This window comes from Camelus dromedarius, unplaced genomic scaffold (assembly GCF_036321535.1).
Source record: "Camelus dromedarius isolate mCamDro1 unplaced genomic scaffold, mCamDro1.pat HAP1_SCAFFOLD_195, whole genome shotgun sequence".
Lineage (NCBI taxonomy): Eukaryota > Metazoa > Chordata > Mammalia > Artiodactyla > Camelidae > Camelus > Camelus dromedarius.
The window spans coordinates 2,626,579-2,698,667 of NW_026989809.1; the positions used below are offsets into that span (position 1 = coordinate 2,626,579).

Genomic DNA, 72,089 nt, shown 5'->3' on the forward strand with positions numbered 1-72,089 from the left:
TGACAGGCAGGGTGAGCGTGACCCTGGGTCAGACACAGCCATGCCCCAGACTCTGCGTTACCCAACTTTCTTATACAAACTGCAACATGTAATGTAAACACGCTACAGGGATGTATCTTACAACACAGGAAATACAGCCAATGTTTACAGTAACTATAAATGGAGCATCTATTGTACACCTGAAACATATCATTTTAAATCAGCTATATCTTTGTAAAAAATTAAAAAATAATTTAAAAATGTTATCACTTTAATATTCAATTCGGTTTTTAAGTAACTACTAAACAGCTTAGAATGTATAAAAGCATTTAAGTGTGCTGTTTGTTTACATATTTATTTACTTTTAGCCTCCTGCTAAAAGAGAAATTAAACAATTTTTTTAAACTCACCTTAACAACCATAACAACAAAAAGGCAAAACTGAGAGTGAAGAGAAATTGGAGATTCAATACTTAAATGAAACCAGGGGGAGGTAAAGTCTTAAAAATGGATTCCCTGGAGTCAGGGCAAGTGTTAAAGGCCGACTAGAAATTCAGCTGTAAGATTCTTGGCAGCTAGAGCAAAAAGAAAAGATCATGGGGGGGTGGTAGAGCGTGTGCTTAGCGTGCACGGGGTCCCGGGTTCAAGCCCCAGGGTCTCCGCTAACAGATAAATACACCTAATAACCTACCCCCCCAAAAGAGTCCCAAAGAAAAGAAAAAGAGAAATGTCTTTCCAAAAAATCCTGATATTAAATTTGGATTAAATACTTAAAAAAAATAAAAGAAATTTAGAAAAGATGAGTGACACTGTGAAGGAAAAGCCCACCTGGGCTAACGAACTAAGTCACAAATCTAAGTGTGATAAGTGTCGGTTTACTGATCTAAGTATTGCTGGGCTAACTCGTAAATCTGAAGTTTAGTGTCAGTTTACTGGGCTAATAAGCTAACTCGTAAATCCAAGGTCAACAATTGTCAGTAACGTGATCTGTTCCAAATTCATAAGCTTCAGTGTACTGATTCCTTGCTTTTTGTTGTTTGAGCCTTATTGGCTAATAGCCCCTTACTTGTAATTAACCCTATAGAACCTCATGTGCAGGTCTTGGAGGTGCTCAGAGCTTCGGAACAGGAGCCCATCTGAGCCCGCCAGCCAGCGTAATAAATCTCAGTGCTTGTTTCTTGGCTGGCCTGTTCTTTCCGTAACAACACAAGCGATAATGCCCTTGAGATAAATCTGTGATGGCTGCTGGCAGGTCCCCATGTCTCACGTGGCAAAATCTGAAACATCCTTCTCACCACTCAGAGTCATCATAAGCCCACTCCACACTTCCCGCTGTTAAATGCAGGAGCACAGGCAGGGCCCGGCCTTTGCTCTCTCTGTGTCATCACAGTGAGACAGGATGGAAGGGGCAGAGCACAGCCATTCAAGGAAGGCCACAGCAATTAACATCAAAATGGTGAAGGATTCAACCTCCAATAGGCCTTGAGGCTCAGGATGAAGAGATTTAACTTCTAGCAGAGCTTGAGCTTCATTATACACCCATTGTAATAGTAACATGGTGAATAACATGCCCCAAGGTACCATGGCAGTCCCAAGGCTAGCCACAAAAGGTCAAAGGGTGGGAAATGGCCAACTCCCTGGGAATCCCAGCCCCTTGCCCTTAGGCTGGTCCTTCTACATATTAGCAAATGAAACCACCAAGCCCAAGAAAACGGGCAACACAGCGCCACCTCGCGGTCACCCCTCTCTCTCCCTCTTCGGAGAAAGCCCACACTCTGTGGAGTGTGTACCTACTTTTAATCTGAGCACCCAAACCCCACACCTCGTGGCCTTTCTCTTGCCTTTCAATGTGTCTCTGTGAATAAATCAACCTTTTCTCAACACTGGCTTGCTCTTGAAAACTTTACTGCATGAAGCCAAGGAACAAAATTTGGTGGGACACATCCCAGGGGCTCAACCAAAGCCTGGGACACAGCCCTTCTCATGCCTCACGTATTTTTCCTTGTATCAACAGGACTGGTTTGTGAAGGGAGCTCTGAGGCCCCAGCTAAGGGACAGAAGCCGCCCCCAGGGCTCGAATTGGCGGGCAGCCTCTTCCCCAGCAGGGGCCTTGGGGTCTGCCCGGTTCTCTGTGTTTCTCTGTTGTGCTGACTCCCCAGCCACAGAGCGTTCTCCCTAGGCCTGTCCCCACAAAACCCTTCTCTCCAAAATACAAGCAAATCATGTCACAATCCTCTTGTTCAACCAGGAAATGCTTAACCCACTTTTTCCCTCCACAGTAAAGTACCTAACTGTCCTCCCTCCCATCCCAACACTTCTTTCTTTGTGAGAACTCTGCACTCCCCACACACCATCCTGAACGCAGGTGCCTTGCTGGCTGGGACCGAGATGTTTCAGTCTCACACAGCCTGCATCCTTTCACTTTCCCCTTGTTACCATAAAAAAGCCTTTCCTGAGTCACCCACAAATCTGATTCTGAACTTCATAAAGTGCTGAGGTTGCAGTCACTGTGTGCATACCTCCCAGCTTTTGACTAAGTTTCCTTCATGAGATCTTCATTAAGGAGCTGCATCAAGAAGTTGAAAGAGGATATTCTTACATCTGAGCGGAGGAGCCTGCAAGAAATTTAAATGGCTTTCAAGAGAGAGTTAACCAGGGACAGAGAGGTCGCAGGTCCTAGTCAACAGTGTCATGAGGCAAAATGTTCTTCAAAGACTCAGAGTGGCTTCTGAACGTGGAGTCGGCAGGGAGGAGGTGACACGCAGTGAGTGGGGTGAGTGACACAGGGTACGCTCCCCCAGCTGGGGAAGAATTGGATTTTGTTCAAGTTTTCCAAACAATTTCTTAATACCTTTTTCTCCTATTGTCACATACCATTTCCTATGAATTAAGAATATCAATGTCAGTCATTTGGGCCGCTTGGGAGAGGCAACATGATGCCATTCACAGGGCTGGCACATGACAGCCACACCAGTCTAGGTTGAAAGACCAGTGGGGGTATTTCCATGGTGATCACGGGCATGCAGCAAACTCCCCAGCTTCAATGACCTCCTCTCAAAGGTGGGGCAATAAAACTACCAAGAAAAGTGCGTGATGATTATGGAAGACATCTGTTTACTAGGTAAGTGCCCGTGACAGCTGCAGCTTAATGGGGAATGAGTATGATTAACAAGGCCCTGTCTACCTGACCACACGCTCCCTGCCTTCCTGCCTTGGTGCAGCAGCAGAGTTTGTTTAGCTGAGATGAACGCCCCCAGAGCAGCCCCGATGGGAAAGCTCGCAGCTCTGCATTGTGAGGCGTGTTCCTTTCCTTCTCAGTGCTGATCACAGTTTGCTGTCATCTGTTTTTATGTTTATCCCTTTTGCAACTTCCTCTCCTCCGGATTTTTTGCTCAAGCAGCGCAGGGCCAGGTGTGTCGTGCGGCCTGCCCGATATTCTGGGCTGGGAAACAGCCGACCACACATCTGGCTCTGGTGCTGAATGGAGAGGGCAGAAGGCCCTGGGGCCCATGCTGAACCGAGGCCCATGCACCCAAAATTATGGTCTGACTTTGGGCAAATTACACAGTCTTCTTTACCCTGAGATTCGTCATCTGTCCATGAAAATAACTGCCCATGGCACACAGAGTTACCAAGATTAAAGGAAATCACCAAATTCACAACATATTCAAGGGGCTACCAGTGCATCCTCAACAGACACATGCTGCCTTTTCGGCTCTGACACACGCCAAGCAGGGCGGCCACACACAGTGAACACTGCTAAGTGCTTCATGTGTGCTACAATACTCTTTAGAACTTACAACAATCCCAGGAAGAAACGAATATTATCATGCCCATTTCACAGATTCACCAACAGGTTAAGAGAGGTTACATTCTAGTCCAAGGCCGTATGGTGAGGAAATGGCGATTTAAACCGGAATCTGGGCCCAGGCTTAGGCTCCATCTCTCTCCCATCCACCTGACCACTTGCCTATGAATTCCACCTGTCCAATACACAAGTTTGCAGCCGGCCAGCTCTTAAATGCAATGTGTGCCAACATTTGTCAATGTTGGTTAATTACCATAAACTGTTCTCAGAAACCACTACAGAAAAGAAAGGTGGAATTAAGGAATTCTGCATTGCGTTCTCCTGTAATGTGCAGAAACCCTTCACTACACCACCAAATCCAAATGAATTCTTCCTCCATGTTTATGTTTGCACACGGCTTATTAAAGTAGAAGGTACCTGCAGTAATTCCAACTCGGTTGCTTTCCAAGGTTGCAGATTATCCATAATCAGTCCGTGAATGTAAATACTACAATGTGAATGAAAATACTGCAACCATGTCAGTAAACAAAGAATGCTGAAACCAAGTCATCAGCGGCTGCTGCCACCTCCCAGCGAGTGCATGCCTGCAGCCCAGCCTCTCAGCCACTCACAGTGGTGCCCTCTGAGTGGACTCAGAGTAAGAAAGGACAGGACACTGGCCCTAGATACCTAGGTACCTGCCAAAGGGATGAATTCAATGACACAAATGTTTGCTTCCTCCCATACATAGAAAAGCACTAAATACTTGATCTTGAGATATCTGGTTTTCTTTAGAAAACAAGCAATATTTTATTGTTCCAACAACCTGGTCTTTCTTGTAAAACTTCTATATATCATAGCTCCTCCCCTACCTCTTGGGAGCAGTCCCTCAGAGTGATCTGAGAGGTTGCCATCCCGGCTCGAGTCCTCCAGCGAAATAAAACATAACTCTTAAAATTTAGGCTAAACGTTTATTTCAATGAAGTCCCAGAATAGACAGAACTCATCAATTCTGTAATGGGACACACTGGATCAGGAAACAAAAGCGTGTTTTAGTCTGGAAAAACTATGGTTTCCTCTTTCTTCCTGTCATTATACAATCCCACCAGAACTCATTAATTTGCTGTCTGCTCATCTGGCAACCAAACTCAGAGAAGAGTCAACTCAGCAGAGTGCTCTACTCGGGAGAACACCCCGCAGCAGCACTGCAGGCTACCTGTCCTCCCGCACACTCTGCTGACCCTTGGTGTCCTCCGTGATGACCAGGACAACAGAGCTGTTCCCAACAGCTGCGACGTCCCACACGTTAAATAAATCATTTTATTTTATACGATATTTTACGTATATACCCATCTCTGGAAACAGCTTTGATAGAAGCCCAAATCTTCAGCATCAATCTGCAAAGGCAAATCCGGTCCGCAAGGGAAAACAAGACTTAAGAGGAAGTTAAGGAGTCCAAAGTACTCTCCACAACCTAAGGTCTCCAAAGTCCCCTGCAGGACCTTCAACCAAACTGCCTGCAGGCCTGCAGCTGCAGGAGGCAACATGTCTGCTTTTAAAGCAACCCCTTCCTGCCCTCGGGCACTACAATGTCCCTCTACGCCCTCCCATCTCAGGGTAAGAGCAGCCGCTGCAGAACCTCACAGGGCAGCACTGACAGGACTGGACAAAGAGGATCAGAGCTAAACTAAGCCTTCTGATGACACGAGCTTGTCACTCTGTCACTTTACAGATGAAGATATATATAGAGAGAGGTGGGGTGATCTTGCTCAAAGTCACACAGATAATAAGTGGCAAAGTCTATAACTCTGCTCCTCCCTCCGTCGTGACGCCCCAGCTGGGATGCCCACAGAGTTCTCTCCTGCCTGCCGGACCAGTCCTTTACTGTCACTCATAAAACACCACAGGGTCTGACCCTAGCCTACCTTTTCAGCATCTTTTCCCTGCAGTCTCGCAGGAACAAGGTGGTTCGGGCCATTGTATGACTTCTGGCTCCCAGAAGCTTCCGTGCTCAGGCTGGTCTTGCCTGTGCATCCAGCACCCTGCTCAGAGGCTCTTCCTCCCCTGCAGGAACACGTTCCCACTCTCCGCATGACACCCCCTCAGGGAAGCCCTCTTCTCGCCCTCAGCTCAGCAGGTGTCCCAGGCCACATCCCGAGCTGCCCCATTAGGACTGCGGGTGCCCAGGTTTGCTACTCAGACCAGCAGCCTCAGAGCCAGGGTTTATGCCCGGGTCACCATGCAAACCTACTGCCCGCCTCACAGCCCCCAGCCAGCAGGTCACCTGAAAGTCACAGCAAGTGCCCCACCCAATCCCGAAGTCTCTTCATTTGCCAGCACCGCTGATGACTGGTCTCCAAACTTTGGTCAGTTTTGTACAAAACAGCAGCTTCCACTGTGAAGCAGGGGGTTTTCTCTTCTGCTCCCCATCCTTACTGGAAACGTCTAGGGAAATGAAAAGGCCTTTTCTCAACCCTTTTCTGATGACACCCTCCCACCCACAATACTCACATGCTCAAGAGTTTTGGGTAAACCTGATTTTGTTTCCCTTACGCTAAGGGGCTCAAAACACTGCTGGATTCTTTCTCTTTTGAGGGTACTTTTACTCAGTTTATCGGCTTTAATCTGTTTTTGTCTCTCTCTTCAATATCCCTAGAAGTTGCCGCTTCTTATTCCCTTCAGCAGCCTCCCTCCCAACATCTAGTCTAGGAAATCAGCTGTGATGAGGGGCCCGGGGGCAGTCACAGAAGATGCAACTAAGGCACAGAGAGGTGACATAATTTGCCCGAGAAGATCAGCTTCAAGCCCCAACACAGTGTGTCACGTCCCTCTGTTTAACTCTTATGCTAAGCAAGCGAACTTTTTGTAGATTATGGTTATAAACAGATGAGGTATGAAAATACATACAAGGACACACATCAACTGTAAGATGTTCATTAGCTCCACTATTTTGTTTCTATTTATTTTATTTCTATTAAAAAAAATTAAGAACCTCTGCAGTCAATATAGCAAAATGTTTCTGGGCTTTAAATACAGAATATAGAGGTTTTAAGTGTGTCATTACTCATCCTTATTTGTATGTTCACAAGACAAACTGATTTGAAAGTCTCTCTCCCCTCACCCTACTCACTACTGGCTCTCACCTGAGCTCCCAAACCACACATCTAACAGCCTTTCACTTTACCCACATCTGAACTCATCAGTTATCCCCCAGAACTCCCTCTACAGCTTTCCCTACTCAGAGCACAGCAGGACCATCATTTACCTCATTAATCCACCCAGAAACCTGTTCCTAACTCCATCCTACCTTCACAGACATCATTCATCCTTTCCTTTTTACCATCTAAACATGCCTTCAATCTGTTCGCTTTTACCCGCTGACCGTCCCACCGCTCAAGTGGAAGCCACCAACACTGCCCACCTGGACTCACGAGTCTCCCAATTGGCCCCAAAGCCACTCTCCCCTACTTGAGACAAATGGGATTGTGTCACTCCCACGCTTTTAGGACTGTTTTCAAACCCACTGTTCTTAGAAGAAACTCCAAGTTCTTCACCTGATGAATGTCTTTGCATTAAATTGTCAGCTCAGGGAGGGGAGGACACGCCCTCTCCCCTAGGACCTGCCCTCTGCCAGAGCATCAGCTTGGGAGGACCTGCTGAGCTACACCAGCCTGTATTCTAACCCTGGTCTTGAGTTCTTAGCAAACTGCTTCAACTATCCATACAAACCCAAGGTAGATTAGAAAGATTTTAGATGTTGAGCTAGACTATTGATTTGGGGATTTTGCACTAGCAACCTGCAAGTACATGTTCTAATGATTCTGTCTTCTTAAAACCACACCCAGATTTAAGTAGTATTTGTGGAATGTCTTCGGAGTAAAAGGGACTGTACTTTTACAGACTTTATGTTTTATACCATGAACAACCCGGACAGGGTCACAAATGGAACCGCCTCACAAGTGACAGAAGACTGGTGACAGGCATATAGCAACAGGTCACAAAGATGGTAAGAGCAAAGTTGTTTCTCCAACCCCCCAAAAAATTTTTGAAAGAACCGAAAACTCTGAATTTTGAAAGTAAAATTCTATCATATAAAGAAATAAAATAATCCTCTTCATCAGTGTTTCAAGATCTGACTCCAGAATTTTTAGCATGCCATATTGAATCATAGCACAGAAAAATCAGATGGACTAGTGGTGAGTAAGTTCCAGGAAAACTGCAGTAATTCCTCCAATTGTAAAAGGACATAAACTCACCTGTTGAAGATGAATGTAAACCGCATTCTGGAGAAATTCGGAAGCTCCCAGGCTCCGCTTCTGGATGGCAAGGACACGGACAGCTTTGAAGCATGCTTCTAACTCAGTCACCAGCATTCTTACACTGCAGGGGGAAACGGAGGCCCTCAGTCAAGAGCAGAGGTGTTCCTGTCGTGTCTCTCAGGCTGTGCCTCGGGGACTCAGTGCCCTGCAGCAGCCCGGCCCCAGGCGAGGACCCGCAGCGTGGCCCACCCAAGCAGGAGGTGCACTGGGCTTGAGAAAGCCCATCCCCGATGGGGGCAAGAGGGGCTGGTGAGTTTGTGTGAACATATAAATGCCCACAGAAATATGCCTGCATTCATTCAAGTGATACAAGCAACAGTAGCAGGCTATTTAACAAAGTTTCAACTGTCAGTGGAAATTTACCATTCCTTTCCGCTTGTCCCCTGCACTCTGAGACAGGCTTAGGCTCTCTCACACAGGCAGCTCTGATGCAATAGTTGTGAAGTCGTTTTACTTTGCTGCAAGTGTCCTTGCTCCCTGTGTGGCTGTGACTGTCATCTCTTAACACAGTCAGATGTCTTCCTGGATCTCTCCCTGCGTTCCTTGCTCCTGCTCCTCAGATCCTAAGATAAAGGGCAAGTGAAGACACATGACCAGAAAAGGCACCGTGGACTTGAACGAAGTCCTCAGGGATCCCCTAGGTGAGTGCTGCCCACCCCTTACCTTCGATTCTCAAGGTTCTGCCCAGGGTGACATCCAGACAGGAGAGCATCCTGGGCCAATTAAAAGCTGTGTGACTTGGGCCCTGGGGCAGGTGCAGGAGCTGGTTCCAGAGCCGTGCCCCTCCCCACCTCTGCTCCCCTCTCTCCCAAGGACCCACTGCCAAGCCCCCAGGTTCCCTGATATTCTGTCCTTCTCTTCTAATCTAATCCAAGCCATTTTCCTCTTCCTTTATTCCCTAATTATCACCAGCTGAAGTGGTTTTTCAGTCACAGTATCTGAAAAAATTTCCGGCAGCTGAAAAAGAGGTTTCCAGAGGTCAATGCCCATATGCTGGTTCCTGAAGAGAGCCCCTGGTTATGGGGTCCCTCAGCAACACCCATGGGGCATCAGACATGTTGCAGAGTCGACCACCCCCAACAAGAGTTTGCTGTGACCCCAATGCCCGCACAGCATCCCTGCTCTCATAAATGTATTTGGCCCACTTATCCGTTACTAAGAAGCAAAAGTAAAAAAATTGCTCATGTTTCTTACTAAAATTATTTATGAGGTGGAAAAAGAAATTGTAATAGAAAAGAATAAATTTGACTGCATGTTAGATCTGTTCCTTTGGCTTTAAACCTTTGCTGTTTTCTAGGCTCAGACTTGGTAGCTCTGTACCTTTTGTAAAAGAAAGTTGCCTTTAGCCTGAAATATCCAGGAGAGCCTGTTCTCCGGGCTCTGATCTTTCACGATGTTAACTCTTCTGCACTTATGTAGAGATGGCAAGTTGCAAAATAGAGAATCAACTTTGTTTTTTTTTGGAGGTTTTAGAGGGGCACCATGATTTGACCCACGTGGACAGCTGCAAGAACAAAGAATTCCAAGGAGAAACAATTCGTACCGCAAGAAGTTTGCAACAACCAACCACATCCCCGCCCCTTTTTAGTATAAAAGCGGACTGATTTCTGACTTGGGGGAGACGGTTCTCCAGCATGTCATTCTGCCATCTTCTGGGTCTGCCAGCTTTTCAAATAAAGTCACTATTCCTTGCTCCAACACCTCAATCTCCCGATTTATTGGCCTGTCATGCAGCAAGCAGTACGAGTTTCGACTTGGTAACAAGATGATTGCATTGGAGGTAGTATGTCTCCACTCTTTCCTCGGTTCCAATAAGTAACATGCACATCATTTATGATCTAGTGCAAATAATTCATCAAAGACTACCACAAAAAGAAACTACACTCACCTAGCTATCAACACTGAAGTCACAACCTATCAATTTTATATGCTGTTTAACAACACAACTAAAAAACCTAACATAGGGAATTGATTCCACAGAAATAAAATTATTTCTACTCCTTCAAAACCTTTTTTTCTTTTCTATTTTATTTTGTTTTGCATATTGAAAAGAAAATAAAAGACAAATCATTTTATTTCACGTATTTTGTTATAGCTACATAATTTAAATACTACAAAGAGATTTAAATTGCAATAAAAAATTGTTCATATATTGTACAAAGATATATACACAATCAATGTGGATAAGGAAAGGAATGGACATTTACTAAAAATCCACTGCACATCCAGTCTTTTACAAGCATATCCTGGAATATAAGCTCTATGATCCAGGGGTCCCCCACCTGCATTCTCACTGCTGAGTCCCTTAGTAATCTTCTACCAAGGCACCAGCATAGAACCACGTGATCAGTATTTTAGGTATAAATGAGGGAATTAGCTCATTCAATTCTAAAACAAAAACCCTAAAGTAAATACTGAACTTATTTACAGATAAATAAAATTGGACACAAACAAGTACAGTTTCTTCCCCAAGTTCACAAAGTTAATAACTGGTAAAGGCAAGATTTGAACTCATCTGTCTGATTCTAAAAACTAAGGTGGAAATCGCTTATGACTGGGGAGGGACCAGCAGCACAGCCTATCACCTTATCTTTGTTCAGATCTAGCCTTAGACAGCCTGAGACAGCACCCCATTCCTATGGAACTTGAGGGCAAATGATAACAATAAGGATTTTATATCCAGTAGTTTCTTAGGTTTTATTTATATAAACTGTCAACAGGACAGCAGAAAAACTCTGGGAAATATGAGTGGGTCCAGGGCTTTTTGCTGATTAGAAACTCAGTCTATCAGGACAGAGTGACCTTCCCATGAGAGGCCACACGGACCTAAACTAAAGGCAGCTGAGCAATGAAAACTAGCAAGACCCTGGAACTCAAGCAAGAAGAATCCCTGCCATCTCCCGCCCTGTTGCCTCTTCATCCACATGGACACGAAGACAGAAGACCTAGGTTCTTGTCCAAGTTACACTATCATGAATTCTCACCCATAAAATGTTACGACTCTATGCTGTCCTAAGTCCTTTCCAACTCAAATATGTTGCCACCAATATCTCAGCAGAATGTCTATGTCTCCACATCCTCTCTTCTATAAGGAGAATAGTTCTATGGCCACAAAGCAGAAATCCAATTAAAAACACCATGCACTAAGCAAGGTGAAAATCTGCATAAGAGACTTTGCTCTCACGCTCAGTGAATGAAAACTCAGAAAAATTGGTCCTTCTCCCTCAGCAAGTGGGAGGTAGGCTGATTGTGTGTGTGGCTGGGTGTGCGTGTGTGTGTGTAAATCAAATACAATGACGTCTGGGATCTGTACAGATTTTTTTAAGTTACTGTCATTTCATGAGGATGAGACACCCTTTAAAGTAATTTGAATCTAGTGTTCTGAGAGAGTCTCAGGATCTTTTGGTAGAGGAGGGGAAAGGAAAGGAGGAAAGAAGTAAATGAAGCAAAGGAGTAATAATACTGCAAGGGAAAGGCAAGACATTAATTTTGTTCCTACTTGCATCACAAACAAATTACGGACTGGATTTGCCCCGATGTCCTGTCGAGCACTGAGTTGCAGATGAAGAGGTGACAGCCCATTTCTCACTGAGCTTGTGACTGTACGTGGCATCTTATAGAAACAAATCATTTATCCTGATCAAACACTCTAGCAGCAGGCCGTAATTCTCCTATTTTGAGAGACAAGAAAATAGGAGTTCAAAGAGGGTAGATAACTTGACAAAAGTCAGAGGACCAGTAAACAAGAGAGGATGAATTCAAACTCAGATCTGAATGCAGAGTCTGATCTTCCCACTCCCAGGACTGGAAAATCCTTAACACACAAACTCCCCAGCTCCCCTGCAGTGTTCCTGGCACCAAGCATTTCCCATGGTGATGGACTCCAGTTCTCACAGACACAGCGCTCTGTGCAGCCAATGACCTTGATCAGATCTTGATCATCTAGCTGCCACGCCCACCAGGCTTCACCATAAAGGTAGGAAACCTGGCTTTCAAGTGCATACAAAGCCACCCCTGGTCTTACGTGGGCTCTTCTGGGGCTTCTCCAGCCTAAATGCAGCCATAAAAGTGCTCAGAGTTTGTACATGAGCCACACTACCTCTCTCCATCTGTCTCCACACCTATACTTCTTAGCTATGACCATTTTGATAATATTGGAAACAAATTTTTAAAAACACAAAAGAAAGGATCCTCGAACAATTACTTAATACTTACAATTTTAAATGATTTGTTACAAAGTGAATATTTACAAACCGAATCTGCCTTCCTAGGTGTCAGTTTAAACAGTTAAAAATTATAATAGCAAAAAATTTTCACTTACAAAATTAACAAAAACATCAACAATAGTCTGGAATAAACTCACAATTAATGCCCATGTTGTACATGGAGAAAACTACAGGACTGTACTGAGGGGTAAATAAGAGGTGTGAATGTAGAGACATCAACATATTGCATGGAGGAAAACAGTTTTGTAAATATGGAAGTTCTCCTAAAAATAATTCAAAACTTAATAAAAATCCCATGAATACTCTTATCTGATTTTTTTTTTAACTTGAACAATATATTTTAGAATTCTTCAGGAATAATAAAGTCATAATAATAGCCAAGAAAGTTTGGGATGGAAGAAAAGAACAAAAAAAAATCGCACTGTCAGATAATAATTAATTTTTACAATATGTAAGATATAGCGCTGGAGTAAGGAAGTAAGATTGACAGAAATAAAGCATGAGCTCAAAAAGAGAGTCTAGTGTACATAAGTATTTTATACATGTGGGATTTCAAATCAAAGAGCAAAGTATGAATTCAATAATTGTCCTAGGACAATCAGAGAATCACCTGGAAAGAACAAATTCTATTCCTGTCATAATGACCACAAAAAAAATTACAGATAGTGATGTAAATATTAAAATACTAATAACAGCAAATACAACTCTTTGCTCACATTAATTCAACTTCTCCTCACTATAACAAGTACTATTATCATCTCCATCTTAGACATTAAATAAACCTACATAAGAGATTTATACCATTATAAGAAAGTATTTCTAAGAATAATAACAAAGATAAAACACAAAAGGAAGACATTTACTATCTTAAGAATATTTTGAGCCACAACAAAAATAAACCTACTGAACAAAATGAAACGAAAGAAATGACAAGGAAAAACTCTGTGATAGATGTTGATGAAGACAAGGGATTAATGTTCATAACATACAAAGAGCTGTCACAAAGCAAAAAGAAGCTTCCTCACTTAAATTTGCGCAAAGGACAAAATGGATCATTCACTTTTCAAAAGTCAGATGGCTAATCAGTGAAAAATGCTCAATACCTCACTGGTCATCAAATGCAAACTAAAACAATGAAAAAGCACTTTTGCTCATCTTATTGGTAAATATTTTTAAAAGATATTGTAGCTAGTGTCCATCTGTGGGAGAAAAAACTGTGAGCGACCTTTTTGGAGGATGACATGTCAATGGATATGTAAACTCTGAAAAACGTGTGTATACACTGATTCAACCCCACTTCTAGGAATCGTTTCATTTAGAAAAAAAATCACTTCAAATAGATGTACTGTTTACACTGGTGGGAAGAAAAGCTGAAGTGAAATCATATCCAGCGATAGAGAATTGGTTACATAAGTAATTCTACATTTCTCATTCCACACTGGAGAAGGAATTTCCAGTCACTTGAAAGTAGCCTGTGATGAAAGTAAATGTCACATCCAGGGACTAAATTTCCAGAAGACTTAACTAAAGGCATGCTCATACAAGATCACAGGAATGTCTGTTAAAGAAAGATGCCAGTCAAACATCCTTTCTGATAGTGGAAAATGGAGAAAAGTTAAGTGTCCACCATCAAGACAATGATGCGGTAAATCATGGTGAGCTGTGGGCACTGAGGGGCCGGCGTTTCCCCGTGGCCCAGGGCCTTGTCCACAGCACTCTCCCACCAAAGGTGTCCTTGCACAAGAGACCACACCTGCACATCAGGAGACCCCTCCACTCTATCTGAAAGGACCGGGTGAGTCTGGAGTGGGAGGACATCTATGATATACCCCTGAGTGAATAAAGTGAGCTGCAGAAAACATATAGTATGGCCTTATTTTTCAAAAAAGAATATATACACACATATACATAGACTTCTGATATGTATGTATGTAGGTATGTATGGGTATACATATATGTCATAGGCATAAAGGTCATGAAATATATACACCACATTGGCAACAGCTTTTACACTCAGGAAATAAGGGGAAGGGAGGTAGGGCTCTTTCGGTACCACCACAGTTCTCTTTTCAGTATTTCAGTTAAGTACACTTGGAATTTAAAAGTTTATTTAAGCCCGAAGTGAAATGGACGATGCCTCCACAAGACATAATGCTATACTGGTCATTAAAAATCATGCCAGGGGAGATAGAATATTGTAGAAAAACATGTAATAAGCCGAATGGAAAATGGAGGTCTCCACACAGTAAACAGGCACAGAGTGCTCACTGGTTTTTATGACAGAGCTGATACACACTGATGAAAAGAACAGAAAGTAGATGTTAAAGTGTTAATTATTATTTCTGAGTAGTGGGACCTGGATAGCGTTTTATGTCCCTTTGTTCAGACTTATTGTATTAAATATACATTATTTTTCATCTGAAAAAAGCATTTTTAGATGTGTAGTACCACACATTGGAGAATAATACACGAGTACTTACAGAAACAAATAACTAGGAGACACTGCAGCAGCGCCACACAATGTAGAACGGGCGATCCTGATTAACACCACGCAGTTACATAAGGACCCACAAAGTGAGAGCACCTGCTGTAACAGGGTGCGGCCCCCTTCTATTTGTCACTTGTGTCTTCAGGGCTGAGGCAGTTCTGAGCATGGCCAGTGTCAGTGTTGGTGTCTGGATGGATGCCACTGGATGTGAGGGCACCTGCAAGCCGAGAGGAATAACAGAAATCATCCTCTGCCTTTTCTGTCTTGTTTCTTTGTTACTTTAAAAGAGAGGCATAAATAAGATAAACTGTGTATCTTCCCTACTGAAATTTCAGTAATGAAACCGTTTTCAAAAAGTTCACAACTTATATTCTGCCTATAACCGTCTTTTCATCAAAACTTCATATTTATTAAATGTTAATTAACTCAGTTAATTAACTCCCTGTTGAAACCTTCTACTATAGAACATGAAATGTACTATGTGAAAGGACCACTCCTGCAGTGACTAGCTTGGCTGTCTTGACGGCAGTGCAGTCAGCCCCCAACATCCCGTGGTTCTGAGCTCCTGATGCTGCTAAGAGAGCACGCTGCCGCCTCAGATGGAGAGAAAGTGTGAAAGCATTTCCTGAAATGTACAGCACTGACAAACATAACTGACAAATCCCAGGCTCCTTTGAAGCTGTCATTTTCGGTTTCTGGCCAACCCCCGTCAATGAGCAGAACCACCTCATTCCCGAGCAATGGCACTCACTTGGTAAGGAGTTCTGGAGAAATTTCCAGGTATAGAATGTAACCAACTATACTTTGAACTCTGACAAAAGAAACTGCAATACCCTGATTTTGGAAGACACTCAAAATATTCTCCTAAGCCTTTGTAGCTGGAAAGGTTGGGCTTCTCCTGAGCCACTTATTTATTTCACAGCCAGTGAGCATCTCCCACAAACCCTGTTAACCTGTGTCTGCTGGGAGCATCAGGCACACTCTTGCTGTCGATCTTATAAGTCACAGGGCAGAGGCGTGTGTCTCACGGCTGCAACCCTCACACAGGCTCGCCTCCTAGCCTCACAGTTTGAACTTGGCCCCATTTTCTAACCTGTTTATTTGGTATCTGTTCTTCTGTAAGCTGTCTGAAATGCTTTTTGGAACAAGTCAGAAGAATGAGTGGGTAGATAAATGGACAGATGGGCAGGTGAGAGATGGGCAGACCGAAAGAGAGACTCCAAGAAAAGGGGAACAAATAAAATTCCCTGTGCAAAACCCTCTTCTAGTCAGGGAAGAAAACCGCCACGGAGAAGAGTGAAGAGGCAGGTAGCTTAGGACTGTTTCCTGGATTCCATGAAAAGTCACACCAAGAGATGAGAGGGTAGAACTATAAATAATAAAAGAAAAAAAGCACACATGCTTGAAAAATATATCTACAATATGTACTTTCTAAAGAATAGATTCAAATCAGCAGGGCCCAATACCACAATCCTTGGGTATTTACAGAAATGAGAATCCCATCTCCAAACCACAAGGCATCCCTTTGGAGCACTGAGAGTCTACATGGGGCAGTCATATGCCATCACCGCAAAATTTATGCTATCCTGCACTTACGAGGAACGAGCAGTTGTGCACGCGTGACAGTTACACCCCACAGCACCTCTACGGGGGAGGGAAGCCTAGCAAGCCCCATCTCTGCAGGACAGAAAACCAGTCCTGGAGAGCCTAAGCCAACCTACCAGTTCTCCATCTCACAGGACTGGTCACTCCAGAGCAGGACTCGAACTCGGACACACGTCTGTAAGCACGATATTATCATGCTTTGTGTGATTTTTGTGTGTATAATACATCTGTTTCTGGCATGAAAGGATATTTAATAAATGATTGATTGTCTTGTCTATCTCATTAGCTCACAATCAACCTTTATACTGTTGAATTGCACTCTTTTCCTCTGGAGAATGGAACGGAAAGAACGGGGATCAGAATGAGGTGGAGCTCCATTCTTTATCTGGTATCTCATCTCATCCAAGTCCCCAACCAGGGAGAAGGAGCCAATGTTCTCTTCATCTTTTAAAGAGAGGGCTCCACTGATGATGACTTACTCAACCCAAAATCCAAGGCTGGGGGAAGGGCACATGTAGCAACCAGAGCAGTATCAGATGTAGGAAAGTGAAAAGAGCTCACGGGAGGGCTCAGGGGGTCACCCTGATTTAATTTCAATCGATAAAAAATACCACACTGTAAAAATACTAGCATGAAATGGATTTGTTCTTTCTTGACATCTAGCAAGTTTCCACAGCCCACATGTAACATTATTGTGAACCAGTGAAAGGAAGAGTCTACAGATAGAGAAAATCAATGCCACAGGCAGGCTGAAAACCAGGCTGGAGTTTAGGAAGAGAAAGGGCATAGTTAAGAATTGGGGAAAGGCTGGAGGAAAAAATCACAAGGACTCTCAAGCATCATCCTACAATCATATAATCATTCATTCAAGAGAGAGTTACTGAGGTCCTATTTTGTGCAAGATTGTACACAAGGCAAAGCAAGAGCGCAGCGACCATGTTGGTAGCAAGGGGTGGGGCTAAAATACACTTCTGATCCCGGTACCTTGCACACTTGTCCTCAGTATAAAGGCAAAGAAATAAAGTAAAATAATATTCTGTAAACTCAAAGCATTGCTGAAAAAAAATTAAAGAAGACCTAAATACCTGGACAGACACGCCACATACATTCCTGGATCAGAAGACAGTGCTCTTGGAATGGCATTGCTCCCCAGAGTGATCCGTATATTCTACGTGGTCTTGATCACAATCCCAGCGGGCTCCTCTGCAAAAACTGATTAGCTGCTGTTATAATTCATATGGGAATTCGAGGGTCTCAGTAACCAAAACGATCTTGAAAAATAAGTACAACATGAGAGGACTTGTAATTCTCAATTTGAAACTTTACAACTGTATCTCTAGGTGAGATTAGAGGCCATTTTTAAGTTATTACTGTGTTTATCCTTATTTTCTAAATTCTCTAGAATGAATATAATTGTTATAATAAGGAAAATAAAAAGTAAGGTATCTTTTAAAACATGCACACCGATTCATTCATTGGAAAAAAATTATTTTAACTATAAAGAGGTAAACAAATATCTAGTGAAAAAGGACTACTTAAAAACAAGAGTGCATTTACATTTTTAAGAAATTGAAAACTGAAAAGCACAAACACATCAAGTTTCTAGGGAGACAAATACAACATATTAACACTTATTTTCAAAAATTCTAATTGAACAATGAAAACTCAAGAAAGGGAAAATCGCGATTGACATCCAAATGCAAACACATGGAGAGCAAAGGCCTAGAAATCACAGTTCCTTTAACTCTGATACTACCTCAGTAGGGGAGGAAATTCCTCACTGAGGAGACAGTGGAATCCCATGCATAAGAAAGGATACACAGTACAAACTGCGCTAGAATCGGGGGTGATTTTCTTAGAAGAATTCTAAAGTTACAACATTGCTGAAAAACTATAAATACACTGACAGACAGATTAAAACACACAGTCATATATATTATATAGAAACATATGAAGTCTGCTCCCATGTTACATAGAAATACAAACATATTTGTTCATTTATGGGCACTGATTACTTTTTCCCAGGTAGAATATTTCAACTAAAACAAATAATCAATAATACACCCCTCTTGTCAAATCTAGTTGATAAGTTACTCTGCTATGTAATCATAATATGCCTAAGATAGATCTAAAATAAGTGAAAAAGATCTTTGTAGGGTTTCTTGAACTCTTCTCAACATTCCAAACTTAATTTTAAAATAGATCTGAGCAGTATTTCTATATTATCTTTTCCCTCGTGAAATGACCATTACAGTCTTTTGTCAAAATTCTGTCCTTACAATGATTCACGAACACCGTATCCTCACAAAACTGCTGGACAGCAAGTCACTATCCAGACACTGTGACCAAACAAATGAAACGCAAGGAAGACAGTGACCCTATCCTGGAGGGCTTACCGTCTGTGTCAACACCGGGGTTTTTATTTGATTGGTTTGATTGGGTAGCAAAATAAAATCAATCAATTATTTTCTTCTCTGAGCATTCTGTAAGTCATGACTCTTTTCAGTGTCATGAGCAGGAAAAGACTTAAACATGACTTGATTAGTTCAAATAGCAACAATCATCACCGGAGAGTGAGTAATAAAGAAGTTAACTGATAGCAATGCTTCTGCCTACATGAGACCTATAATAAACCTACACTGATATCCGAAAGGAAAATGAGGAGATGAGGTTCCCAATGAGAAAACAAACAAACAAGAAACCAAAAAAGGAAAGACTTTTTCATTAACGATTCCAGGCAGTAGTGGAGCATGGTGGTGAAGAGCACAGATGCTTGGGGACAATCATGAGGCTCTGAACTCCCACAGCACTGGGTAGCTTTGACACTCATAAGTCAGTGAAATTTTCTGCATCTCAGCCTCCTATCCATAGACTGGGGACAACAACAGCACCCGTCTCCTAGGACGGTCCTAAAAATTAAGATATTTTATATGTAAATTTTAAATAAAATACCTCAGATTTTAAATATTGCCCCAAAAGCACAAGGAAAAAAGAAAACAGAGATAAATTTGAGTTCATCAAATTTAAAACTTTGCTTCAAAGGACACCATCCAGAAAGTGAAAAAAACAACACACAGGAGAAAATATTTTCAAATAATTTATCTGATTAGGAATTTGTATCTCCAAATAAAAAAGAGCTCCTACAATTCAACAAAAAAGACAACTAAATTAAAAAATGAATAAAGGATCCCAAACGGTATTTTTCAAGGAAAATATACAAATGGCCAATAAGCACAATGAAACGATGTTCAAAATCATTAGCTGTAAGGGAAATCATGTCAAAACTACTAGGAGAAACCGCTTCACACTCACTACATTAGGTTATATTTAAAAAAAGAATAACAAAAACTAATGAGGACACACAGGAATCAGAGATAGCAGCCCTTGCTGGTGAGATGTAACGCTGCGTGGCTACTTTGGAAAACACCCTGGCAGGACCTCAGAGAGTTGAACAGTTGGTTTCTGAATGACCCAGCAATTCTGCTCTGTGGGCACACACGTAAGAGAACTGAAAACAAATGTCCACATAAAAACTCCTACAGGAATGTTCACGGTGCCATTATTCATCACAGCCAAAAAGAAGAAACAACACAAATGTCTATCACGTGATGAATGGGTAAACAGAGGGGCCCAGCCATACAGTGGAATATTATTCAGCAATACCAAAGCATGGAGTACTGACACAGGCAACAACATGGACAAACATTGAAAACGTTACTCAGTGTGAAAGAAGTCAGTCACGATAGACGGTTCCATTTACATGAATTGACTTGATTTACATGAAATGTCCAGCACAGGAAAATCCACATAGAGAGAAGAGTGGCTCCCTGGGGCTGGGGGAGGATGGGGAAGATGGGAATGAGTGCTTATGCATATGGGGTTTCCTGTTAGGAGGATGAAAATATTCTAAGATTGACTGGGATGCACAATTCTTGGCATAGAGTAAAAACCGGTGTAAATATTAATGGGTGAATTGTATTAAAACTGTTAAGAACAAAAGCACCTCAGGCCAGTACCTTCCCATAGTAGATGCAAATTGCTAACTTTTATTACAGGAAGAAGAAACTGCCCTCAGCATGAAAGCAGGAGATCAGCAAATGTGAGTTAACCGAAATTGGACAAGAGCAGTTCACTTGAAACAGTTGCTGAGTGTATACGAAATATTCAGAATGAAGAAAATCAGTTTGACATCAAGATGAAGCATTCTGCTTCAAATGCAGATCAAGGATTCGGCAAGCCCACCTGCTAGAAATAACCAGAGAAGAAACCTGGTTCTTAAAACAAGCACCACATCCAACAAGGAAATGGTGGTGAGGAAAGCAGTCAGCCAAAAAACTGGAACAGTTTGCTACAAATAATTTCTCCACTGAAATTTCAAAAATAAAATGAAAGTGATGGAATGCTGCGCTGCCCTCACGTGAATGGGCTTCCTACGTTGCTCGACAGTTCTGTAACCCCGAATGAGAGACTCAGGAGAATCAGCATGGCTCCTGGGAGTCCCCAGGTGACTGCCCACCAGCACGCTGACCACCATCACATCTGCCAGGGTTGAATTGCAGAGAAGAGACCAACTTCTGAAAGGCACAGGAAATGTTGACAAGGGAAAAAATGGCTGCAGTCAGTCCTGGGACAGAGGCCCTGACAGCAGAGGCCAGAAGGCTGCAGGTGAACTGGAGTGGCCCTGGGGAAGGAAGGGACCACAAGGGAGCAGATCTCAATTCTCTTCTCTCTCTCCCTTGGGTAGGAGAGATAAAGCCTGCATCATTCTCACCTGGAACTGTGGATTATGGCTGGCAGAAGTCGTACCGACACGGGATGATTATTCAAGACTCTGTGGGAAAAGTCCAGAAAAAGAGAAGGAGTAGGGAGCCAACTGCACGAGCCTCTCAAATGCTCCTATATTTACTGTGTATAACGAAAGGAAAAAGTCATTAACAGTTGTGTGATCGTAAGTAGGAACTTGAGGAAAGACGGGAGGAGACAGAGATTGTAGAATCCACAATGAGTACAAAGGCTTAGAGTATCTTTAGGGACGTCATGGGGTGAGGGGAATAAGATACATTCTTTAGATATGTGAATTACAAAGCAGACCACAAGACCAGCCAGGTCCTTGTTTTGGGGATAATAGACTATCTAAAAGCACACAAGCCCAGCTTTTATAGCTGAGGGCCTGGGTCCTTGCTTTGAAATGAGCAGAGTGCTATCTAAAGCATCAACTATGCAAGCAAAGCATTGTCTCTGCTTTTTAAGGCAAGGAGACAGGAGTGAGGATGCACAGGCTCCTCCTTGCAAAGCAGTTACTAAGCACACATTTTTCTTCTGAACATTGACAGGCGGCTGGGGTCTGTTACAATTTGTTAACCTAATCTTGGGCTCCGACATGTAACCATTATGGAACCATTATGGAGGACACCCTAGGATAACAAATCCTAGCTCTGGGTCTTTTCCTGCCAGCTTCAGACACTCTAGCAGGATCTAGACACATCCCTGACTAACGATCCCACAGAACCACCCAGACTCTTAACTCCTGGCGCTTGAAACTTAATTTTAGCTCTACACAACTTAACAAAGAAAAGTTTCAGAAATAGAAGATATTACATTCTTTTATATCTCATCATATGAACTAATTTTTCTGATTGCTCTAAGCTGCTTCTAATTGGCAAAGCACCTAATTCTGCAGGTGAATTCAGTACTTTCCATTGGGCATAACTTGCCAGTTTGGGCTCGCTGAATTCTATTGGTCAAATACTGATAAACTTAATTGATTTCATTGTTCATCAGTTTCAGCCGGGAGGAGAGGGAGTGTCACTCTGTTCCTCAGCCCACCCTCTTTTCTCATCAGCAACTCAGGCCTCCTGAAAATAAAACAAAGAATTTGTTTCCCTTCTACGCTTTCCACAAGCCCAACAGGAAACATCAGCCTGGAGAAAGAATACAACAAAAATGTTCAAACAAAAATCTATAAAACCTGAAGCAACTCCATCTCCGAATCATGATACACAATGACATGAAAGTAAGTGTGTCAAGCACAAAACATGCGTGAACCTGACCACCTCATTTCTATTCTTCAAAGGAAGGAAGGTTTTCATATTTTTTATTATCACTCTTTCTCATTGCTTCTGATTAAGCCAAAAATTAGTTTATGAAATAATTAAGCACTGCAATAACAGATTTTTGTTGTATCAATTATAGAAGGCATTCAGAGGGGATAGGAAAACCCACCTTTGTAAAAAATTTAAAATTTCTTCCCCTGATAAGAACACGTATACAAAATGCAACAGAGAATTCAAATTCTTGCGGAGAGGAGCAAAAGCCACAGAATCAAAGCAAAGTCATTACTATGAGTCAATTCAAAATTCACTAGACAAGCATGCTCAAAGCATTCAAAGAATTTTAAAGGCACACTGCAAACCATTCACTTAATGATCTGCAGGCTAGAGGAAGAATTTCCCTCTTTAACAGACAACAGAAATCAAAAGGGTGCCCCTCCAAACAAAGACGAAAGATCAATCAGGTTTTTAACAGTTCTGATAAATCAGCATGTTCTAAAGAACAAAATTCAGAAATTTTAAACATTCATTCAAACCACAATGAAACAAGCACTTAAAAAAAAAAGAAAAAAACCCCAAAGAAACTAAGCACATTGATCATGCACTTGGATCAATGAGAACGTCTTTTACCCTTCGAAGAAAGAACAGGCTATAGCCTTTTACTTGAAAATTAACACTACTTTAAAGATAACTCCTAAAACGGATTTCATCATTCATGTTGCCTTGAAAACTCTGAGGCACTTGTATCTGATCAGAAAAGCAATTCTGATAATAGTGTTACAATTCAGCGCCAGTTTGCTTTAGAAGAAAAAAGAAAAGCTACTGTTCCTCAAACCCTGCACAGAGTGTGAAGTGCCTCCCGGCCTCTTTCCCCTCCTGTTTTCAAACCTGATGCTCCCCAACCCTTCTGAAACAAGTGTGAGAACCTCGTATTCCCACCAATATGTCAAATGACTAAAGAATATCAATTTACTTGTGTAAATATATGCCTACAACTTGAACTGGAGGAGGAAGGTATCAGAGGGCTACATGGAACTTATTTCTACCTTCCTGAAATCACACACAAACACGTTCACACAGACACAAACACATACACACTGAATTACTGAGCACTTCACAAGCTTAGGAAGTCCAACTTCTAGAAGATAACTTTGCAGTTAGTTTAAAATACAAAACTGTCAAGTTTTGAAAGACTTGATCATCTGCTAAATCATCCAAATATCAACGAGACCCAATTTGCCTTCTCTGTAGAATGTAATTTCCCAAGATGTCAAAGCAGACCCTAAGAAGTACTGGATCCAAGACTCGTGTTTATCACTAGCTATTATCGTTTTTAAACAAGTAAACAGAATCAGAAAGGTATGTCCCAACATTTATTCTTATTGAAATAGCATATGTATTCAATTGTCTATACAGAAAATAGGTCCCATGATGGTGTTTAAGAGCTACTTTGTGTATTGCAATATTTATTTTTAAGTGAAGACAAGGAGGGTGGGTATTACTCAGTTGTAGAGCACTTGCTTACCATGCACAATGTGCTGGCTTCAATCCCCAGTAATCCCCCCCCCAAAAAATTGCTTATTTAAATATAAGAAAAAATTTATAAAAAAATGCAGACTAAAAACCACTGCAAAGTAGGAGCCAGAAATATAATAAAAAACATGTGTTTCTATCAAATACTGACTATACGTCAAACACAGGGACAACCACAAATCACCCCTGACAACCATCAGGTGTGGCTCTCAGCAACCCTTCTAAGTAGACACGGATGAGAAGCCCAGCACTGCGGATGAGGAGACGGAGCTCGGAGGAGCCGGGGACGCTGACCGTCCTGCTCCCCGTGACATCACGTCAGCCCAGGACAAGTGCTGACAGAGCTGCAGTGAGGGGACATGCAGCTGCGTGGAAACTTCGGGAGCTGGGAGTCCCAGAAAACACGAAAAATTGTTCCGTGAAAAACCAGCTCAAATATATTACACTGTGTCACATTCTTTAAACAGGGAACATGACTGAGACCTTTTTGGTGCCTCCGTGTCCTTTATGCCATCATCAGTTATTTGCCCTCTCAGCATGACCAGTGATGATCTGGACCCCTTATGAAGTGCACTCAGATGGCAGAGCTTTTAAAGCTGTTTTATGAAGTTTGTAAGACTCTGTCTATTCCTCACACAGGCCGTCATCCATCACTTCTCACCGGTGTGGAAGTACCACCTGAAATCACTCCTTTCTGCTTTTTAAAATCCCTTCATCTAATCCAGACTTTTCAACAGCAAAGAATCAGCTCAACCACAGACAGTGAACAGCTTATCATCAAATGGACTCGAACAGCCCATCGGACTACCTGGAAGACCTTTTCTTCTATTAAACCCACTTCCGGGTACTGCATCATTTTCTGATTGGTGGACTTGGCCGCTGACTGGCCTACTCAGAGAGCTCCCAGCCTCACATCCGGGGGTGGGAGAGGGCCCTGCTGTTTGGAGAAATCAGTGAGCAAGGCGGACATCCTCCAGTCAGGACTGCACGTGTAGAAGTGCCACAACGTGCTCAGAAATTATACCGTCAGCACACCTGGGCTCCCATGGACTGGTTTCACATTAACCAAACTCACCAGACACTGATGCAAGAAAACCAGAAACTTAACTTATTAATGTAACAGAATATGTGAAACTATGAACCAGACTGAAATATCAGAGTTCAACCATGAGTACAGTTTCTCCTCCACGGCCTAATCACGGGCAGGCTGTAACATGGCAAACATGGACAGAAGCAGAGCAGGAAGGGTTTGTAGATTAACTCAATGGACTAAATTTCTGTTATACCAACAGATCTATTGCCTGGAAAACAATTAACGCTAATCACGGTGCACTCTTCGTGGACAGTGGCTGAGACACGACTGTGAGCACCTGTGTAACTCTCCTTTCCCTGTCCTTATTGGGCAAACTGATGCACAGAGGTACAGAGATCCAGGGATGCAGATATCTCTAAACACCCAAAGCCCATCCCTGGGAGCCTCAAAACCAGACAGCCAGGGTTTAAATACCAGCTCTGCCACTTACTAGCTCTGTGACCTTGGCCAACTTACCCTCTGGGTGCCTCAGTTTCCACAATGTAAAACTGGGATAAAAATCAAACATTCCTTACTCGATTGTTGAGAAGATTGAAGGATTCATTTCTGTAAAACTCTCAGAAAAGAATGTAGCACATTATTGGTGCTCAACAAATGTCAACTTAATATTAAAGTGATTTACAAGTCTCCTTTCTAATCATCTTCTGTGTTTCCTGGCTAGACTAAGTCCCAAAGAAAATCCTTATTTCTCCTTTTATAAACTCTTGGGGAGCACCCTTCTGTTCCATAACATCACCTGTTTAAACTGAGGGAGGGGATGCCTCCTCCCCACTCCTCTTGGCCACGGAGAGTGCTTCTCCACACCACAGACCCATGGCCCACAGCTAGCCTTTATCACACTAACAGAGTGAGGTGTGAGTCCAGAGAGACAAGCAGAGTTTCTGAAACCGTTCCTTTCCTTCCAGTGCTGGCCACACTTGTGAAGCACCCGGGATGCTCAGCTCCATGGCAGGACAGCCCTGTGCATGATGGGGCAGGTCCTCTCAAGGGAAGGCTCGCTGTGGCCCAGAGTTACCTGGGACAGGGTGAGTCTCTACTTCTGGGACACAGTATAATGACACGCATTTTCCCACAGCCCTGAAGTTCATGGAGAACGTGGCTTCATCAGTAAAAATGAAGACATATATCGCCTGCTTACTCTTTTCTGTCATCTCTCAGTTGGCTGCTGGAGACAACATGTGTATAAGTATTGGATCCCATTAAGCCCCAACATATTTGAAGTACCAAAAAATTCTGTGGCTTAACGTTGGTTCAGGGCGACTGTGTAACAGTTCTGACTTTGCTGATGCTAAATTATGGGTATAGGAAATATGGAACCTCCTCAAATATCTTTTATCATAAAACCAGCTTTCCTTATTTTCCTGTTTCTTAGTAATTGCCAAAGACTATCAAATGATGGCTTCTCACAAAAGAGTAGCTAAAGTTTATGAGCCCTCTTGACATACCCACTGTGGTAAACACCTTATATAATTTCTAATGCTCACAATTCTACAAAGCAGATATGAGCATCCCCATCTCACAGACGAGGGAAATCTCAGAACGAACTGACTTAGGCTCACGTGGCTCAGTGGCAGCGCGTGCACGCAAACCCAAGTCAAAAAACTACACCCCTTCCTATATGTACCAAATCTCCTACCACTAATTAACACACAGCGGCGGGGTCAATACTCAGGGAACCCAGTACACTTTTCAGCTTTAAGGGGCTCCAGAGGCTGCTTCTAGCTGTTTTATAAATTCCCGGCTCACTGGTTTCTAGCACTGGAAGAAAAGTCCAATTTTGCCATTGTTTACACAGCAAGTCTGAGATGTTCACAGCGAGATGACAGAATAAATCTAAGATATAAGCAGAATAATTTTTCCAGGTAGACAGACATAATGGAGACTGTGCTATTCTGAAGCATTAAGCAAAGAAATCAAAATAAAATAACGTTGTTTAAGCTTTCTTTAACAAATAGGAAAATTAAGACAGTAAGAAGGTGCAACAGCGCCACCTATGGCTAAAAAGACCTTCCAGGTTGCCGGGAAACATGCAACACAAAATTGCCTGTAGGATCAGAAACGAGAATCAGATAACTAAAAGCTTCTGTAGCACATACTGCACTTTGTTTCGGGGTAAGGGAGGGGTATTCAGTATTTAATCTGATATTGCTAATACTCCTGAATATAAACAAAAGACATAGGCTTATGGAAACTCATCTTAGAGGAGGAAAGAAACCAGTCCAGCCTCTTCAGTTTACAGTAGGGGAGACTGAGACCTGGGATCTGTCCTCCTTGCAATCGGCAGCAAAGCTCTCCTAGGCCTCATGTCTTGCACTGTAGCAAAAACCAACAGATCTTTACTAGGCCTATATTCATAAAAGTAACGTCTGTATTTTTCCAACAGTAGTTAATCTAAGTATCTTGCAAAATACTTCTCAAAGAGCCAGGAAATCGTAAAAGTTTTTTGAAATACAAAAACGTTTATTTACATATTAAAACAGCATGAGATTTATTCTATTAAAAAAGTTACATGTCAAATCAATGTTTTGATATTTTAAACCTGTTAAAAGTGCAAGAAAAAAATCAAAATTTTCTTTAATCACAAAAGAGAGAAGATTATTCCCTGAAAATGATAAATGTGGATTTTTTAAACTTAATGGATCTGGTCAGAATCCGCGAATTTAAATGTCTGAGTGGATGTTACACGGCAACACGAATTCTGAGTTGTAACAATACACATTCTGTGTAAATAATCTTCAATGTCATCTGCTTAAGACAATTTAACTAATCCCTGTCTCAATAGAATGATACAGATTTCATTAAAACTTCATAGTGCACTAAAAAAAATAAATGAATCCTTGTTACTTTAAGCCATATTCATATATATCATATATATACATATTGAATATGCATCAGAAATAAGCCACCCCCTTTAGTATTCAGAGTTGATCCTTCTAAAATACCTGTCATTGTGACAGCACATTTTTATTAAGCACCTCTTGGGTGCTTTGTATACAAGGCGTCTAACTCTCACAGACAAGGAAAACGATATTACTCAAATTTCAAAAATGAGGAAATGTACTTAAGCCATAAAAACAACTTACCTATTCATCATCAGGAAAGAAAAGAGTAATGATTTTACTTACAATATTCACTGGCAATCTTTTCTTCCATACTAAGACTACATAAAACCAATTCAGTCTTTCTAAGTATTTCTGTCAATAAGGGCCACTAGAGAAAAGCAAGTAACATCACTAGCAATGGTTGGACTTTCAAAGCCCACTTCTCTTTTGCACTATAATTATTTGTAATGTTTTGTTTTTAGTGCTCACAGAGCACTAAAATTAAAAAAATTAACTTTTTAAGTCATTACCTGAGAATAAAACTTTTGTAAAAATGTACAATTTTAATTTATGCCACTCTGTCTCACATTCTCACTGGTGTCTCCCCTTTGAAGGCCTCATCAGGCTGAGATCACTAAAATTGGCCATTTATGGAGTCACAGGAGTTTGGGAAACCACTCAACGGGAGGCTGATTAGAGGAGCAATTAAAAATGCATTCTGTGCAGCCAGGATTCCAGCACTGAGCTAGCCACTGCCAGCTGTGTGTAATTTGGGACAAGCTGCTCCATCTCTCAATCCCTCAGCTGCAAAAAAGGAGACACTGGTACCTACCCTCAAACACCTGCTATGAAGTAAAACATGAGGAAAGTATTTTAGCCTTAGGGAGGTGTCCACTCAGAGCGAGTTTTGTCATTATGATGATGAGGATGGGTGTTAATAAATTAAGCTAGACCAGAAAGTAGAAATCACCATAAAGGAGAAACATTTAAATCAATGAGCATTTTCTTTTGGATGGACTGCAGAATATTCTATTGATTTTTTTTAATAAACCAAGATTTGTCCATTAATAATAGATTTACAGGTTCATGGACAAGTCTCCAGAAAAAGAATTAGAGGCCTCTAACCTCTGAATACTAAGAAAGTAAAGTTTAAAAAGAATTCTGGGTGAGATTATACCTCATTTGGGAGAGTATGTGCTTAGCATGTATGCGGCCCTCAGTTCAGTCCCCAGTAACTCCATTTAAAAACTTTTCTTTTAAGAAATGGAGAATTAAAGCAAAAAGATGGAGGAATACAGAATTTTTTTAGAGACTCAACTCAGACTTCTGATGGGGAATAAAACATCCATTTCTCAGAGGAAATCTTGAAAACAATGTAAACTGGATCTGAGATGTCTAGTCTTTTAACATTATTCAAGAATTCATATTACCAAGTCTTAAAACTACCTGATAACCCACAGTGGTGATAGTGATCATAACAGCTGCCAACACGGATCGAGCTCCGGCTAGGAATGCTCTGTTCTGACATCTCTGCCCCTGAGGCCTTACCAGGCTGAGAGCACTAACTTCGGACATTCATGAGCATCTCGTGTAAGTCCTCAATATGTGCTTCTCATTCCCCCCTCACCAGGCCCTCTGAGGGAAGCACTGTTATCATCTTCCCCGCCCGCAGTTAAGGCCACTAAGGCACAGAGACTAAACCCGATCCAGGACACACTGGCATTAAAGGACGTGTGTATTTCTGCTGTTTTATTTTTACAAAGGAATCTGAGATATCAATTCAAGGGAGACTGTTAAATAATAAAGTCTGTCTGGTTTCCACCTCAAAGAGCACATAAAATAGATTCCTGATGTAGGATGAGGCTGCCGCCACAAACTGACTCAGCTTGAAATTAATATCCAAGATGAAGCAGCGAATACACATAAATATTCACGATTGCCAACTCTGCTCACGGGTCTGGGCCCTTCACTGCCTGAACGGCGGTGAAATCCCCACCCCTGTCAGGGAGGGAAGAGCGGCTCTTCCAGGTCGCACCCAGGCTTCACGGGCTGTTTCCCCTCACAGGCTATCCTCAATGATTAAAAAGCTCTCAAGATTTTTACACCATGCAAAAGTGAAATACATTTCTGCAGATGGAGCACTTTCTCAGGCTTAAACCTTTTTTGCCTACACTCAGCAAGGGGGAGAAAAGAAACATGACTCTGCAAATTCTCTGAGCCTCACCACTCACTGGAGTAGAACTGTCTCAGCACAAAATGACTGTTCACATTGCAGGGTGAGAACAAAATAAAGCCGCCCCAACCACAGGCACTCCCAGAGACAGCGTTCAGCAGTCTTCTGCACACTCACGGTTGTGCAGCCCTCACCACCATCTATTTCCAGAACACTCCATCATCCCAGAAGAAACCCCCTGTCACTATCAGTCATTCCCTAATCCCCCTCCACCCAGCCCCTTGCAACCATCACCTGCTCTCTGCCTCTGCATTTGCCTATTCTGCGCATTTCAGATCACTGAAGTCAACAAAATGTTGCCGTTTATGTCTGGTTCCTTTCACTTAACGTGCTATTATCAAGGCTTTTCCATGTTGAAGTGGTATCAGCATCTCTCTCTCTTTTTTTTTTTTTTTTTGAAAACGTTAGTTTATTAAAAGGTGGTAAGTACTATCAAAAAGAGTAGAGTGGAGCATAAGGGGTGGGGATTCAATGGGAAAAGCGTGGGTTGAGCAGTCAGGGTGGACTTCCCAGAACAGGTGGCATTTTTCATCTTCCCCTTTATTTTTTTTTTCTTTTTATTCACCCTTACGTATGAATAATGTTCCACTACATGGAGATACTTCATTCAGTTCATCCATTCAGCAGCTATGTATGGACGACAACCAGAAGAATGAGTGTAAGAGGTGACTAGCAGGGATGGCATTTAAGCAAAGGGCAAGATGTGCTTTAAAAAAAAAGCAAACAAACAGAGGCACAAGGAAATTCAGTCCGTTTCTGAGCAAAGTGCATGCTTGCTTCGGCAGGACTACCGTGCAGGGCTGGGGAGGATACTGGCAGGAATCACGGGGAGGGAGTCACCTAAGAAGACTCCCCACCGAAATTAGCTCAGCCAATTCTCCTCCCTCATGTTTCTAGGTTTCTCTTATTTCATGTAATAGCACTTTAACTACACATCTGATCATGTGCATCAGACCACCTTACCTTGAAGCCACAGAAAATCATTCACTGACCGGAGCAGCTCCAGGACAAAACTGTGATGGACCAGGGAGTCCTGCAGCATCCCAGCCTGCAGGCACAAACCCCACATATGCCTTGGTGATGTCCAGAAAATAAAATGCATGGAAATATCTCACTGCTGGTGCACAACATCTGCCCCCAAATTGCCCCAAAATCATGCTGGTAAAGCACTACTCAACCCTCTCACTACAAAAAAAAAAAAAAAAAGCTAAGAAGGCAAATTTAGGCTCTGCCATTGAAAACAAGCAACCATCAATGCCAGTATCTGAGCTGGAATGCTCCTGACTTCAAAAACCACTGCGGACTTATTTTTCAAACCGGAAAGCATATATGTATTCCACGTAGATGATATTACAGTAGGATTTTTATTTTCGAAACTTCCAGTTCAAAATTAGCACAAGAAAGATTATGTTTCAGCTTTTAAAAAACTCAATTATCTTCCACTTTCTTAATTTTGAACCTATTATTATTTTATAAATGGAGCAATGCTTCATATTATAAACCAAGTGTTTGGCTTCTGCAAACAAGACCTTTATGACCTCACCATTTCAGAGCAAACTTTAATGATGTTTTAAGAGGTGGGGCCTGGGGCGCTCACTAACAGCCCTTTAAATACTGACAAGGATGTGCTATTAAGTAATGCAAAGGCTCTAAGTCCACATTAACTAAGAAACCAAAGAAACTACACCAAAGCCTTACTTTATCATTTTTAAATATTCCTATTTTTTGAATATTAAAGTTCTTAAAAGATATGATTTTTTTGAGAAAGACAACAGCTGTATTAAATTTCCTCTCACCAAGAAAGCAATCTTTATCAAGAGTAAAAACCCCTATGGAAATTCAAAAGACAGGACGTTTCTAGCTAAGTGAACATGCAGATCTGAACACAAACATAAATCCTATCAGATCTCACTCGAACCAGCTCAACAAAGTCCTGGGCTACCCTGGAACTTAACTCTTCTCTTCCAAATGTTGGCTGAGCAAGCATCATCACACAAGGCAGGGAAGAAGAGAAGAGGAAAGTCCACCTGGTGGCCTCCATCTGTTTTCTTCAAGCCAAAAGGCGCCGCAAGTGCGGCCCAGCTAACAAGCCCTCCCCATAAGGAAATCCGGCATCCACACTGCCCCTGCCGTCCCCAAGCAGCCCCGATACCCCTCTCCCACTTGTGGCCTCCCAGCCTGTGAATGGTCTTCTAATGTCACTCCCCAGTTGGTGGCACCCTCCCCCTCTTCCCCGCTACACACACACACACACAAACACACACACACACACACACACACACACGCGCGCGCGCGCGCGCGGAGCAAAGGCAGCCTTCCCAAAGCATAAATTTGATTACATCACCCCACTTCAAACCCTTCAGAGGCTCCCTGGTAGAGTTCTAGCCCCACCCCCGACCCTGCTCGCCCATCCTCACCTCAGTACCCAGGTCCCCAGTGACCTCAGTGGCCCCCTGACCTGCTCCTACTTCCCACTTGCCTCCAGGCTCATTTTGTTTCTCAAGGAAGCCTTCCCTCCCTCCAACCTCCGCAATTTGTTCCTCTGTTCCTAGAACATTCTAGGCTAAGTCAACTTCTGACACTGCTAAGCTCCCAAGGAGCATTTTGCTTACTAATGTGGGTCCAACCTCTCTCCCCTAGACACTCAGAAGTGTGTGTGTTATGAATAAATGAATGATGGGGTGTGTCTCAAAGGGACAGCCAGACCTGCTCTCGCCCGTCCCGACCTTTCTTACTGTAGAATATCAGAAGCAAAACCAGAAGAACCTTTCCTGAGGGTCACTTCCTGCTGACACCATTCACTGCCTCCTGTGTCAGTTCTAGTAAAACTCAAGCTCTTCGAAAGCCCTCCACCCCAGGCCCTCTCCAGTGTCCTCCCCAGCAGGGGCACCCACAACCCTGGACCACACATGGTACTCTCCCCGAGTCCCCACCGCACAAGCCTCCAGGCCTCTACCCGGGCTGCTCTGCCACATGAGCCACAGCCTTCATGTTTTCTACTGGCTGACCCTTACTCTGTCTTCACAACTGAATGTAGAGCCCATTTCTTCCAGGAAGTCCTCTCTGATAATATCCTTTAGGTCTTGGCAGGTCTCCCTCTGTAGCAGCACTGCATGGTGACCAACTGGGTGTTTGCTTGCTCCTTTGGGACCACGACCTATTGGGGGCCACGTGGGAAGGAGTGAGAGATTACAAGAGGGGTGGGAGAAGCAAAAAGCAAAAATCACAGCTGAAGTCCCAAATTCAAGGATTCTTTCTCAGAAAAAGATTAAATTATTTCAAACGAGTGCAATTTGGCTACTATTTTTGTGGCTTGCGGAAAGCAAGGGCTTGGTGTTCTAGTCCAAAACCCGGGTTACATGCAAAGAAATGTATATATTCATATCCAAAGGAAACCAGAGCTGCTCAACAACAGTTTGCAGTCAGAATTGAAAGGAATTTTGATAAAGGCAATGTCTCTCTCTCTCTCTCTTCTTTCATTTCTGGCATCATATAATTTTAGAAGTATTTGCGTGACTAAGAGATGGCTACAGCCCGTGATTCTGCACTGGAGAGTTTGGGCTGAGGAAGCCCAGATTACATTCACTGTGTAAATGCAATCACACCAACAAACTGACAAGTTCCCTTGTGGAGGAGCTGATGTTCCAAAGCAGGCAAACTTATGCAGTAAGAAAACTCTAAATAAAAAGTAAGAAATTCAATGTTCTGTACTCAATTTCATTAGCTATATGGGCCATTACCTGATAGTATATCTTGTCTAATGAAACCCAAAAATAAATTGTGAACGTTGATTTTCTTCATCTGACTGTTTTATGCTAAATTTGGATATCAAACCCACAATCCATACGGACAGCTCAGGCCTATGCTGCAGCACAGCTACATCCCGTAGAAGAAAGTCTATCAAGGGAGAACTGGAGAGTTTCCCTTCAGAAGCTGCTAAGTCTGGTTTTGCACCTATACATCATTTGCAACCACTTCATCGTCAAAGGAGTAAGACCTTACCTCTGTGGTGCGTAAAGCACTGCGGTGCTTCAGAACAATCAAAGAACACTGAGCTTTGTGAATCAGTCCTGAGGCACTTAAATCGTACTTTTTCTGAAAGGCCCCAAAACTGACCCACTACACCATTTCACGTACAACAGGGAGGTACCGGAATTAGTAGAGAAAACACGCCCTTGAAGTCTGACAAGACCCTGCTTGAATCCTATTACAGCATTTACTACCCTCTAAACGGACCAATAACTTAACCCCTCTGAGAAGGCTTGCCAATCCGCAAAAGGGGTCTGCCACAGCCCACCTGGGAAGCATGGATGTGAATGCAACACGCAAGTAGGGCGGCCGACTGGTACCTGACACGGGGCCTGGCTAGTTTCCCTCCACTGCCCTTGTCCCCCTTTAAACTTGTGCTGTTTCCCAGGTACCAAACGCCCGGAAAAGACTGCCCGAATATTCTGTGTGTCCCTGGATACATGCCTTACCCTTAGGAGGCCAGAAAAACAACTGCCTTCTCCCAAGTCACTATCAATATTCTTAAGATTCTGGATTTTTTAACCTCTATTTTGCAGGGAGACTATTCCAGAAATTTTCAAGCACCATTCTCCAGGTTGGCTCCCCTCCCAGCGCCCATCCCTTCTCACTTCAGATCCTCTGTCTGCCTTCTGTTCATTGGAAAGCGAGTCAGGAAGAGCGGGGACTCCCTAGGCCTCCTTCCCTCACTGATATGTTACTGTGACTACCTTCAACCCACGCCCCACTCCAACTCCAGCTTCTGAGGAGTCTACCCTCCCGGACCCTGCAGACTCTGCAACTTCCCAAGACACACACGTGGCCACGACCCTCCCTTCAGATTTCTTCCAGGCTGGCCCTGACCAACCCCCGGCCCCTTAAGGATAAATGACATTGCCCTGAAAATCCTAAACGCCGCTGACTGACACACCAAAGCTGCATGGTCTGGGCTTTCCTCCAACCCAGGCACAGACCTGCCCCGCCTCAGCCTCAGTCTGCAGCTCTCAAGATGATCTAATTCACATGCGCGGCTGTGAACACCAGCTAAGAATGACGACTCCCAACGTGTATCTCTAGTCCGGCTCCTTCACCTGAGCCCCAGGGCCATAGACCCGAGTGCCTCTTTGAAGTCCTAACTTGGATGAAAAATGGCATCTTAAAAATGCCTCATGTCCACCATTTACTCTGGAATTGAATTTCTGGCAGGTACCTCCCATGCTCCCCATTTTAGTAACAGACCCAGCACTCACCTATGTGTTTGAGGTCACATTCAATTTCCCCTGTTCCCTCACTCCAGCCCTGGCCTGGAATATTAGTCCTGTCATTTCTGTCGCTAAGCCCATCTCAAGTCTGGTTCTGCAGGGACCACGGCCGGATCCCCACAAGCTCACAGCAAGGTGCACTGAGTCACAGTCCTCCGAAGGGTGCTCCCTGGAGGGGGAGGCATCTCCTGCCGCCGGTCACCACAGAAGGCACTGGATTCTCACAAAGGAGGCTCTGGAGAAGGGACTCAAGGTTCTTCCGTGATCTGAGCTTTGAAGGTCCCGAGGTCTGGCGGAGCTCCTATTAGCAGACACACTTGCCACTGAGCAGATGAGGATGGAGGAGCCCAAGCAAGGCTGTCCTCACTCCGACCCCTTGGCCCTTGGGAGCCACGGGAAAGGCCTGTGTCCAGGGCACAGCCCAACAATCACAGACCCCAGCCTGCATTTGCCAAACCGGACAGCCTAGACTCCTTCTACTTGCGAGACATACTTCTGTTCTGTTCCCCCCCGAGAATGTGATGGACTCTTTCAGAATGTCTGGCCTGTCTCAAGCGAGACCAAGTCAGTGAAGGATGAAGTGTTCACATTTGGACTAGAGCATGAAAGGAGAAACAAGACCTCATGATCAGCATGATGGTGGTGGCCAAACTCTTCCCCTGGGTGAGATGAACAAGGGTGGGGGTGAGAATCCAAGGTCTTAGATTGGCCAAAGCATCTTCCTTCATGGCTGACTGGGGGTTGGAGACTCACTACCGCAAACTAACGACACGGCTGTCAGTGGGGGACGTCAGCTGCAACAAACACGGAGTCAGCTCTTTAATGCCAACATGGGTTAAAAGTAAAGGCCGGTGCAGGGAGGCCTGCACGGCTGCTGAGGCAAACCACAGACCCGGCTCTGAATGCCCACTGGCTGGAGCAGAGAGGAAGCTACGGTCCCTTTAACAGTCCCTGTGTCCACCAGATCCATGTAATCCAGCTACTTAGGAGAAGTATATGTTGTCCTGATACTCAGAAAAACCAGCCTCGTAAAGGGAACAAAAGAGTGGCATGGATTTTAGACCCACTTCTGCCCCTTTATGAAGGCAAAATAAAGTAAATGGCACGGGGAAGTTGAATGCAAAAAAAAAAAAATTAAATAACCAAACGGTGACTGATTCCTCCAACAGTGTCCCCTGCAGCTGCTCACCCCCAAACCTGCCACTTCCTCACCAGTGACCGCCGGTCAGGAAGCGCCGTCACGCACGTCACACAGAGACTGCCAGGAACCGCGTGCTGAGCACGTTTGTGTAAAAGCAGGAATCGAGCAAGATGCTGCAGACTTTGACTTGACAAGTTTAAATACTCCATGAAAAGAATCCCTCAACAGCCGCCTAAATCAATTCGCTTCTCACTTCTTCAAAACAATTAAACTAATTGAATAAGGGTGCATTTGTCACCAAATATAAGGAGGACCAAACAGGTTCCTCAAAGAAATGATTTTAACAGTTATCAAACACCAGTGGGTGATGTGCTAAAAAAGCAAATATTCCAAAAAATTAGAAAATAACAAGATGACTAGGATAATGCATGGATCAAGGCACCTGAAAAGTTTCTGCTTTTTAAAGCGATGGAGACAGCACGGAGGGCGATCTAGCTATTTCCAATGCAGGATATGCACAGCCACCTTTTCAGACGCAACTGCGCGGTAAAAGAGAAAAAGGAATAAAGAAAAAGGAAAAGAGGAACAAGCGAAAATTAGAAACACACAAGAACAAAAATGACTTTGACAGCATGTACAAGAATTTACGTGAGTGTGTGAGCCCAGGGACGTGGGGATGGTGAGACCCACCCTCACCTCCTGCTCCAGGGAAGGCAGAGGCCTGAAGGGAGCGACACTGCTTGGGGACCCCAACGTGGTCAGCGCCCCTAACCAAAACTCCACATACATGCGTCTAGGCAGCTTTTAAGCCACAAAATGTGGTAGCATTACAGGCTGGACAGTTTTACTCACTCCCAACGAGAGTAGCAGGAGAGAATTAGTCTCTGCTCCTGCACCAAAGCATTGTTTTAAAAATTAATGACTGTGGAATAGTAAAAGCAACAATGGAGTAAAAGTGACTGGAGGAGAGCGTACTTGACCCGAGCTCACAGGCTGCGTTATCTCACTGACGTTCAGATGCTGGCTGAGCCCTTATGGTACCAAAACAGACAAATCCACCAGGAGGGAGTTTAATGTGCTGCTGTATTTTGATGCCGGGAGCCATGCCTGGTACACGAGGTTCTGGGTAAACAATGGTGACAGTGTCAACACTATGGGCTAAGCACACATCCAGCTACTCCGCCAAATCCAAAGGGCAAACTTCAAAACGCAAATACAAGCTGGAATTCTCTGGTGGGTCTGCAGACTCAGAACCAAGCAGTTGCTGAGCAAAAATGTCACCAGTGCCTCCTATGACAAAAGAGGAGGCACTGGCCATGGGGCTCGGGCAGGGCTCCAGGCTTCCACTGCTCACCCACCAGTCTGTCCAGGGGGAGAACATGGTTCCTGCTTACTTTGCACTGATGCACCTACCTTGACTAACGCCTGGGGGCTCAGCCGGAGGTGACATGTGAGGTGAACGGAGCCAGCCTCGGTGTAGCCCGGTGCTGGCAGCTGTGCCCACAGCAGTGCCCAAGCACCTAAACCTGCCACCTCATCCCCAAGGAGCAGAAGGGTGTGCGGACGTGTAGATCACAGGGCCCTGTGAGGACAAATACAGATCATGGCCACTACATGTCTCACCCCTTACTAAAGTCATAGAGGTATGTCCGGGAGGAAGAGGAAATTCATCCAGAGCCTGCCAGGCACCACACGCAGGTGGGGCTCGGGCCCCCTGTGCCTCTCACTCACAGGACTGGTCTGGACTTTCTTTTTATCAATTCTCTGGCATCTTCTCCTCCAACTTACCAACAACCAGAAAGTAGGATTTGATCTTAGGTAAGTTCAAGAATCACAGAGCACTGCCTCCACAGCAGGCCCGTGCCAGGTCCTCCGACCGTCACCTGTGGTACCACCATGATCGCCCTCCAGACTCAATGCACGAGGCCGGAGGCCGTGGGGTCACAGCTTCCCTCAATCTCCCCAGGAAAGGGGGACCACCTCTGGGCAAAGGCATCTCACCTCTTCTGCCCGAGGGAATGCATGATAGATACACGGGGAAACAGGGCACAAGGTGGGGGGGTAGTAAGCCCAGGAGAGCTCGTCTGCACTTCCAAGGCAAAAGTGGGGCCGTTGACTTAATCACAGGGACAAAGTGAGGATGAATCTTTCCCTGCTTTGTCTCATACTCCGTGATACGCCTTTCCCTGCATAAGGAGTTCATCCGGAATTCCCTGGAGGTGTTTCTGATGTCCTAACTTGGCATGCTGGCTGTCGGGGAGGAAGAGAGGGCCTGAACCCAGCAGGTGCTGGGCCTGGGAGGCAGGAGACACCGGCTCCAGACACAGCTCAACCAGCAACTCGTTCTGCCTCTCGGGATTCTGCATCTCATTTATAAGCAAAGGGATGACACTGTCCCAGGACAGGCTGCCTAACAAAATTGAAATGAGAGCCATGTAAAGAAAGCTTCCCAGTTGCCACATTTAAAACGGTAAACAAAGAAACAATCAAACAAACAAACAAAAAAAGCACATACTAGAAACTAATTTTAAGAACAGATCTTACTTAATCTGCTGTATGTAAAATACTATCATTTTGACATGTAATCAATATATGAAAGTAACAAGATAGTTTACATTCTTTTTACTAGACAAGTCTCAGCGTCTGATGTGCATTTGACCTACAGCACATCTCAGCTCAGAACAGCCTCTTCCCCAGCGCTCATAGCATCAGTGGCTGTGGCTACTCTATTGGACAGCAACTCCGGGGGTCCCACCAGGGGTCTTGGCTGAAAAGTGGGAGGAAGTCTCCACAATGACCCTAAAAGGATCTCTCTGTAACAAAGGCAGATTCACTTTTAAATGTCTGTAAACCGTCGGGCTGCACCTCCCTCTGCCCTTGGCTACAAGACAGCCCTCTTCCTTGCTGATCCCTTCCTGGATGTAGGGAAGGAACCCGGCACACAGCCAGGGTGGCCGGGCCTCCAGGTAGACTTACCTGCTGTCTGTGTCCAGTCCCATGAAGTCTTCCTTCTCAAACAAGGTGCAGAGGAGGGGGATCCTTTCCCCAGACTTGTCAGGGTCCCATCCAGCCACTTGGACTTGAGCAAGATGAACAGTGACTCAGTGAAGTCCTCGATCCTCTTCTCCACCACCCGGCAGTCCTCGTAGTTTGAAGGCCACGTTGGTGCGTGGCTGCTCGGCTACCTCCCCATGCAGCACAAAGACAAAGAGCTGAGAGTCATTAAGCGTGGTGCCATACAGCTCCTCTGTACATGGAGCTTCTCGAAGGCCTTGGCCGAGAGGCAGTCGGTAATGGTGACAAGGCCCACGACCGTGCGGTGGGTCTGGAAGTCACTCCATGCATTCTCGAAAGCATAGTGGTGCCTGTAGTGGATACAGAGTGCCCACTGGGAGCCGCACGGGCTGATCTGGCTCACCAAGGAGATTCATTTATAGATGCAAAAGAAATTGTCCTCTGAAATGATCCCCACGGGTTGGACGACCACGGGGAGAGTCTCGTATTCCTCAGCACACTGCACATAGTCAGGGATGCGCATGTTGCAGGCCCTGCCGAGAGGGGAGAGGAGATCGAGGTAAATATTGTGCTGTGGGCTGCGGGAGCCTCTGGGTTGCGGTGACCTGGTGTGTACAAGCCAGAAGGCAAGGGAAGCACAAGCAAAGCAGGGGGTACAGTTTGTCCTTCAGACCCTGCACATGGCTACCGTAGCTCGGATCACATTACCCAGCTTTTGGTCTAGGCTTCCTGCCCCTGCAGAGAAGGGTCATTTCTTGTTTTCTGTTTCCAAGCACCTAGCAAGACCCTGATGCAAAGTCAGTGCTCAACACTGCGGAATAAATAAATGAACAAAGGAACTGCTTTCCCCACCCCCCTTCAGCAGATTATAAAGAAAAGAACCGCAGTAGGATCAAAAGATCTGGATTTCAATACCAATTTATTTGAACTCCTAAACTGCAGAATAATGGATAAGAAAACTTGCCTTGGGGAAGAGGGTACAGCTCAGTGGTAGAGCACATACATAGCATGTACGAGGTCCTGGGTTCAATCCCCAGTACCTCATTTTAAAAAATGAAACAAATGAATAAACCTAATTACCCTTCTCAAAAAATATTTTTTATTTCAAAATTCAAAAAACACCTTGAAATTGACACAACATTGTAAACTTGACTATACTTCAATTTAAAAAAAAAATCCTTGCCTTACAATAATATATCTGGATTATGGAAGTTTACAAATGTAAAATGACTAGGGTACCACCTGCATAAAGAGGAGGGACTGTACAAATTTACTATCCCTCCTTTATGAGCTATATTTCCTTTGGGGGGTGTTATAAACTCTCAGAGCTAATTTTCTCAGATTAAAAAGAACAAAACAATACTTGATTCTCAGTACTGCTGAAGAATCAGATAAGCCTGTGAAAGCATCTGACCCACAGATGTTACTCAATAAATGTTTGTTGAATGAATGAATAAACAAGCAAAGTGAATGCTGCTCCCTGCCACAGACCATCATAATGGTACTTCCTGGAAATCCCAAGCCCATGTTACACCCGACTACACACTAAACATGTGGGTGACCTGGGCAGGCCTGTGTGTTTCTCTAAGCCCCAGTTTAATCATAGATAGAAATGAGGGCAATAACACAAACCTCAAAGGGTTAGTGAGTCAGTAATGAATTGTACCCCAACTTTGCAAGATGGAACCATTAAGGAAAATTGGGCAAAGGGTCCATAGGCCCTCCGCATATTATCTCCTACAAGTACAGGGGAACCTACATTACATCTCAAAATAAAAAGTCTAATATTTTAAAGAGGCTATTGAGGTTAAATGAGCTCATTGTCTCAAATAAGGAACACACAGTACAAGTACGACAATGCCTAGCCCATGAGATACACTCAGTTAACATTCCCACTGAACCCACTAATCCCTCCAACTTCAGACCATGAGGATGGGTCCTCATGGCCAAAGGCCACTGCACCTGAAGCTGACAAAACTAATGGTCCCCACTTCCAAGAGTCCCTGTCACCACCCTTGTTCTAATTTTCTATTTGTAATATTATTTTTATTTAATAGAAACCCCCAATTGCATAGCCTTCAGGTCACCAAAACCTGACCACAGAGATCATGATGGCAGCCCTCCTTGGTGAAACAATAAAATGAAAAACCATTTCCACAAGACCTCTGTGCAAATCTACTAGGGAACTTCATCTTGGACTGAGGAAGAGGACTGGGGAGGAGGGGGCAATCTGGGGGCACAGAGAAATATGGGCCACCTGTCCCACGATGGACTTAAGACTCAACCCTCGCCCTCCAGGTAATTCAAAATACACACCGACAGAGTGCTATGGACAAGATTTTTTTTAAAGAAATCCCTGACCCCCTAGAAGGTCTTGTTTCTACCGAGACACAGATGGCTTATGTGTATAATGTTTCACAAAAGCCTTAAAATATTATCACCCCAACTTGACACATTAAGAAACTGAGGTAGAGAAGTTTATCATATTGTACAAGATTAGAGAGAGGCCACGTCAGACACCATATTTAAACCCAAGCCCCTGTTCCAGGGCTCACACTAGAAATTCTGACATGCTGCCCCTTTCCTGCCCTCTCCCTGCAATAAATTTCTGAAGAGTCTTTCCTGTGCCATCTGGAATCACAATAACTTCAATTTTCCACAAAGCGCTATGTCACTCCCTGGAGGACATATCAAAATCTAAAGGGTTGGGATGGGAGGAGAGATTTGCATTTTCTGTTTCTCAAAGGAAACATGGCTTTAAAAGAAACTGAAAAGCACTTATCTAGTCTAAGCCCTCATTGTGCAGAGAAAGAAATGGAAGTTCAAAAGAGATGAGGAAAGGGCCTTATTAACAAATATTGCTTCAGCGCAGCATCAAGCCAGCCCTGGGCACTGCTGGGGGAGGATCTGGGAGACCAAGGAGAATGAGTGTTAGAAAAAGGAAAGAGAAGAAGCATACAAGGCCCTGTCTCTACACCACCATATCATGAAATTCCACCAAATTAACCAGTATGGGGGCAGCCAATATTAAGGTGGGCTAAACAGGTTATAGAAACCTGGAAGTCTCAACCATAGTGCAAATTCCAACATTTACTCTGCTTTTTTCCCCAGTTCAAGCATTAACTCAGTGGGCACTCTGTTCCAGGGACTACACGAGGCCTGGAATCCTCCCAAGTACATATCCCTATTATCACGTGTGCAAACCACATAAAGGCCCACCAGAAGAAAAGTGCCCACAGATAAGATGGAATTACTGAAGCTGAAAGCAGTCAACCAGCGTATGTTACTAGGAAAAATGATGCTGCTAGAAAAGGACTCATGGACATAGAAAGCAAACTGTGGTTAGCAGGCAGGAAAGGGGGGATTAACAGATACACATTAATAAATATAAAATAAATGACAATGACCTACTATATAGCACAGGGAACTATATTCAATTTCTTGTAATGAGTTGTGCTAAAAACAATCTAAAACTTATGTATATACATATGCATATATTTATAACTGAATCTCTGCTGTATACACCTGAAACTAACATTGTAAATTGACTACACTTCATTAAAAATAATTTTAAAAAATAAGTATAAATAAAATCAACGCCATTAAGATAAAATAAAAGAACACTCTTATCCCCTTAGCTGTAGGTGGTGGAGAATTCTGGTTACAAGCACCAAGTCCACTGGATCACTCCAGCACTGACTGTCACTCTTTCTGACCATCAGGCAGTCACTTGGCTTCACTGAGGTTACTTTTCTCTTCTGTGAAAGGCTACAGTGGCAACTAATGATGTATAGAATCTCATCATTCACAAGCCCAACAATTAGTGAGGACTTCTCATGGGCCAGGCTCTGGAGAGTTGAAAAGATAGGGTCCCAGATATATTCATGGGTAGAAGAAGTTTATGCCATAAAGACATTTATTCTTCCTGTTTTGATAGATAGATTCAATGCAATTCTGACTAGAATTCCTACCAGACTTTTCATGGAATATAACAAGTTAATTTATGGTCAGGAACAGCCAAGAAACTTCTTTACAACCACCACTGGGGAGGGGTGGATAGGTCATTCATTTCCACTGTTCTTTCTGAAGTGATGAAAACGTTCTGGAATAATAATGGTTGCACCACTGTGAATATGCTAAAAGCTGCTGAATTGTACCATTTAAATGGGTGGAATTCATGGTGTGTGAACAATATCACAATAAAGCTGTTATATGAAAAAATATTCCTTGACAATTATTTTTCCCTCTATACAACTAGTCTACCCCACAATTTAAGAAAAACAAAAAACCAAAACAAACTAAACTGTGCCAGGAGATTTTTAGGACTGCAATGTCCCTGGGTCTCCAACGCCTCTGGTGGTGCTGTTCCTGTTAACACACACTAGCTGGGCTGGGCTAGTTAGGGACTGTAAGTATGTTTTTAAAATCGACGGTCACACGTTTCACCCTGGGAGAGGGAAGGAAGGAGAATGTCACAGCCTCATGCCTTCAGCTCATTTTTAACTGAACCAAGCCCTGCTTTCAACACTGTAATCCCTGGCACTATAAAAACACGTGACATCAACAAGCACCGCCATCATAACACCTGAAATTGTCCAAGTTACTTACCTGGGGCAGAAACACTGAGGGGGGAGACGGAAACTCCCTCAGCACTGGTGCTCACTTTTCCAGACTCCATCAGGAGAAACTGGGCTTTACAGCCTGAGGCTCTAAGCCCGGGAAGCAGCACGCATGCCGCTGAGCTGGTCCTCAGGGAGCTGGAAAGGGAGAGGAGGGCAGCCTCGGGGTCACAGGGCAGGGAAAGCGGGGGTGGGGACCCGGGCTGCAGCCCCGCTCTGAGGTCAGCCCAAGCCACAGCCGCCCGCCCACGATCGGGTCCGCAGAACCCCCCCACCCGGGACACAGCCCTCCCAGGGGCAGAGATGAGCCGGCGGCCAAGGAGAGGAATCCCTGGAGGAGAGGACTCGTGGGCGGGAGAGGGGAAGGGGTCGCCAGCCGCGGACTGAGGGGAGCCCGGCTAGGGCGAGAGGCGGCAGGTGCACACCTGGCCCTAGACAGCTGTGGCCAGGGCGCCGGGGTAGGTGGCGCGGGCAGAGGGGTCTGGCCCGAGATATTCAGCTGAACACAGGCTGACGCGCCCTCGCGGACTTTGACGCGCTGACCGCCCTCCCGCAGCCGCCTGACCCCTTTCCGGGGAGCCCCCCAACTTGCATTTCCACAGCCAGAGGCCCCGGCACCGGGCAGGAGCTACAGGCCTACCGGTTGACAGAGCTGAGAAGACTTTGGGGCCGATTCCCAGCTCGGAGCTGGAGCTTCCAACCCGCGGTCCAGCTGGCACCGACTGCACATGAGCAGGAGGGCCAGAGATCCTCTCCTGGTTCTGTGATAGAGGCTGGGGCATCAAGGGAGGGAGAAGATGGGGGAGGAGGAGAGGAGGGGAAAAGTGGAGGGAGACAGATGGATAGGAGGAGCAGAGATTAGGTAGGGATCTGGAGAGGGGAGGGTAGTAGCGGAGATGTAGAGAAAAAGCTTTACTTCTGGGGCACCCCGAAGGAGGCGGCAGACCTGCCTCTGTACCATTCTGTAACCCTTCAAGGCCCGCAGCTCAAGTTTTACCTCCCTGGTCCAGCCCTCCAGGCGATGCCTCTGCATATCCCCTACCGGGATCAAACCCGTTGTCCCCACGTGAAGCTGGGTTTCCTGTTGCTCTGGGAACCAAGCACCAGCAGGTGTTGTCTCTCAGAACTACCTTGGGAAGTGTACATATTCCCCTTTTACAGGCTGGGAAAAAGGCAGGCACGATCTCTGCCTTAGCTCCACTGTCCCAGGTGTTGGACTTGCGGGGAGCGGGAGGTACAAGATCAGAGCCCCAGACAGAGCAGACTGCCTGAGTGTTGGTGCATAGTCCCATCCCTCCTGGGTAGAACACACCTAACCCAAGTGGAAGCAACAAGGGCTCACAGTAGGTTCCTGGGTGTGGGAGAGCTGTCCTCAGTTCCAGTGCCCAGCTTGCTAGGTAGATAGGAGTGTTACCGAGTCCAAATTCATTCTCCTCAGTGCAGGACAGGCCAATAAGTTGGGAGACCCGCTGCTGGGGCATGGAAAAGCAAGTTTCTGTAGAGCTAGATGGCAAACTAATGTCCTGGAAAACCATCTCCCCAAGTCAGAATTCAGGCTCGTTTCCTATGTGCTTGGTTGTTGCAAACTTCTTGGTGTAGGAATTCCTTGTTGTTAGAATCCTTTGTTCTTGCAGCTATCTGCCTGGGTCAAATCTCTGTAAACCTCCAACAAAACAAAAGTTATTTTCTATTCTGTAACTTGTTATCATTTTATGAATGGAAAAGTGTTAAATATCCTTAAAGGTCAGAGCCTTCAGAATAGGCTCTTCTGTATATTTCAGGCTCTAGGCAACATTGTTTTACAAGCAAGATGAAGCCTAGGAGACAGAGCAAAGGGTTAAAGTCAAAGGAACAGATCTAATATGGAGTCAGGTTTGATTTTTCTATTACCGAGGCAGAAGCCACTTGAGGATTTAAATCCCTTTAAGTTAAAAATAACTAAAACTTTAAAGGAATTTACATACATAGGTGGGAATGTGCATAGCATATCTGGAAAAGCACACAAAGTCTAGTAAACAGTGGCATCTCCAGGGAGGGCTGGAAGAACAGGGGATGAGGGAAAACTTCTTTCACTTGTGTATTTTTGTGCTGTTTGAATTGTTTTTAACCATATGCATGTATTTCTTTTTCAGTTTAAAAAAAGTGTAATGGAGCAAAGGAGTAACAAGCTCAGCAAATACAGCAGCCATGGAATCACTGAGCCATCACTTTTGATTTCAGCCAGGAAGCATTTATTGACTCTCTCCTATGTGCCCAGTGCTGTTTTAAACTTATTTTATTATTATTAATAATATTATTATTGATTTTATTAATATTATTATTGATTTTATTATTATTATTATCATTATTATTATTATTATTATTATTTTATAAAATAGTAACATTTTATCCCTCACCCCTGCATATGGCTGGTGGAAAACCAACTGAGTTTTTATTGAGTTGTTTTCCAAGGAGTAGAGATGAGTTATAAACTGAACACATCTTCATGGCAAAACAGGTGGAGTGGTTTTACAGCACGCCAGACAGCTATGAAGTGTTTTCAATAGAGGCACCCAGACGCTGAGAGAGAAATCCTCCAGGACCCTACAAAAAGCTGTCCAAACTTCCTTCTCCATGGCACTACTGAAATAGGAAAGAACAAATCTGACTCCATATTAGATCTGTTCCTTTGACTTTAAGAAAGCCAAGTTAATACGCTCCGGTCTTTTCATGGGTTATGATGTCACAGAGGAGATGGACAGGTTAACAAGGGACGACTCTGCAGTGATCACGGAGCCGGGGAGCGGGATGGGCGGCAAGATGTTTGACGCAGCCGCAGCTGTGACCGCGCTTCTAGGCAGGAACCCAAAGTCACCTCGACAAGGTGTCAAACACGTGTGTCCACGTCCTCATCACCTGACATGTATTAAGGAGAAATGGAAACCCATAAAATGCCAATAACCTTGGTGGATACACCGTCCAAATTGCAAAGTCACAGTTTGACAACTTGCCATCTCAGTTCCCTGGGATTCATTCTTGGAGAACCTTAAAAAACACTCTGTCCTCAAGAAGTGCTTTCTACTTGTCCGATCTTTGGCTCAGGGATACAGCACGTTCAAGTGAACTTCAATATCTGCACAGATTTGACCGTCTTTCTCCAGGTTTACTTGTCCATTCTAAAGAGGCCTGAGCTAAGTCCATCCTCCATAAGATCTATTCCCTCCAGTGACTACTCATTGAGCCTGCAATTAAAAGTCAACTAAACAAGGCTGTCTGTCCTCATCTAAAAAGTTCACCCACCCTTCACTGCTTTCTTAATCTCCTCTCCTGGCTAATTGCAACAGACTAACACCTCCCTCTACCAAGCTCCCCGACTATGTCAGTTTGTCTCCCCAAAGAGAAAGTAAGGTCCATAAAATAGGAGACAACTCCATAGTTGTTGCCGACGAAATGAATCACAGAGCTGCTGTGGTGCAAATTGTCTCCCGAGATTCGGGTTCCTTTATTTTTTATACCATCTGCACAAAGGAGTAACTCTTGCCAAGCAGAGAGTAAACATTTTTTAGGTTGACGTATGTGTACTACATCTAAGGCTTCCTTATATTAATTACACTCAGACTCTCCTGTTCCCAGGCCTGTTCCTTTTGAGGAACTAATAAACATTCTTGTCTGCAAGCAATGTTTCCCCTGGGAATGGGCAGAGTCCCTTGGCAGGAATTTCTGTTTGCAGATAAGTCCGGCCAATTCTGTGAAATGTCCCGCGTGCAGGCACATCCACAGCTTCTATGCTAAGTCTCCTTCACATAGTTACCTCTGAATTCCTAGCATACAGTAATGCCAATAAATAGAAATATGATTGTGGCTTCTTTCCTTTAAAACATTTCTGATTATTTAAATGACCCTTGGAAAAGAGGTGTTTGTGGTCCAGTATCTTGATCCACAATACTCTGGAGGCCTTTTTCAGCATGGCTGTTCACTGATCCATTCAAAACACAACTTCTCATTCCAGGAATAGCTGTGCTTTTCTGCCAGGAGTTTGTGGTCACTCTCATGCCAGAACAGCTTTAAACTATATCCTTACTTTGGATTTGTTATTTTTCCCCTCTTCCAAAAATATTGACATTCCTTACTTTCTTGCCTTGAGGATTTTTTTTCCTAGTTCAACCTTTAGTAAACCAGGCTTCTCGGGATGGGCTTGGCCTTACATATGATCAGCCATCCAACTCCCAGTGTGAGAGGAATCGGGCTCACCTCCTGCCCTCCTGTCAGGGCAACTAAATCTCAGTTCAGGAGCCAACAGGCACCCCAGGGCTTCTAAGGCTCATGTATCACCCAGAATCCCTGCTTTCTGGTTTGTCTTGGCTTCTGAGGATTTCCCCTCACTTTCTTGACAATTAGCTGTGCAGCTTGAAAGATGAGGAAGGAAGGTTTTATTTCTTAATCAGCATTTCAAGGAACTTGTGTAATGAAGGCTTTCACGAGATTCTAGAACACTCCATTGCCGAGACAGAAAACACACTAGATATTTTCTAAATTTAGATATCATGTGCATTTTTCTTTGTTTTTGTTTTCTTAACTGCTAACAGACATTTTTTAATTAAAAAAAATAACGCCCCAAATAGGATAGAACATTGAAGGGGCATACAAAATTAAAGGACAAAGACAGAAAAATGATAAATACTGTACAAAATTAATATAATACATACACTATGGATCAGATCAGCAATTCTCAGTAACAGATAATTGAAACATGATCATGAGGTAAAACGTCTCTCCTGTCAGGAGATGGCCAACAGAAAATAGTATTAATACAACAAACTAAAATTCTAAGTCTGGCGAGGTACAGAAGGCTACCAGCTAAATGTGTCTTCTTCTGGAAAAGAGGGAGGCTCACCAGCTCTTTACTGTGGAGCCTGAACCCAAGTGAGGGCGGTAAAGTGAGCTCTGTAAGTACTCAATTAACAAAGTGAGTGATGAATAAAGAGACGTGAGCTTTGATGACAGAGATGATACTACTATTCACTTGTCCTGTAAAGTATGTCTTCACGTTCAGTGATCAAATCTCAGCATCCTCAGGGATTGAGATTATAGGAAAATGCACAGCCCGGGCCCAGACCTCCTCTTTGAGCTCGTGACATTGCACTTAGATGTCTCAAGGGCACCCCAAACTCCACCTGCAAAGAGCTGACTTCATGGTTCTCCTCCAATAGCAGTCCTGCCCAGGGCCCCTGGTCGGGGGACAAGGTCTCCCTCCCTATCCCAGCTAAGGCCCATCACTCACAGATGTGACTGGACCCCTCGTTCAGGGCCCAGATTTCCTCAGTCATGGAGTCCCACCACCCACACCTGTCCTACCAGGTACTCAATGGCACTCACTCAGCACTGACTCTCTGCTGGGGACCACGCTGCACACTGCACACACGTAATCTCACTGGATCTCCAGAGCAGTCTTGGGAAGTAGGTACATCACTGCTTTAATTGATTAGATAAATTGTTTCACTTCCTTGAGTGTGTCATCCAAAATGACTCGGCTACTGAGCCACAAGCCTGGGACTGAAAACCACTTGAAAACTGAACACTGCTACACCTCGCAGCCACCCTACTCTGACTCATCACATCACCTCCTTCCGAGACTTCTAAATGTTTCTAAGCATTCTACAAGACAAAAGTGATCTACGAGAGCACCCCACTCCCCTACTTAAAATCTGTCAATGACGGTCCACTGCCCTTAGGAGAAAGCCCCACCGGCCTGAGCACAGCCCAACGGCCCGGCATCCATGTTCCCTGCACGGCCTCGCCGCCTCACCCACCACGCAGCCCTACACGTGCCGTGTCCAGGACAGGGATGCTGACTCCGTACAACCCGGGGCTCATCTCAATCGAACAATGATCACCCTCTTCAGTGGTCACCCTCTTCATTGCTGACTCTCAGAAAAATATTTTCTCAGGATGAATCAATATCTTTTTCCTTACAACTTCCCGTCATTGATAATGAGCTCCACCCAAAAGAGAGAAGACTTAATTCTCAGTCTCCTAATCTGTAAAGTGAGAATAACAAGGAAATATGTGAGGTTTTAAGAGAAATAATCTTCATGTGAGGCTGAGGGACAATTCCCAACATACAGTAAGCACTCAATATGTGCTTACTTACTATTAATAAGTATATATTGCATTCCAGCAACCTTAAATCAATGTTTTATGGCTTTCTCCAACAGACTGACAAACTGTTGGACGAACCCCTTTGAGCAGATCAGCACAAGTGTACTGGGAGAGGTAAGTGCTGACTCCAGTTACAACTGCAGCCAACCAGCACTACGGGGCGGGGGCAGTTTGCTCAAACTCTTACATGTTGCTTGAGCATTTAGTTGTCGTTATTGAATAAAGACAGGTGTTCTTTAGTCAAAGCTCCTGAAACATAAATCTTCAAAGACTGATGAAAATTAGATTTAAAGAACAACACTCTCACTCGAAATTATTTGAAAATCATAGTCTTAGCTCCTCTGCACATCAAAAGGTCATGTTCTTAATGTATCTGACTAAATACACCAAAAGGATTGTTTAAAAGGAATTAAGATGAAGCCATCCTGAATAATCTCTCAGTATCATCTGCACAAAGCCCCACCCAAGGGTCTCATTTCTCACTTCCAGATAGGTGTTCAGGTAGCTTAACGTGAGTCTTGGTTTCTTATAACATGGGGGTCAGAAGAGTTGTGGATAGATCTTTGTAGCAAATATAAACCTAGAGTATTTGCTGTGTGGGAATCCTAGAAATAAACAAATTGATATATAGTCCCACCCTTAAGAAGCTCAGCCTTTCCATTTACAACAGCATTAAAAATTAAATGAGAGATACATTTAACAAAAATTTACAAGATTTTTACATTGAACATTTTCAAGTATCACCGAAATAAAATTTACAAGATCTACATATATGGAAGACATCTCATGTTCATGGAATGGTAGACAATATTGTTAAAAATGTTAAGACTCCCCAAAGTGATCTACAAATTCTGTGGAATCCCTATCAAAATTCCAGCTGAATTCTTTGCAAAAATTGAAAAACTGATCCCAAAATTCATATGGAAGTGCAAGGGGCCCAGGACAGCCAAAACAATCTTGAAAAAGTAGAGCAAAGATGGAGGACTCACTTTAAAGGGTACTAAAATGCTATAGTACTCAAGTCAGTATGGTACTGGCATAAGTTTGGATTAATAAATGTATGAGACACAATAAAATCCCAGGGGGAAAAAACTTACATTTACAGTCAGTTTTCCACAAGGGTGCCAAAAACACTTCATTGAAAGTATAGTCTATTCAACAAATGGTGCAGTGACACCTGGGTATCTGCAGGGAAAAGAAGGTATCTGCAGGGAAAAGAATGAATCTGGAATCTGGACCCCCATATTTTATATAACAAATAAATTTAATTCAAAATGGATCACAGACAGAAACGTAAAAACTAAATGTATAAACTTTTTAAAAGAAGACACAGTATAAATCTTTGTGGTCCTAGGATAGGCTTTGGTTTCCTAGATACAATACCAAGAGAACAAGTGATAGAAGAAAAAAGCAGATAAACTGGACTTCATCTAAATTAAACCTTTTTCTTACAAAGGACATCATCAAGAAAGTGAAATGACATTGGTAGGGGGTATCTCAAGTGATAGATTGCGTGCTTAGCAAAAAAAAAATAAAATAAAATAAATCAATACATCTAATTACCTCCCCTATAAAAAAATTTTTTTTAATGTTTAAAAATCTAAAGTGAAAGGACAATCTGCAGTATAGGAGAAAAATTTTGCAAAGCATGTATCTAATAAGAGAGTTGTATCCAGGATATATAACAAATGCTTACAACTGAACAATACAAGAAAATAGACCCAATATTTAAATTTGCCAAGGATTTAAATAGATATACAAATGGCCAATAAGCATATGAAAAGATGCTCATCATCACTAGCCAAATCAAAATGAAAATGAGATCGCTTTTTACACCCACCAGGATGGTTATAATCAAAACATGCACAATAATAAGTTTCGTTCAGGAGGCAGAGAAACCTCATATGCAGCCAGTGGAAAGGGACAATGGTGTAGCTTCTTTGGAGAATTATGGTGTTTCCTCAAAAGGTTAGCGTTATATGGTTCAGCAATTCCACTCCTACATATAGATTTATCCCTCAGTATCCTCGGGGGGTTGGTTCAGGAACCCCCCACCCTGGATAACATAATCCAAAGATGTTCGAGTCCCTTTACAGCCATCTGGATCCATGAAGTGGAAACTACAGATAAGGCGGGCCAACTGTACAGCCAACAGAATGAAAACATATTCTCACAAAATCTTGCACATCAATATTCATAGCAGTATCATTCAGAGTAGCCAAAGTTACAAACAATATCCATCCATCAATGAACGGATAAACAAAATTACCAAGAATAGGCCCACAAACTTTTGGTCATTGAATCTTTGACAAAGGAGGTGAGAACATACAATGGAGTAAAGACAGCCTCTTCAGAAAATGGTGTAGGGAAAACTGGACAGCTGCATGTAAATCAATGAAGTTAGACTACTCCCTCACTGCATACACAAAAATAAATTCAAAATGGCTTAAAGACTTAAACATGTAGACAAGACACTATAAACCTCTTAGAAGAAAACATAGGCAAAACATCTGACATACAACTCAGCAATGTTCTCCTAGAGCAGTCTACTCAAGCAATAGAAATACAAGCAAAAATATACAAGTGGGAAATAATTAAACTTACAAGCTTTTTCACAGCAAAGGAAACAGTAAGCAAAACAAAAAGAAAACCTATGGAATGGGAGAATATATTTGCAATAAATGAGACTGACAAGGGCTTAATTCGCAGCATATGTAAACAGATTTACACGTAATAAGAAAGAAAAACAAACAACTCAATCCAAAAATGGGCAGAAGACCTAAAGAAACATTTCTCCAATGAAGACATACAATTGGCCAATAGGCACATGAAAAAGTGCGCAATATCATTATCAGAGAAATGCAAATCAAAACTGCAATCAAGTCTCACCTCTCACCAGTCAGAATAGACACCATTCAGAGGTTCACAAACAATAAATGCTGGAGAGGCTGTGGAGAATAGGGAACCCTCCTACACTGTGGTGGGAATGCAGTTTGGTGGAGCCATTGTGGAAAACAGTATAGAGGTTCCTCAAAAGACAAAAAATTGACCTCCCATATGACTCAGCAATCCCACTCCTAGGCACATATCCAGAAGGAACCCTAATTCAAAAAGACACCTACACCCCAATTTTCACAGCAGCACTATTTACAATAGCAAGACAGGGAAACAACCTAAATGTCCACTGACAGATGAATGGATAAAGAGGTTTTAGTATAATTGTAAAATAGACTACTATTCAGCCATAAAAATATAATAAAATAATGCCATTTGCAGCAACATGAATGGACCTGGAGAATGTCATTCTAAGTGAAGTAAGCCAGAAAGAGAAAGAAAAATATCATATGAGATCGCTCACATGTGGAATCTAAAAAAAACCAAAAACCAAAAAACAAAAAAGAAAGAAACAAAAAGATAAAGTTATATACAGAACAGAAACAGACACAGAGACATACAAACCAAACGATGGTTACCAGAGGGGAGAGGGTGTGGGAAGGAATAATTTGGGATTTCAAGATTTGCAGATACTGACTATGTATAGAATAAACAGCAAGTTTATACTGTATAGCACAGGAAAATATATTTAATATCTTATAGTAACTTATGTTTAAAAAGAATATGAAAATGAATACAGGTATGTTCCTATACAACTGAATTGTTGTGCTGTACCCAAGAAACTGACACAACATTATAAACTGACTAGACTTCAATGAAAATATTTTTAAATAGACCAATAAGGAAAAAAAAGAAAAAGGATATTATCAAACCAAAAGAATAAAGTACTGATTCAGGCTACAATATGGATGAACCTTGAAACTTTATGCTAAAATAAGCCAGACACAAAAGGACAAATAGTGCCCTTTTAGATGAACTGTATCTAAGCGTTTACTGTACTACTCCTGTAAATTTTCCGGAGGTTTGAAGTCTATCAATATCAAAGTAAAATGTATTATTCATTAAAAACATAAAAGGATTCTTTAAAGGAGGGCTTTAATTATTAAATGCAGAAGTGCAAGTAAAGCTCCTGGAACAACACTTTGCACGTCCACCGACAGTCACTGCTTTCACTGCCACTCAGAGGGTGGTGCCAGTGCTGATGAAGGCTGCCCCCACTCGCTCCCCTGCAGAGAGGTGTGAGAGCCTGGGCTCTGACAGGCAGGGTGACGGTGACCCTGGGTCAGACACAGCCATGCCCCAGACTCTGCGATAACCAACTTTCTTATACAAAGTGCTCCATGTAACATAAACACACTACAGGGATGTAACTTACAACACAGGGAATATAGCCAATGTTTTACAATAACTATAAATGGAGCATAACATTAAAAATTGTGCATCTATTGTACACCAGAAACTTATATCATATTGTAAATCAGCTATACCTTTATAAAAAAATTAAAAAATAATTTAAAAATGTTATCTCTTTAGTAGGCAATTTGGTTTTTAAGTAAATACTAAACAGCTTAGAATGTATAAAAGCATTAAAGTGTGATGTTTGTTTACATATTTATTTACTTTCAGCCTCCTGCTAAAAGAGAAATTAAACAATTTTTTTAAACACAGCTTAAAAACCATAACAACAAATAGACAAAGTGAGAGTGAAGAGAAAATGGAGATTCAATAATTAAATGAAACCAGGAGGAGGTAAGGTCATAAAAATGGATGCCATTAAGCCAGGGTAAGTGTTAAAGGCCTACTAGAAATTCAGCTGTAAGATTCTTGGCAGCTGATGTGAAGGAAAAGCTCAGCTGGGCTAACGAGCTAAGTCATAAATCTAAGTGTGATAAGTGTCGCTTTAGTGATCTAAGTTCTGCCGGGCTAACTCGTAAATCTGAAGTTTAGTGTTAGTTTACTGGGCTAACAAGCTAACTCGTAAATCCAATCTCAACAAGTGTCAGTAACGTGATCTGTTCCAAATTGATAAGCTCCAGTGTACTGATTCCTTGCTTTTTGTTGTTTGAGCCTTATTAGCTAATAGCCCCATACTTGTAATTAAACCTATAAAACCTCATGTGCACATCTTGGAGGTGCTCAGAGCTTCGGAGCAGAAGCCCCTCTGAGCCCGCCGGCATAATAAATCTGAGTACTCCAACCCTCCGAGTGGTGCTTGTTTCTTGGCTGGCCTGTGGTTTCTGTAACATTAAAGCAAAAAGAAAAAGATGATGGGGCGGGCGGGAGAGCTCAGTGGTAGAGCGTGTTCTTAGCGTGCACGTGGTCCCGGGTTCAAGCCCCAGGGCATCCACTAACAGATAAATAGACCTAATTACCTACCCCCCCCCAAAAGAGACCCAAAGAAAAGAAAAAGAGAAATTTTTTCCTAAAAAAACCTGATATTAAATTTAGATTAAATATTTTAAGAAAAATAGAAAAAGATGAGTGACACAAGCGATAATGCCCGAGAGATAAATCCGCGGTGGCTGCTGGAAGGTCCCCATATCCCACGTGCAAAAATCTGAAACAACCTTCTCACCACTCAGAGTCATCCTCAGCCCACACCACCCCTCCCCCTGTTAAATGCAGGAGCACAGGCAGGGCCTGGCCTTTGCTCTCTCTGTGTCATCACACTGAGACAGGATGGAAGGGGGCAGAGCACAGCCATTCAAGGAAGGCCACAGCAATTAACATCAAAATGGTGAAGGATTCAACCTCCAATAGGCCTTGAGGCTCAGGATGAAGAGATTTAACTTCTAGCAGAGCTTGAGCTTCATTATACACCCATTGTAATAGTAACATTGTGAATAACACGCCCCCAGGCACCATGGCAGTCCCAAGGCTAGCCACAAAAGGTCAAAGGGTGGGAAATGGCCAACTCCCCGGGAATCCCAGCCCCTTGCCCTTAGGCTGGTCCTTCTACTTATTAGCATATGAAACCACCAAGCCCAAGAAAACAAGCAACACAGCGCCGCCTCGAGGTCAACCCTCTCTCTCCCTCTTCGGAGAAAGCCCCCCTCTGTGGAGTGTGTACCTACTTTTAATCTGAGCACCCAACCCCCACACCTCGTGGCGATTCTCTTGCCTTTCAATGTATCTCTCTGAGTAAATCTACCTTTACTCAACAGTTGTTTGCTTTTGAATCATTTCCTACACGAAGCCAAAGACCAACATCTGGAGGGACAAATCCCAGGTGCTCAACTAATGAGTGGGACACAGCTCTTCTCATGCCCCACATCTGTTTTCTTGTATCAACAGGACTGGGTTGTGAAGGGAGTTCTTAGGCCCCAGCTAAGGGACAGAAGCAGCCCTGGCATCGCCCCGGTTCTCTGTGGTTCCCTGTTGTGCTGACTCCCCAGCCACAGAGCGTTCTCCCTAGGCCTGTCCCCACAAAACCCTTCTCTCCAAAATACAAGAACATCATGTCACAGTCCTCTTGTTCAACCAGGAAATGTTCAGCCCACTTTTTCCTTCCCCAGTAAAAACCTAACTGTTCTCTCTCCCATCCCACCTCTTCTTTCTTTGTGAGAACCCTGCTCTCCACACAGACCATCCTGAATGCAGGTGCCTTGCTGGCTGGGACCGAGATGTTTCAGTCTCACAGCCTGCGTCCTTTCACTTTACCCTTGCTACCTTAAGCCTTTCCTGAGTCTCCCACCCCTCTGATTCTGAACTTCACAAAGTGCTGAGGTTACAGACACTATGTTCATACCTCCCAGGTTTTAGCTAGTTTTCCTTCTCAATATCTTCACTAAGGAGCTGCATCAAGAAGTTTAAAGAGGCTATTCTTACATTTGAACTGAGGAGCCTGCATAAAATTTAAATGGCTTTGAAGAGAGGGTTAACCAGGGACAGAGTTGTCGCAGGTCCTAGTCAACAGTGTCACGAGGCAAAATGTTCTTCAAAGGCTCAGAGTGGCTTCTGAACACGGAGTCGGCAGGGAGGAGATGCCAGGCAGTGAGTGGAGTGTGTGACACTGGGTACACTTCCCCAGCTGGGGAAGAATTGGATTTTGTTCTAGTTTTCCAAACAATTTCTTACTACCATTTTCTCTTATTGTCACATACCATTTCCTACGAATTAAGAAAATCAATGTCAGTCATTTGGGTCACTTGGGAGAAGCTACGTGATGCCATTCACAGGGCTAGGACATGACAGCCACACCAGTCTAGGTTAAAAGACCAGTGGGGGTAATTTCCGAGGTATACAAGGGCATGCAGCAAACTCCCCAGCTTCAATGACCTCATCTCAAAGGTGGGGCCAATACAACTACCAAGCAATGCGCGTGATGATTATGGCCAACATCTGTCTACAAGGTAAGTGCCCGTGACAGCTGCCGCTTAATGGTGAATGAGTACGATCAGCGAGGCTCAGTCTACCTGGCCACACGCTCCCTGCCTTCCTGCCTTGGTGCAGCAGCGGAGCTTGTTTAGCTGAGATGAACGCCCCCAGAGCAGCCCCGACGGGAAAGCTCCCATCTCTGCACAGCGAGGTGTGTTCCTTTCCTTCTCAAAGCTGATCAAAGTTTGCTGTCGTCTGTTTTTATGTTTATCCCTTTAGTACCTGCCTCCCTTCCTGGGTTTTGCTCAAAAATCACAGGGCCAGGTATGTCTTGCTGCCTGCTGGATATTCTGGGCTGGGAGACAGGCGAGCCCACACCTGCTGAACGGAGAGTCCAGAAGGCCCAGGGGCCCATGCTGAACCAAGGACCCTGCACCCAAAATTATGGTCTGAGTTTGGGCAAATTACACAGTCTTATTTACCCTGTGATTCCTCATCTGTCCAAGAAAATAACTGCCCATGGCACATACAGTTACAAAGATTAAAGGAAATCACCAAATTCACAACATATTCAAGGGGCCACCAGTGCGTCCTCAACAGACACATGCTGCCTTTACGGCTCTGTCACACGCTAAGTGGGGCGGACGGACCCAGTGAACACTGCTAAGTGCCAGTGTGTTAAGTGCTTCATGTGTGTTATAATATTGTTTACAACTTGCAACAAACTCAGGAAGAAATGAATATTATCATGCCCATTTCACAGATTCACCAACAGGTTAAGGGAAGTTACACTCTAGTCCAAGGCCCTTTGGTGAGGAAATGGCCAAGCCTGAATCTGAGCCCAGGCCTAGGCTACGTCTCTCTCCAATCCACCTGACCACTTGCCTATGAAAGCCACCTGTCCAAAACACAAGTTTGCACAGGCCAGCTCTTAAGTGCAATGTGTGCCACTGTTTGTCAATGTTGGTTAATTACCATAAACTGCTCTCCGAAACCGCTACAGAAAAGACAGGTGGACCCACATCCCTGCCCACAAAGAAGAGGAGTTCTGTCTTGCCTTCTCCTGTAGTGTGCAGAACACCTTCCCTACACCACCAAATCTTTTTTATATGCTTCATCCGTGTTTATGTTTGCACACGGCATATTAAACTAGAAGGTAACTGCAGGAATTCCATCTCGGTTGCTTTCCAAGGTTGCAGATTATCCATAATCAGTCCGTGAACGAAAATACTACAATGTGAATGAAAATACTGCAACCATGTCAGTAAACAAAGAATGCTGAAACCAAGTCAACAGCGGCTGCCGCCACCCCCCAGCAAGGACAGGCCTGCAGCCCAGCCTCTGCAGCCACTCACAATGGTGCCCTCTGAGGGGACTCAGAATAAGAAAGGACAGGATACTGGCCCTAGATAGCTAGGTGCTTGTCAAATGAATGAATTCAGTGAGCCCAAATGTTTGCTTCCTCCCATAAATATAAAAGCACTAAATTCTTTAACTTGAGATATCTGGTTTTCTTTAGATAACAAGCAATCTTTTATTGTTCCAACTACCTGGTCTTTGTTGTAAAGCTCCTATATATCTTAGCTCCTCCCCTACGTCTTTGGAACAGTCCCTCAGAGCAATCTGAGAGGCTGTCATCCCCGCTGGAGCCCTCTCACCGAATAAAACTTAACTCTTAACTTTTATGCGGAACATTTATTTCAGTCGACACAACTTACAACAAACCCAGGAAGAAGTGAATTTTATCATGCCCATTTTACTGATTCACCAACAGGCTAAGTGAGGTTACATTCTATTCCAAATTCCTATGGTGTGGAAATGCCGATTTAAACCTGAAGCTGGGGTGCCCATGCCTGTGCTCCTTCTCTCTCCCATCTACCTCATCACTTCTCTGTGAAATCCACCTGTCCAATACACAAGTTTGCAGCCGGCCAGCTCTTCAATGCAATGTGTGCCACCATTTGTCAATGCTGGTTAATTACCATAAACTGCTCTCAGAAGCCGTTACAGAAAAAACAGGTGGACCCAATTCCCTGCCCACAAAGAAGAGGAATTCTGCCTTGCCTTCACCTGTAATGTGCAGAAACCCTTCCCTACACCACTAAATTCAAACGTATGCTTCATCCGTGTTTATGTTTGCACAGGACTCATTAAAGAACAAGGTGTCTGCAATAATTCCATCTCGGTTCCTTTCCAAATATACAGATTAGCCCAAATCAGATCCAGAACAGACTCAACTCATCAAATCCGCAATGAAACACACTGGATTAAGAACAAAATGCTTCTCCTAGTCCAGAAAACTACGGGTCCCTCTTTCTTCCTGTCATTATACAATCCCACCAGAACTCAATAATTTGCTGTCTGCTCATCTGGCAACCAAACTCAGAGAAGAGTCCACTCAGCAGAGCGCCCTACTGGGGAGAACACCCCGCAGCAGCACTGCGAGCTTCTTGCCCTCCCGCATGCTCTGCTGACCCTTAGTGTCCTCCGTGACCAGGCCAAAAGAGCTGTTCCCAACAGCTGCAAAGTCCCACACATTAAATAAAAGCATTTTATTTTAGACGATATGTTACATATATACCCATGTCTGAAAGCAGCTTTTCCAGAAGCTCAAATCTTCAACATTAATCTGCAAAGGCAATCCGGGTCCCCAAGGGAAAGCAAGTCTTAAGACGATGCTAAGGCCTCCAAAGTCCTCTCCAGAACCATCAATCAAACTGCCTGCAGGTCTGCAGCTGCAGGCGGCTACATGTCTGTTTTTAAAGCACCCCCCTCCTGCCTTCGTGTGCTACAATGTCCCTCTACGCCCTCCCATCTCAGGGTAAGAGCAGCCGCTGCAGAACCTTGCAGGGCAGCACTGACAGTACTGGACACAGAGGATCAGAGCTAAACTAAGCCTTCTGATGACACGAGCTTGTCACTCTGTCACTTTACAGATGAACATATATATAGAGAGGTGGGGTGATCTTGCTCAAAGTCACACAGCTAATAAGTGGCAAAGTCTATAACTCTGCTCCTCCCTTCAGTGTGACGCCCCATCTGGGACGCTCACAGGGTTCTCTCGTGCCTGCCTGACCAGTCCTTTCCGGTCACTGATAACCCACCACAGGGTCTGTCCGCAGGCTGCCTTTTCAACATCTTTTCCCTCCAGTTTCTCAGGAAAAAGGCTGCTCCGGCCACTGTATGACTTCCGGCTCACCGAACCCTCCGTGCTCAGGCCAGTCATGCCTGTGTATCCGGCACCCTGCTCAGAGGCTCTTCCGTCCCTGCAGGTGGATTTTTCCACTCTCTGCAGGACACCCCCTCAAGGGAGCCTTCCTCTCGCCCTCAGCATAGCAGGTGTCCCAGGCCACATCCCGAGCTGCCCCATTAAGAATGCTTGTGCCCAGTTCTGCTAGTCAGACCAGCAGCTTCAGAGCCCAGGTTTATGCCCGGGTCACCAGGCAGAACTACTGCCCATCTCCCAGCCCCTACCCAGCAGGTCACCAGGAAGTCACAGTAGGTGCCCCACCCAATCCAGAAGGCTGTTCACTTGCCAGCACTGATGATGACTGGTTTCCAACCTTTGGTCAGTTTCACACAAAATAGCAGCTTTCACTTTGAAGCGGGGGGTTTTCCCTTCTGCTGTCCATCCTTACCGGAAACATCAAGGGAAACCAAATCGCCTTTTCTCAAATCTATTCTGATGACACATTTCCACCCACAATACTCACATACTCAAGAAGTTTGGGTCCACGTGGTTTTGTTTCCCTTACGCTAAGTGGCTCAAAAGACTTTGGGATTCTTTCTCTTTGGAGGGTCTTTGTTTGTACTCAGTTTATCGGCTTTAATCTGTTTTTGTCTCTCTCATCAGGGTCCGTGGCAGTTGCCACTTCTCTCTCCCTACAGCAGCCTCCCTCCCAACTTCTAATCTAGGAAATCAGCTGTGATGAGGGGCCCGGGGGAGGTCACAGAAGATGGATCTAAGGCACAGAGAGGCGACATAATTTGCCCGAGAAGATCAGCTTCAACCCCCAACAGTGTGTCACGTCCCTCTGTTTAACTCTCATGCTAAACTACTTAACTTTTAATAGATTATGGTTATAAACAGATGAGGTATCAAAAATACATACAAGGACACACGTCAACTCTAAGATTTTCATTAACTCCACTATTTTGCTTCTATTTATCTTATTTGTATTAAAAGAATTAAGAACCTCTGCAGTCAATATAGCAAAATGTTAATGGGTTTTAAATCCAGAATATAGAGGCATAAGTGTATTACTCACACTTTTTTGTATATTCACAAGATAAAATGATTTGAAGGTCTCTCTCCCCTGCCCCCTACCCACTACTGGCTCTCACCTGAACTCCCAGACCACACATCTAACAGCCTTTCATTTTACCCACAGCTGAACTCATCAGTTTTCCCGCAGAGCTCCCTCTGCAGCTTTCCCTCCTCAGAGCACAGCAGGACCATCATTTACCGTATTAATCCTCCCAAAAACCCTGGCCTTACTCCATCCTACCCACACAGACATCATTCATCCTTTCATTTTACCATCTAACATGACTTCAATCTGTTCGCTTTTTCCCACTGACCGTCCCACTTCTCAGGTGGAAGCCACAAATACTTCCCACATGGAATCATGAGTCTCCCAGTGGCCCCCCAGCCACTTTTCCCTACTTGACACAAATGGGATTCTGTCACTCCCATGCTTTTAAGACTCTTTTCAAACCCACTGTTCTTAGAAGAAACTCCAAGTTCTTCACCTGGTGAAGGTCTTTTCTATGAAACTATCAGCTCAGGGAGGGGAGGACCCGCCCTCTCCCCTCAGCCCCACCCTCTGGCAGAGCATCACCTCTGGAGGACCTGCTGAGCTACACAAGCCTGTATTCTAACCCTGGTCTTGAGTTCTTAGCAAACTGCTTCACTTATCCATACAAATCCAAGGTAGATTAGAAAGATGTCCGATATTTAACTAGACTTTTGATTTGGGGATTTTGCACTAGCAACCTGCAAGTACATGTTCTAATACTTCTGTCTTCTTAAAACCACACCCAGATTTCAGTGGTATCTGTGGAATGCTTTCAGAATAAAAGGAACTGTACTTTCACAGACTTTATGTTTTATAATATGAACAATCTGGACAGGGTCACGAATAGAACCGCCTAAAAAGTGACAGAAGACGGGTTAGAGGCATAAAGCAACAGGTCGCAAGGACAGTAAGAGCAAAGTTGTTTCTCCAAATCCACCCTAAAAAGTGAAAGAACAGAAAATTCTGAATTTTGAAAGTAAAAGACTATCATATAAAAAATAAAATAATCCTCTTCATCAGGGTTTCAAGATCTGACTGCAGAATTTTTAGCAGGCCATACTGAATCCTAGCACAGAAAAATCAGATGGACTAGTGGTGAGTAAGTTCCAGGAAAACGGCATTAAAACCTCCACTTGTAAGAGGACACACAACCACTTGTCGAAGGTGATTGTAAACCACATTCTGGAGAAATTCAGAAGATTCAGGTTCCGCTTCCAGATGGCGATGACAAGGAAGAACCGCTTGGATGCACGCTTCTAACTGAGTCACCGGCATTCTAACACTGAAGGGGGAAAAGGAGGCCCTCAGTCAAGAGCAGAGGTGTTCCTGTCGTGTTTCGCAGGCCGCCCCTCGGGGACTCAGTGCCCTGTAGCAGTCCGGCCCCAGGCGAGGACCCACAGCGTGGCCCCCCAAAGCAGGAGGGGCACTGTGCTTGAGAAAACCCACCCCTGATGGGGGCAAGAAGGGCTGGTGGGGTTGAGTGAACCTATAAATGCCCACAGAAACACACCTGCATTCATTCAAGTGATACAACCAAAAGTAGCAGGCTATTTTGCAAAATTTCAATTGTCAGTGGAAATTTTACCATTCCTTTCTGCTTGTCCCCTGCACTCTGAGACAGGCTTAGGCTCTCTCACACCTGCAGCTCTGATGCAATAGTTGTGAAGTCATTTTACTTTGCTGCGATAGTCCTCGCTTCCCGTGTCACTCTGTCTGTCCTCTCTTAACACAGTCGGATTTCTCTCCCTGAGTTCCTTGTTCCTGCTCCTCAGATCCTGAGATAAAGGGCAAGTGAAGACACATGACCAGAAAAGGCACTGTGGACTTGAACAAAGTCCTCAGTGACCCCCTAGGTGAGTGCTGCCTACCTGTCAACTTCAGTTCTCAAGGTTCTGCCCAGGGTGACATCCAGCCAGGAGAATGGCCCAGGCCAAATAAAAGCTGTGTGGCTTGGGTGCGGGGACAGGTGCAGGAGCTGTTTCTGGAGCCGGGCCCCTCCACACCTCTGCTCCCCTCTCTCCCTAGGCCCAGCTGCCAAGCCCCCAGCCTCCCTGATCTTCTGCATTTCTCTTCTACTCTACTCCAAACAATTTTCCTCTTCTTTTTCCCAAATTATCCCCAGCTGGAGTGATTTTTCAATCACAGTATCTGAAAAAAATTTCCTGCAGCCGAAAAAGAGGTCTCCAGAGGTCAATGCCCATACGCTGTTTCCTGAATAGAGCCCCAGGCTGGGGGGACCCTCACCAACACTCCTGGGGGCATTAGACATGTTGCAGGGTCAACCACCCTCAACAAGAGTTTGCTGAGACCCCAAGGCCCGCACAGCATCCCTGCTCACAAAAATGTAGTCAGCCCACTTATCAGTTATTAAGAAGCAAAAATACAAAATTGCTTATGTTTCTTACTAAAATTATTTATGAGATGGAAAAAGAAATTGTAATAGGAAAGAAGAAATCTGACTCCGTGTTGGATCTGTTCCTTTGGCTTTAATCCTTTGCCCTGTTTTCTAGGCTCAGACTAGTTAGCTCTACACCTTTTGTGAAAGAAAGTTGACTTTAGCCTGAAATATACAGGAGAGCCTATTCTCTGGGCTCTGATCTTTAAGGATGTTAGCTCTTCTGCACTTATGTAGAGAGTTTCAAGTTGCAAAATAAAGAATAACCTTATTTTTGTTGAAGCTTTTACAGGGGCACCATGATTTCACCCACATGGACAGCTGCAAGGACAAAGGACACCAAGGACAAACAATTCGTACAGCAAGAAGTTTGCAACAACCAACCACACCCCCTCCCCTTTGCAGTATAAAAGGAGCATGAATTCTGACTTGGGGAAGAGGGTTCTCCAGGAAATCAGTCTGACATCTTTTGGGTCTGCCAGCTTTTCAGATAAAGTCACTATTCCTTGCCCCAACACCTCATCTCCCAGTTTATTGGCCTGTCATGCGGCAAGTAGAATGAGTTTGGACTCGGTAACAAAATACATTGGAGTTAGTATGTCTCCACTTCTTCCTCATTTCCAATATGTAGCATGCACATCATTTATGATCTAGTGAAAATAATTCATCAAAGACAACAATAACAAGAAACTCACCTAGCTATCAACACTGAAGTCACAACCTATTAATTTTACATGCCATTTAACAACAAAACCAAAAAACTTAATATAAAGGCTTGATTCCATGGAAATAAAATTATTTCTAGTCCTACAAAACTTTTTCTTTTCTATTTTCTTTTGTTTTCATTATTGAAAGGAAAATAAAAATCAAATCATTTTATTTCACGTATTTTTGTTATAGCTACATATTTTAAATACTACAAAGAGATTTAAATTGCAACAAAAAAGTTCATATATTAGGGTAAATATATATATACAATCAATGGGGATTAGGAAAAGAATAGACATTTACTAAAAACCCACTGCACATCCAGTCTTTTACAAGCATATCCTGGAATATAAGCTCTATGATCCAGGGGTCCCCCACCCCCATTCTCATTGCCAACTCCCTTAGTAATCAACTACCAAGGCACCAGCATAGAACCACGCAATCAGTATTTTAGGTATAAGTGAGGCAATTAGCTCATTCAGTTCTAAAACAAAAACCCTAAAATAAATACTGAACTTATTTACAGATAAAGAAAATTGGACACAAAAAAGTAAACTTTCTTCCTCAACGTCACGAAGCTATTAATTGGTAAAGGCAAGATTTGAACTCGTCTGCCTGGTTCTAAAAGCTAAGGTGGAAATCCCATTCCATTTGTGATGGTCCAGCAGCACAAACTATCACCCTATCTTTGTTCAGATCAAGCCTTAGACAGCCTGAGACAGCACCCCTTTCCTATGGAATTCGAGGGCAAATGATAAAAATAAGGGTTTTATATCCAGCAGTTTTCTTAGGTGTCATTTACATAAAGTGTCAGCAGGTCAGCAGAAAAACTCTGGGCAATGTGAGTGGGTCCAGAGCTTTTTGCTGATAAGAAACTCAATCTATCAGGATAGAGTGACATTCCCATGAGAGGCCACATGGACATAAACTAAAGGCAGCTGAGCAATGAAAACTAGCAAGACCCTGGAACTCAAGCAAGAAGGATACCTGCCATCCCACACCCATTTGCCTCTTCATCCATGTGGACACAATGTCAGGAGACCCAGGTTCTTGTCCAAGTTACACCATCATGGATTCTCACCCATAAAAAGTTACGACTCTATGCTGTCTTAAGTCCTTTCCAACTCAAATATAATGTCACCAATATCTAAGCAGAATCTCTATGTCTCCACTTCCTCTCTTCTAGTAGGAGAATAATTCTATGGCCACAGAGAAATCCAATAAAAAACCATGCATGAAGCCAGGAGAAAGTCTGCTTAAGAGACTTTGCTCTCACACTCAGTGAATGAAAACTCAGAAAAAGTGGTCCTTCTCCCTCAGGAATTGAGAGGTAGCCAGATGTGTGAGTGTGTCTGTGTGTGTGTGTGTGTGTGTAAATCAAATACAGTCAAGTCTGGGATGTGAACAGATTTTTTATGTCACTGTCATTTCTAGGGAATGAGCCAACTTTTAAAGTAATTTGAATCTAGTGTTCTGAGAGAGTCTCAGGATCTTTTGGTGGAGGAAGGGAAAGGAAAGGAGGAGAGGTAAATGAAGCAAAGGAGTAAGTATACTGCTAGGGAAAGGCAAAACATTAATTTTGGTCCTACTGGCATAACATACAAATTAGGAACTGTCTTTCTCCCGATGTCTTGTCGAGCACTGAGTTGCAGAAGAAGCGACAGCCTATTTCTCACTGAGCTTGTGACTATACGTGACATCTTGTAGACACAGATAATTTACCCTGAACAAATGCTAGCAGCAGGTTGTAATTCTCCTGTTTTGAGAGACAAGAAAACAGGAGTTCAAAGAGGGTAGATAACTTGACAAAAGTCAGAGGACCAGTAAACAAGAGAGGATGAATTCAAACTCAGATCTGAATGCAGAGTCTCAGCTTCCCACTCCCAGGACTGGAAAATCCTTAACACACAGGCTCCCCAGCTCCCCTGCAGTGTTCCTGGCACCAAGCATTTCCCATGGCAGAGGTCTCCAGTTCTCACAGACACAGCGCTCTGTGCAGCCAATGACCTTCATCGGATCTTGATCACCTACCTGCCACGCCCACCAGGCTTCACCATACAGGCAGGAAAGCTGGCTTTCAAGTGCATACGAAGCCACCCCCTGTCTAACCTGGGTTCTTCTGGGGCTTCTCCAGCCTAAAGGCAGCCATGAAACTGCTCACAGTTTGTACATGAGCCACACTACCTCTCTCCATCTGTCTCCCCACCTATACTACTTAGCTATGACCATTTTGAGAATCTTGGAAACAAATTTTTAAAAACACGAAAGAAAGGATTCTGTAACAAGTACTTAATACTTACAATTTTAAATGACAAGTTACAAAGTGAGTATTTACAAACCGAATCTGCCTTCCTAGGTGTCAGTTTGAACAGTTAAAATATATAATAGCAAAAAATTTTCACTTACAAAATTAACAAAAACATCAACAATAATCTGGAATAAACTCTAAATCAATGCCCATGTTGTACATGGAGAAAGTACAGGACTGTACTGAGTGGTAAAGTAAGAGGTGTGAATGTAGAGACATCAACATATTGTATGGAGGAAAGTAGTTTTGTAAAGATGTACGTTCTCCTAAATATAATTTAAAACTTACTAAAAAATCCCATGACAACTCTTATCTGTTTTTTTTTTTAACTTGAAAAAAGTATTTTAGAATTCTTCAGGAATAATAAAGTCATAATACTAGCCAAGAAAATTAGGGATGGAAAAAAGAATCAAAAAAAATCGCATTGTCAGATATTAAATAAATTTTTGCAATATGTTAGATATAGCACTGGAATAAGAAAGTAAGATTGACAGAAATAAACCATGAACTCAAAAAGAGACTCTAGTATACATAAGTATTTTTTACAGGTGGGATTTCAAATCAAAGAGCCAAGTATGAATTCAATAATTGTCTTGGGACAATCAGAGAATCACCTGGAAAAAACAAATTCTATTCCAGTCATAATGACCACAAGAAAAATAACAGATAGTGATGTAAATATTAGAAAGTACTAATAACAGCAAATACAACTCTTTGCTCATATTAATTCAACTTCTCCTCTCTATAACAAGTACTATTATCATCTCCATCTTAGAGATTAGAAAAACCTACAGAAGAGATATATACCATTATAAGAAAGTATTTCTAAGAATAAAATCAAGGATAAAACCCAAAGAGAAGACATTTACTATCTTAAGATTATTTTGGGCCACAACAAAAATAAACCTACTGAACAAAATGAAAGGCAAGATATGACAAGTAAAAGCTCTGTGATACATGTTGATGAAGACAAGGGGTTACTGTTCATAACATACAAAGAGCTGTCACAAAGCAACAAGAAGCTCCCTCACTTAAATGTGTGCAAAGGACAAAAGGGATCATTCACTTTTTAAAAGTCAGATGGCTAATGAGTGAAAAATGCTCAATACCTCTCTGGTCATCAAGTGCAAACTAAAACAAAGAAAAAGCACTTTTGCTCATCATATTGGCAAATGTTTTTAAAAGATATTCTAGCTAGTGTCCATCTTTGAGAGAACAAACTGTTAGCTATCTTCTTGGAGGACGACATATCAATGGATATGTAAACTCTGAAAAACTTGTGTACACACACACTGAACTCCACTTTTAGGAATCGTTTCACTTAGAAAAAAAAATCAGTTCAAAAAGATGTACTCATCAGAGCATTTACACAGCACTTTTTACAATGGTGGGAAGAAAAGCTGAAGTGAAATCATATCCAGCGATAGACAATTGGTTACATAAGTTATTCTACATCTTTTCATTCCCCACAGGAGAAGGAATTTCTAGAGTCGCTTGAAAGGAGCCTGTGATGTATGTAATTGTCACATCCAGGGACTGAATTTCCAGAAACCTTAACTAAAGGAATACTCATTCAAGGTCACAGGAATGTTTGTACAAGAAGGATGCCAGTCAAACACCATTTCTGACAGTGGAAAATGGAGAAAACTTAAGTATCCACCATCAAGACAATGATGCCGTAAATCAAGGCGAGCTGTAGGCACTAAGGGGCCAGCGTTTCGGCGTGGCCCAAGGCCTTGTCCACAGTACTCTCCCACCGAAGGTGTCCTTGCACAAGAGACCAAACCTACATATCAGGAGACCCCTCTACTCTATCTGAAAGGACCGGGTGAGTCTGGAGTGGGAGGAAGTCTATGATATACCCCTGAGTGAATAAACCGAGCTGCAGAAAACATATAGTATGGCCTTATTTTTCAATAAAGCATATATACACACACATATAGATAGATTTCTGATATACGTGTATGTAAGAATGTGTATATATATATATGACATAGGCATAAAGGTCATGACATATATACACCACATTTTCAGCAGTTTTTACTCTCAGGAAAAAAGGGGAAGGGATGTAGGGGCTTTTTGGTACCACCACAGTTCTCTTTTCAGTACTTCAGTTAAGTGTACTTGGAATTTCACAGTTTATTTAAGTCCGAACTAAAATGGAAGATGCCTCCACAAGACAGAATGCTATAATGGTCATTAAAAATCATGCTAGGGGGGATAGAATATTGTAGAAAAACGTGAAATAAGCACAATGGAAAATGGAGGTCTCCACACAGTAAAAAGGCACAGAGTGCTCGCTGGTTTTTATGACAGAGGAGATACACAATGATGAAAAGAACAGAAAATAGATGTTCAAGTGTTAATTATTATCTCTGAGTAGTGGGATCAGGATAGACCCTTTTGCCCCTTTTTTCAGACTTTTATATTAAATACACATTATTTTTCATCTAAAAAAAGCATTTTTAGATGTCTAGTACCACACATTGAAAAAAATACACGAGTACTTACAGAAACAATAACTAGGAGACACGGCAGCAGCGCCACACAATGTAGAACGGGCGATCCTGATTAAAACCACGCAGTTACATAAGGACCCACAAAGTGAGAGCACCTGCTGTAACAGGGCGTGGCCGCCTTCTATTTGCCAGTTGTGTCTTCAGGGCTGAGGCAGTTCGGAGCACGGCCAGTGTCAGTGCTGGTGTCTGGATGGATGCCACTGGAGGTGAGGGCACCTGCAAGCCGAGAGGAAGAACAGAAATCATCCTCTGCTTTTTCTGTCTTGTTTCTTTGTTACTTTTAAAGAGAGGCATAAATAAGAAAAACTAAATCTTCCCTACTGAAATTTCAGTAATGAAACCGTTTTCAAAGTGTTCACAACTTATTTTCTGCCTATAACTGTCTTTTCAACAAAGCATCATATTTATTAAATGTTAATTAACACAGTTAATTAACTACCTGTTAAAACCTATTGAAGAACATGAAATGCACTACGTGAAAGCACCACGCCTGCAGTAACTACCTTAGCTGTCTTCACGGCAGTGCAGTCAGCCCCCACCATCCCGTAGCCCTGAGCTCCTGATGCTGGTAAGAGAGCACGCTGCCGCCTCAGATGGAGAGAAAGTGTGAAAGTGTTTTCTGAAATCTACAGCACTGACAAAACATAACTGACAAATCCCAGGCTCCTTTGAGGCTGTCATTTTATGTTTCTGACCAACACCCGTCAATGAGCAGAACCACCCCATTTCCGAGCCATGGGACTCACGTGGGAAGCAGTTTTGGAGAAATTTCCAGGTATAGAATGTAACCAACTATACATAGAACTCTGAAAAAATAAAAGATTCAATACCCTGATTTTGGAAGACACTCAAAATATTCTCCTAAGCCTTAGTAGCTGGAAAGGCTGGGCTTCTCCTCAGCCACTTATTTATTTCACAGCCAGTGAGCATCTCCCACAAACCCTGTTAACCTGTGTCTGCTGGGAGCATCAGGCACACTCTTGCTGTCGATCTTATAAGTCACAGGGCAGACGCGTGTCTCTCATGCCTGCCACCCTCACACAGGCTCGCCTCCTAGCCTCACTGTCTGAACTTGGCCCCATTTTCTCACCTGTTTATTTGGTATCTGTTCTTCTGTAAGCTGCCTGAAATGCTTTTTGGAACAAGTCAGAAGAATGAGTGGGTAGAGAAATGGACAGTTGGACAGGTGAGAGGTGGGCAGACAGACAGAGAGACTCCAAGAAAAGGGGAACAAAGAAAATTCCCTATGCAGAACCCTCTTCTAGTCAGGGAAGAAAACCGCCACGGAGTCGTGTGAAGAGGCAGGTGGCTTAGGGCTGTTTCCTGGATTCCATGAAAAGTCACACCAAGAGATGAGAGGGTAGAACAATAAATAATAAAAGAAAAAAGCATGCATGCTTGAAAAATATATCTACAACATGTACTTTCTAAAGAATAGATTCAAATCAGCAGGGCCCAATTACACAATCCTTGGGTATTTACAGAAATGAGAATCCCATCTCCAAACCACAAGGCATCCCTTAGGACCACTGAGAGTCTTCACGGGGAGGTCATAAAGCCGTCACCGCAAAAGCTATGCTCTCCTGCACTTACGAGGAACGAGCAGCTGTGCTAGGGCTGCCCACGTGCGTCACTTACACCCCCCAGCACCTCTACGGGGGGGGACGCCTAGCGAGCCCCGTCTCTGCAGGGCAGAAAACTAGTCCGAGAGACGCTAAGCCAGCCTACCATGTCTCCATCTCACAGGACTGGTCATTCCAGAGCAGGACTCGAACTCAGACCCACGTTTGTAATCACGGTACTACCGTGCTTTGTGTGCTTATTTTGTGTATAATACATTTGTTTCTGGCATGAAAGGACATTTAATAAATGATCGGTTGTCTTGTCTATCTCATTAGCTCACAATCTTTATATTTTTGAATTGTACTCTTTTCCCCTGGAGAAAGGAACAGAAAGAGCAGTGGTCAGAATGAGCTGGGGCTCCATTCTTTATCTGTTACCTCATCTCATCCAAGTCCCCAACCAGGGAGAAGGATCAAATGTCCTCTTCATCTTTTAAAGAGAGGTCTCCAGTGATGGTGACTTACTCAACTCCAAAACCAAGTCTGGGGGAAGGGCACATGCAGCAACCAGAGCAGTATCATGTATAGGAAGGTGAAAAGAGCTCAGGGGGTCAGCCTGATTTAATTTCAATCGATAAAAGAATACCACGCACTAAAAATACTAGCATGCAATGGATTGGCTCTTTCTTGACATCTAGCAAGTTTCCACAGCCCACATGTAACATTATCGTGAACTAGTGAAAGGAAGAGCCCACAGATAGGGAAAATCAATG

General features: G+C 43.4%; 2 long non-coding RNA genes across 2 annotated transcripts; both read right to left on the minus strand.

Moving 5' to 3' along the window:
• Positions 1-8,035: 8,035 nt before the first annotated feature.
• On the minus strand, positions 8,036-40,046 carry LOC135320820 (uncharacterized). Its single transcript, XR_010380161.1, has 8 exons — positions 39,519-40,046; positions 37,956-38,124; positions 33,149-33,291; positions 17,489-17,674; positions 14,791-15,015; positions 9,405-9,588; positions 8,448-8,647; positions 8,036-8,145 (listed from the first exon to the last, which is right to left on the minus strand). It is a non-coding gene; the product is annotated as an uncharacterized LOC135320820 (long non-coding RNA).
• Positions 40,047-67,761: 27,715 nt separating this feature from the next.
• On the minus strand, positions 67,762-70,698 carry LOC135320822 (uncharacterized). The gene is made up of 3 exons (XR_010380163.1): positions 70,258-70,698; positions 69,747-69,970; positions 67,762-67,849 (listed from the first exon to the last, which is right to left on the minus strand). It is a non-coding gene; the product is annotated as an uncharacterized LOC135320822 (long non-coding RNA).
• Positions 70,699-72,089: the final 1,391 nt, after the last annotated feature.